The sequence below is a fragment of the Trichogramma pretiosum genome, unplaced genomic scaffold (genome assembly GCF_000599845.2).
Source record: "Trichogramma pretiosum strain Unisexual culture from Peru unplaced genomic scaffold, Tpre_2.0 scaffold25, whole genome shotgun sequence".
In the NCBI taxonomy this organism is placed as follows: domain Eukaryota; kingdom Metazoa; phylum Arthropoda; class Insecta; order Hymenoptera; family Trichogrammatidae; genus Trichogramma; species Trichogramma pretiosum.
This window is the reverse complement of record NW_019641621.1, coordinates 1,135,518-1,191,199: the sequence shown is the minus strand read 5'-3', so window position 1 is coordinate 1,191,199 and position 55,682 is coordinate 1,135,518. Positions and strand designations below refer to the sequence as shown.

General features: G+C 41.2%; 5 protein-coding genes across 7 annotated transcripts; 1 reads left to right on the top strand and 4 right to left on the bottom strand.

Moving 5' to 3' along the window:
- Positions 1-205: 205 nt before the first annotated feature.
- LOC111693644 (T-box transcription factor TBX10) lies at positions 206-6,105 on the bottom strand. The gene is made up of 3 exons (XM_023458884.1): positions 5,451-6,105; positions 3,525-4,150; positions 206-862 (listed from the first exon to the last, which is right to left on the bottom strand). Exons 1-3 carry the CDS (start codon positions 5,620-5,622, stop codon positions 206-208), a joined length of 1,455 nt encoding a protein of 484 aa, XP_023314652.1. The 5' UTR covers positions 5,623-6,105.
- A 6,015-nt stretch (positions 6,106-12,120) lies between these two features.
- On the bottom strand, positions 12,121-17,478 carry LOC106654221 (serine/threonine-protein phosphatase alpha-2 isoform). Its single transcript, XM_014373992.2, has 5 exons — positions 16,959-17,478; positions 14,791-14,922; positions 14,459-14,689; positions 14,032-14,360; positions 12,121-13,853 (listed from the first exon to the last, which is right to left on the bottom strand). The coding sequence occupies exons 1-5, from the start codon at positions 17,011-17,013 to the stop codon at positions 13,614-13,616; spliced, it is 987 nt and encodes a 328-aa protein (XP_014229478.1). The 5' UTR covers positions 17,014-17,478; the 3' UTR covers positions 12,121-13,613.
- Positions 17,479-19,543: 2,065 nt separating this feature from the next.
- On the top strand, positions 19,544-21,230 carry LOC106654106 (ran-specific GTPase-activating protein-like). The gene is made up of 4 exons (XM_014373813.2): positions 19,544-19,837; positions 20,079-20,233; positions 20,299-20,585; positions 20,666-21,230. Exons 1-4 carry the CDS (start codon positions 19,823-19,825, stop codon positions 20,863-20,865), a joined length of 657 nt encoding a protein of 218 aa, XP_014229299.1. The 5' UTR covers positions 19,544-19,822; the 3' UTR covers positions 20,866-21,230.
- LOC106654105 (endoplasmic reticulum resident protein 29) lies at positions 21,230-23,530 on the bottom strand. The gene is made up of 4 exons (XM_014373812.2): positions 23,396-23,530; positions 22,396-22,579; positions 21,922-22,320; positions 21,230-21,855 (listed from the first exon to the last, which is right to left on the bottom strand). Exons 2-4 carry the CDS (start codon positions 22,516-22,518, stop codon positions 21,619-21,621), a joined length of 759 nt encoding a protein of 252 aa, XP_014229298.1. The 5' UTR covers positions 22,519-22,579; positions 23,396-23,530; the 3' UTR covers positions 21,230-21,618.
- A 12,423-nt stretch (positions 23,531-35,953) lies between these two features.
- LOC106654099 (alpha-tocopherol transfer protein-like) lies at positions 35,954-55,369 on the bottom strand. Of its 3 annotated transcripts, none has more exons than XM_023458829.1 (5): positions 55,331-55,369; positions 38,674-39,095; positions 37,011-37,374; positions 36,808-36,913; positions 35,954-36,489 (listed from the first exon to the last, which is right to left on the bottom strand). In XM_023458829.1, exons 2-5 carry the CDS (start codon positions 38,943-38,945, stop codon positions 36,332-36,334), a joined length of 900 nt encoding a protein of 299 aa, XP_023314597.1. In that variant the 5' UTR covers positions 38,946-39,095; positions 55,331-55,369; the 3' UTR covers positions 35,954-36,331. The 3 variants fall into 3 exon arrangements, with proteins under 3 accessions (XP_023314597.1, XP_014229287.1, XP_014229289.1); XM_014373801.2 differs by lacking the exon at positions 55,331-55,369 and adding an exon at positions 46,497-46,976; XM_014373803.2 differs by lacking the exon at positions 55,331-55,369 and adding an exon at positions 46,762-46,976.
- Positions 55,370-55,682: the final 313 nt, after the last annotated feature.

Sequence of the window (55,682 nt, the reverse complement as noted above, 5' to 3'; positions counted from 1 at the left end):
CTTACAAACTATCGTAGTGTATACAATGACAAACGACTTATTTTATACTTATCTATATATAAATAGGATAAGGCACACAATCACACAACGATAAACTTCATATATTACGTAAAGAAAAACCCCCCCGAACTTGTCTTAATTTTAAATTATATACATCGATGGTCGATACGGCACCCGTGCGTAATGGAAAAGAAAAATACTGCTGCTATCGAGGGCCGTAGAGAGCCGCCGCCGTCGAGGGATGGTGATAGTGCGGCGGCCCCGTCGTCGTCGTCGTCGCCGTCACGCCGCTGCTGCCCTGCGGATGATGATGAAGATGATGATGATGATGGTGCACCGGCGGCGGATAGGCGGCCGCCACCCAAGCGGCAGCCGTGGCCGGGCTGCTGCTCGCGTAAAACTGATGATGCTCCTGAGCGGAGACGCTGGGCACGAGAGCCACTCCGTTGCTCGGATAGTTAGGTTGTTGTTGTTGTTGCTGCTGGTGTTGTTGCGTCGGACTGTGAGCCAAAGGTCGATGATGCTTGCTCGAAGAGGAGGAGGAGGACGGGGAGGACGAGCTGGAGCTCGAGCTCGGAGGGGACGAGGACGTCTGCACTTGAGCGATCTCGTTGCCAGCGCCACCGCCGTTGACGCAATCGTCGGGCTCGCAGTCGCGGAAGCCCTTGGCGAAGGGATTGCTGGCGATCTTGAGCTGGGTTATGCGGTGATTCTGGTAGGCGGTGACGGCCGTGAAGCGAGTCTCCGGGAAGCAGAAGGTCTTGAAGTTCTCGGTGCGCGGGTCGGGCAGCGAGCCCGGCGGCGACGGGGCCACCACCACGTGGCAGCGCGGCTGGTAGCGGTGCATCGAGTTCAGTATGATCTGCAACACACGCACAAGCATATTATATTTTTACGAGGCGTGTAGTAGAGAAAAAAAAAAATTCGACGCAGCATCGAGTCAGTGCCAAAACTACGTAAGAGAGAGAAATTGAGAGAGAGGAAATGTTTGGCGAATTTTACGATCGCGTTTACGTTTTATCTCGAAATTTAACGATCGGCATATCCTACTTGAATAAAAAAGAGGCAGCAGCACCTTGTCGACGAGCAGCAGCGTCGAGTGCGTGGGAGCTGCTACGTAGATGCGCGCTGCGCATCTGTCGCGGAGCTTAGAGAAAGAGAGGAAATTTATCGCGTCGAAGAGAGACGCAAAAGAGTTATGTATCGCTGACGAATTATATAGCTATACGAGAAAGATTGCGATTCACGAAATTTATATCTATATTTGTACGTTTGTTTGTTTCGAAGTAATCGATCGAAAATCGACCCACTGGTCCATATTATTTCTCGCGTACTTGAAACATTAACACCTTCTAATTAATGAAGGCTTTTCGTTCGAAATATACGCGCATACGGATACAATTAGACGAGTTTCCAACGAGATGTCGTATACTTTGCCGTCGTACACACAGTAGTATCGGGTTACGTCGGGACGCGTCTCGATGCATGATTTATTGCGGGCGCGTCGACTGTGTGTGCGTTGTTGCGGTAAACGCGCCGCGCACGAATCGCTGTAGGAGGTCGACGAGGACCCGCGCGGCATCAATTTGACAATCCCAACGAGATGCGGCTTTTTGAATGACTAATTGGCTCCGAAAACACACGGATAAATGTACGTAAGAATTTTCTCCTTGCCTTAAGCTTGTAAGGAGTGTCTATACGGCACGCGTCTAAACCCCCCTGTTTATATCTCGAGAGCAGGTCTTTACGATTTTTCTACTGGCCAAACAAAAAATTAGTATTTAAAAATCGAATCATTGTTACTCTTCCTATGCGAGTCGTTAAACTGCGTGCTTGTGTAGCCGCACTTACCGATGTGTTTTGTTTCTCTCTCTCTCTCTCTCTTGACTCGCGACTGGGAGTATAATTTTCGAAAAATCATAATTACTTTGGCAATTAGGGCCAGAGCGCTGTTATAACCAGAGCTCGATGGAAGCGCGTGTGGCCCTTGTCAAGCTGCGCGTCACATATCATATACGCGACGAGCCAAAAGAGATAGATGTCTCGCGCGCGATGTCAAATTCTGACGTACGCGATATTTTTCTCTCCACGCCCCCCGTTATTTTTTTTTCTTTTTCTTTCGATTTCGAGCGCATACGATACGCTTAGCGTCTCTATATGATACACATATCGTAAAGTGTCAATTATAAGCACCACGATGTAACCGAGAGCCCGAGAGTTTTAATTATGCGAGAGATGTGTGTTTTGAAAAAGCTCGAAAATCAAGTCCCGGCTAGAGAGACGCTTTTTGTTTTCTAAATATCTCGACACGGGCTGCTGCTGCCGCTACTCGACAAATTGGCTGTGATTTAAATGAAAAACAAAACAAAAAGAAACGACAAACTATACACACCCACTATCGGTAAGCGTCGATCGAAATCCTGCGTTGCACATGCACGCGAGCTCTCGCACAGGCAGCTTGCAGTTATACACACAAGCGCCTGTCGCGCAAAAATTAATTCGGATAAACATCTCGACGGTTTGTAGCGCTCGCCCGGCTCTCTTTTTTTTTCTCGGAAGATTCACGCCTGCTCCTATCTCGTACACGTCTCTTTCGTTGTAACGCGCGCGCGTCTTCGTCGTTCATCTTTCGGCCAAAAATTTACCGTACGCGAGCGACATTTTTGTCGGAACTCTGGAGCAAGAAAAAATGATCGATGCATCGCTGTGTGCTGCTATGCAGCGGTACAGTGCGAAGTATTTCGGAACGAAGAGGAAAAAAACAAGCGTAACGCAAAAATTTAAGGACGCACGATTCACTATACTTTTCCGGACGATTTCAACAAAATTTTATAAAATCATCCACTCGGGCGGTGACGGTATAGCGGGAGAAATTCTTGGCGGTTGCAATTAAAAATAATCCCTCCTCTAAAAGTAGGCGCCAGCGCGCGAGGCAATAACTTTATGCGACGATGCGAAGCTCGCCAAATGCAAAATGCAAAATATGTGTGAGCTGGGGTGGCCGTCGCGTAGCTGCGGATTTCTCACGCACGATTGAAATATAAATATATCGCGCGAGTTCCGCGCGGTTAATTTACTGCGTTTAATATATAAGTTTTATATTATGCACCAAAGCGCACACGTATATCCTCGCGATGCGACGCAAAAAAAAAAGAAAAAATTAAAATACACACGTTATTAAGTCACCGTCGTCGTCGTTAGTGACGATATAGTCAGATTCACGTAAACGACAAACACATGCTCTATATAACATGAGAAATAGTACTGTGCAAGGAAGGTAGGCGCGCACACGATCGAGGCCCGGCCGTCGGGGGGATCACGCGCGCATATGCAACTGTGGACCATGCGAAGCTACGAGCTGATAAATCTCCGCTGAGAGAGAGTTGAGGGAATTTCTTACGCTCATATACCAAAAAACGAAATAGGCGATACGAGAATTCGAGTAGCAGGGCGAGAAGAATTCCGTAGCAATCTCGAGTTCCAAGAAGCTGCCGCAAAAATATAATTACGAATTTCTAACTCACGTGGCCGTTATCGTCGAGCTGATTGTTGGTGAGCTTGAGCTTGTCGAAGGATATGGGCTGCTTCATCCAGTGGCTGCCCGTGGCGGGACTGTCCGGGTGGACGTGTATGCGCGGCGGCGAGACGGGATCGGCCCTACCCGCGACGACCCAGGCGCTGCTGTGGAAGGCGTAGCGGTAGCGCTTGTCGTCGCACGGCACGAAGTCCATCACGAGCAGGTACTCGGTGCTGGGCTCGAGGCCGTACAGCCGGCACTGGAACGTGGGGAACATCCGTCGGCCGGCCTTGGTCACGATCATCTCGGTGCCGAGCTGATGGAACTCCTCCCAGAGCGGCCGAGCCTCGAGGGCCGTGCCGGCCGTCGCCAGGGCCGGATGCAGCGGCCTCAGCTGCTTGGCGCTTGTTTCTCCGCCGTCCTGCGTAGCGGTTCCCGCGTTGTTGCTCGCGTGGCTACTGCTGCTATTGTTGTCGTTGCTGTTGTTGTTGCTGTCGTTGAGGCTGATTCTGCCCGTGGTCGATGGCGAACCGTCGCTCGTCGTCGGATTGTTGATTGGCGTCGGTGGCTTCTTGCAGCTCAAGCCGTTGTTGTTGTTATTGTTGTTGTTGTTACCTGCCGTTTGCAAACAAGCTGTAACAGCGGTACAATTATAGCCGAGGCGTACGATTTTTTCCCCCTTCTCGAGCTTTCGTTTATATACTCGTATGTTATTGTTTAGACTGGACAGCGCTTGAGCTTGCGGATCGACCGTGAAATCCGCGCTTTGTAAATGGACCGTAAAAATAATAATCAATTGGGATCGGCGAAATCGATCGACTTCCCGAAGTCTGTGTATCGGATATAACTAAATGCAACGCTATCGTTGGATTCCGCACTCGCGCGAACCCGAGCAAGACGCCGTTACCGCAGTCAAGAGGGAGCTTGCGGTATGCTCAAAAACAAAAGCAAAACAATTTGGAGAGGCCATTTATTTTCTCGTTTGCAACGTGATGTACTCTCGCGTGTACGACAATGCAATCGAATCAAAAAGTAGTTGCGCTCTAACTACGGCTTTTCGTTCTTTTGTCTCTCTCTCTCGATGAGACTATATTTACCCCGAGCGAAACGAGCGAGGAGGTGCCTCGATGACTATTTGCTCGACTCGCGATAATACTTAATTTGCCTTTTTTTGAACGAACATAACCGGTGGCAGTGGCGTGAATATAGGCTTCGTGTATCGGTTGCGAAGCTTGTATTACAATTTCGTCCCATCTTTCGTATCGTTTATCAAAAAAGTCTTTTTCCGTAAAAGAAGTGATCGATTCAAAATGAAAGCCAAAAAAAAGCCAACCAATCGAGCATCTCCGAGTTCTCGGGCGCATAAAGCTCGCGCGGCGATAAAACTCGGTCGTCTATAAAAGAATCGAAGCGAATAACAACGGTCGAGCGTGCGCAACTTTTCGAAAGCTCGAGTTAGCTACTTTTTTGGCAGCCGAAAGGATTCGAGGCCCAACGAGGTCGGGGTGAAGAAAAAAAACATCATCGCCGACTCCGCGTTAGTTATACTTTTTGCTCGCGGACTATCGTGTATACACGCCGGATCCCAAAGTGCGAAAATATTTATCCGAGCGCGTACGCGACATCCGATACAGCAGCAAAAGTCTATGCGCGAGCGAATTATTGCACCGGTCGATTTTTCAAGGTGTAACGTCGAACGTTTCTAAATGCAGATATGTAGAGGGGCATTGTGCAATTGTTACACGCACGTACGCATACGATAATGTAATCCGTTATGAGATTGAGCCACCGATCGTTTTTAGGCTTGCGATTGCTCAATTATAGCGTTGTGCCGTACCGAACGAGAACTGCACAATCGCGACAGGGTTATATCCACGCCAGATCGAAAGATGCGTCTCGCACTTTGATATTAGACAAAAAAAAAGACACGAACCTTCCATTTGTTGCATCGGCGAGGGTATGTGATGCTGCTGCAGTTGTTGTTGCTGCTGTTGCTGCTGCTGCTGAAGCTGCAAATGATGATGGACCTGAGCATGATGGCTGATCCACGGCTGCTGATAGCAGCAATCGCCCGAGGACTCGTGTCTCTGCTCGTGATGCTGCATCCTCGTGCGTCACTGCTTTACCGTCCAATTATATTTATGTACGCGGCACTTTTTTTGTTGTTGTTATCAAACTCACCCCCGAAAAACGAACGGATCGACGGTAGTAGTAACGACGAAAGCGTCGCGCGCACAAAGATAAATAAATAAATGGAAGAAACGATAGGTCGAGTCGGAGCCAGAGAGCCGGGTAAAAACGTCAACGACTCTGCTGCGATCCACGGAACAGCGTCATATCACACCCTCCTCGGGCTCGAAAGAATTTCGGCTAATCATCACGTGTGCGCAGTGGACCACGAGCTGCTACCGCTGTTGCTATGAATAAAAGTGCCAAGTTTATACTACGTGCGAATTTGCACGCTGCGACGCACGTCGTCGTCGTCGTCACAACAGGGTTGCGCGCTATCAACGTCACAGTGAGAGAGGCGAAAAGAAAGAATCGATCCTCGACTGCACACACACGACTGCGTGTTTGACGCGCGGAGAGAGAGAGTAGAAGCGCGACTAGATCACACGCAGCCCGAGGAGGAGTCGTTATCATCGCTCCGTCATTTCTTTCCCTTTTGGGTCGCGACTGCTGTGCCCCCCTTCCACCACCACCGCCACTACCAACTTTTTCGACGAGCGACAAGCCTTTCTCGAATGCGTAACGTGAACGGATGCACACCCGCGCACTATACACAACGATACAATATCTCTATACAGATACATCTCAAAAATTTGAGCGCGACGACGACGATTGCGTATACGGGGCTAGGAGGAGTCTGTCGGCACCACCCACGCAACTCGCAAATATACCTATATAGATATAGACGCGTATCTATCGCAGAGCTCGCGGCACATGCTCGCGCGTGAGCCTATGGTACTGTGATATTATACAAGTGGGGGAGCAGCAGCGACGGCGGCGGCATCGGCCTATTCTCGCGCGAGCTTTTCGACGCGTGCGTGGGCGGAGCTTTGGCTTATACGGCGCGAGCCGAGAGGCGCGATTGCCCGAATTTTCTGCGTATCTCGCCTGGCATTTCAAGAGCGACGAGAGAGAGAGAGAGAATTTTGCGACTTTTTGTACAATTGGATTTTTCGTCGCTTCGTTGTAACATCGTACCTTATTCTGTTTCGTCGTTAGTGCTACGAGCTTTTCATGACTTGACCTGCATTTTTTGAATTTCTTTTTAAATGATTAACCTTTTGTAAGGATTGTAAAAAAAGTTTCAATTGAAATTCAAAATATTTAAATACTGTAAAAATCGTAACAATTAAAATGAGTTGTTTACCGAGGTGTCAGTGACCCACATCAATTGGTGTAATGATTATCGAATTGAATCCATCCTCAAGTACAGAAAGACTCGAGATTGTAAACAGACCCTCGTAAAATCAGTCAAACCCAAACGATAATTTCATTGGAGTCGTTATAAAATGTATCACTTGAACATGTATCGCTCCAACAGTTCCCATATGCGTTCACCGATAAGATGAAAATAATTACAGTTACTCAACCGCTCGAAGATGTCGGGCAAGGAAATTTATGAAAAGCTCGAAAACAAAAGCACGGAGCAAGCAAGAAAACGACGCCTTTGAACTAGCATAAATAAATTATAATAATTTCTTTTTAAAAATTATCACTCGAAACCGTGTAAATCGTATTAGCGCGCACAAATATCCGACGACAGATAATTTAATTGTTGCATTAAAAAAAAAAAAAAAAAATGATTAAGCGCTGACGGTCGAAACGGTCTCGGAACACGAAATAAATCGTTCAGTGGCCAATGAAATGTAAATCGACGCTCTCTCGCGGGGGGTTGTAACGGGTGTGAACGAGATACTACACAAAAGGTGCAGCAGCAGCAGCACAAGGTGGGGCGTGAAAATGACGAGCTCGGTGCGAAAATCCGTCACACACACACGGACTAAATAGGTGGGGAGGAGAGAGAGAGATGATTATACATATCAGCGCTTGCAGAAAATGCTTGAGTGATTGGCTAATTCGCACGTTGTTGAGTAGATGCTTTAGCGATGCACGCAGCGCGGCTACATAGTGTGGCCCTCTCTCACACACACTCGCATGCACACGGGGGGGCATCGAACGACTCTATACTGCTTGGGTGAGAAACAGCGATCGGTCAGATTTTCACGCTTCGACTCTCAATCTTTCGCTCAGCTAGCGAATTAGTACATCGTCGTCGTCGTCGTCGCCGCGTTATAAGTGCGAATTGCAGCTTTTCTTCGCGCCACGCAGGCGAGCTTGCGCGCCCCGCACGCTGCTGTATCCGGATGTTTGCGATCGAGCTTTTTCGTATCGACGTTCGATATTCGCTGAATTTTTCGATGCGGGATTGGATTGATTTTAAAAATCTTCAATTTCTCAGTCAACGATTGATAATTTTTTTTTCCTCGAAATATTACAATCGTGCGGCATTCCGTATATATTTATACTGTTTGATTCTATAAATGTAAATTACGCATAAATTGCGCACACCGCGCGGTGCAGCTTTTTCTCGAAATTTATACATCACGTAAGCGCAGTCGCGCGTCCATGTATTTCAACGCCTTGAAAGTTTATTCCGTTGCTTTTTCGCGCACGATGCACCGGAGAGCTTTATGTATTATTTTCTCCGTTTGCCTTCCATATCGACGATACAGCTCTATACACGTTATATATATAAACGTGAGCGCGTGCGGCGATCTATTCAATTTGTTGGCCGGCGAGCCAAAAAGGCGGAGTTTCGATTCGTCGGACGCATGCGAGGCAGAGAGAGAGAGAGAAAGAGAGAGTAGCCACCCAACAAATTACCGAGTTCTCTCTGCGCCCGAGCCAGAATATGCACTTATGTAAAAGCTCTCGAGAGCCGCAGCAGCAGCAGCAGCAGCTATTCCCGACGACGTGTGACATTATAGGCGCATTGTTTTCCCTCTAGATAGCTTCTCTCCGTAGTCCGAGCTGCGATACAACCGCAGGAGTACATTTAGACCCGAGTGACTCTAATTTTTCGACTCTTTTTTATTTTATTCTCGTGTACTTCTTTACTTCCTCTCTGTATAGCGAGAACGCCGACAACGACTTACTTTTATTATATACGCGCGCATAGCGGCTCCGAACTGTTTACTGCTGTTCGAGTCGGAGCTCGTATAAACTATACCAGTCGTGCGGTGCGCGGAGCGTGTTGACCTTTTTTAAACGCCCAATAATGAGGTGCGAAGAAAATTCAACGGGGCCGTCTTGTTATATTTTTCGGAAACGCGGGTGCTTTTTCATTTTCGTTTCTCTTGAAAATTTCCTGCGCGTGTCGCTTTTGAGATTTAATCGCGCTTGCCTCGCCCTGTACGAGCACACATTTTTTAAATAAAAACTGATAAATAGCCTTTATAATAATTCTAGTAAATTATATCGGTGTCACTTTTCGGCTATAGGTAGACTAAATTTTCGCATCGTTTCAGGCTTGCAGACGGTTAATTAAGAATTGATTTTGCATCGATCTTTATGAGAATTTGAATCTTAATTAATCGTCATCCATACGATATTTTACTGTAACTATTGCAGTAAGATTATGTCTGTTTTATAATACAGAAATTGAATTAAAGTTATAATATGTAGAATAACTACTGTAATTAGGAGAATACTAATGAAATTGATGCAATTATAATTATTTGTTTCACTTGTTCGAGTTTATTACGCAACGGGGGTGGGAGGTTGTTAAGTTTGCAACCCAAGCGTAGCGAGCCGTGCGGGAAGAAGCACTTTCGACACACTGTGATAAAAATGTGCTTTTTCGGGTTGCAATACAAACTCTCAAGCGGGGAAAGTTTTATTCTTTCAAATGATCAACGAAAAACCAAGAAACAAGCGTAATTCCGAAAAATTATGAAAATCATCTCGCAATCGTCTTCCAACCCAAGTCTGCTGTTGGTGGAAAGATAATATTCTTAACTACGATTGATACCTATCTCATAATAGCACTCCGAATACCAGAAGTACCCTAATTCGAATTACATTTTTTTATTTCTTTCGTGCAGATGTATAAAGTAGGTGCACTGCACCTAGCCGACATGTCTTAGCTGAAAATAAGGCAAATTTTAACGTAATGAACTTGTTTTAATTAGATTTTTTTATAAAGATTATTTTATAAAATAAAGTTATAAACAATTTATTATTATAAATAATTTTTTTGAAAATTTTTTTACAATTTTTTTATACTTTGTCGGCTAGGTGCTTCTGCACACCTCTTGATTTGTCAAATATGAATGTCAATTTTACAAGTACTGCAATTTTAGTCTAAAATATTGGCAAGGAGCTTCTTCATAAATAAGTCTATTAATGAAAGGGTTTGGTTATTAAAAGGAAAATTCCTATACGACCATTTTCATTTTCGTATACGAAAGGGCAGAAAATTCGAGAGATCTCTAGAATTTCGTGCACAAGGCCGAGAAGGAAAACATACATACAGACATTTGTTGGTAATTCAATGTAGTTTCCAAATATGTAACCACAATTTTCCTACAACGTCTGGTTCCAAATCTCATTTTAAAGCTTATCACATAGCTGCCTCTATAAGAAAGCAAAAAATGAAAGGTAACGATTTGACCAGAGTCAAGGTAAAAATGAGAATTGTCAGAGATATTTTCAGAGACTTCTAATTCAAAGTTGTCTGGAGAATACCATAAGAAGTTGAAGGTGAAACGCAACTCTTTAAAAAAAATACTAAGCACCTAGTTTAATTTTTTAAATGAAAAATGTTTCAAAGGTCTCCCGTTTTAAATTATTCTCACTGATACAAACTTATTAAAACTCGAAAAAAGTTGTACACCTAAAAATCCACTGGTGAAAATCAAAATTTTAAAAAGACTCAACGTCTGCCATCTGTCGAAGATTCGATACACTTGAAAATGAGTCCTCACTGCAAGAAAGCTTTTTTATCGGCATGAATGTTTTTTTTTAATTTGTGCAAATGACTTATCGTTACGTTATTTCACACGAAAAAAAAATTTCATTTAGTTTTATTAAACACGCATTCCTTCATCAATGACGATAAAAAATATTAATCCATATTAATCGCAAAAACATTACTATTTCTACTTCAATTAAAATTTGCTCTCGTCGAGTGTAATTTTTTCTATTTTATGAGGAAGGATAAAGTAAAGACAAAATCATTACAAATGTCTGTCCTGGATTTTTTTTCAGTTTAATAGTGCCTTTAATTCTCGCTGCGCACACCACTTACATGCAGTCTCAAGTTTTCGCACGTTGACATAAATCATCCGCACACATTACGTCCTATTAGACTTCTGACAAAGTAATCGCCGCTTTTGTCTTTGTACGCTTCTCGTCTCCTCTGTGATTATATCATGTAATATACACACACGCACACATGTGAGTACAATCCATAATTCTTGCAACTGTACAGTTACGAGTCAAAATTATTTTTTACCATCTCGATTTTTATTAAATTATTTAAATGTGTGCACTTTGCGCTCCGGCACGCCACCTAATAACTAGTCGTAATTTTTACGAAGTATCATTGAAACTCTTTTGCAATTGTATTTTTCATATTTGAAAATTAAGTCGATACAATCAAAAGCTTATTTTAAAAAAACTTACTAGTATTATTACAAGATTACTTGGTGTACCAAGAGAAACTAAATTATTGTTGCTGTTTATCCCTATATATGTTCGTTTAGTTTCACTAAGGCGTAAAAAAGCTGAGAAAAAACATATTTGAAAAGAGAAAAGATCGGTAATACAAATGTTTTAAAGCTATCCTTAGAAGAATTATTTTTTGTACGATAAAATTTTTGTTTACATTCAAAATTTCATTACAACTATGTATATCATATGCTAAAAAAAAAATTACAAATAACTAAGTCGTCACATTAACAATATTTAAAAAAAAGATTAACGATGGAAAAGTAATAAATTATTTGTATAAATAAGTTCGACTTCTAAATGTTTGCCTTTTCACAATAATATTGTAATTTTTGTTAAAGATTCATATCAACGGTCGTATGATTTTATTGCTTGTAATATGAAAATTTGTTGTATAAGATTTCAAGTCTTTTCAATCAATCGCAAGTGAGCTTTTGTCATTTTAGTCGTTTTAACACTTGCTTTATGCAGAAATTGCTTTTTAGTGCGTTCCACGTGTAATTCTTAAATTGCGTTGTCAGCGATTTTTTTGATACCCATCTCCCGAGCATATGGTTTTTTTTTTCGTTAATTATATACTTGGTCATTTAGAGAAAATAGTAGCAAAATTTCGAATTTGTTAGCTTGACAGAGTGGCAACATTGATTGATTTCTTGCTTCAAATTTCATTAAACATGATTGGAAAGGCAGAATTCTGGAGAATTGTTGAACAGGATAAGAAGTCCGGAAGACTGAATGAACAAAAAAAAAACGAAAGATAAGTCTTGAAATCGACAATAGAAAGCTGAATCTGAAGTACTGTAATCGTTGAATTCGAGCCCGCTCGATTGTGATCAATGAGTGTGTAATGAATAAATGACAGATTATGTTTTGACATGAATTTTTATTTAGAAAAAAAATGTACAATGATCGGGAGCTAGAAAACGAAGTAGTTTGTGTTATTAATAATTGTTTTTTTCTTAAAAAGAAAAGAAATCTACAATTCGTCGCTGCTGATGGTCCACAATGATGTTTCGTTTGGTTTAACGCAACGACATGAGCAATGAACGAAACTACTTCTACAGTGCATAAAAAAACTCAATCATTAATGATTCCTATCATCATTTGAAAATCAGAAAATAGACTTAATTAATTAATCTACAAAAAAAATTTCGCTGACAATGAGAAGATAATGGACGCTGTCGCTTAAACATGGTCCATTCGCCACTAACTAAGTTTATTTTAATATGTATACAGTTATATATCGATAATAACCGAAAAAATTCCAACAGATGCAACTTATACTTCGCGAACACGCACTTATTGTTTCACTGCACGTTTTGGGATCATTCGCGCTATTCTTGTTAGTGAACGCATTATTATTTTACTCCACTGCAAGTGGATTTGTTTTTAGTTGGGCCTGAGCGTATTAAAATTTTGTGCGAGTGAAACAATAGGGCCTTGGCTGATGATACTTAAGAGATGTTATAGTGATACCCGCAACATTTTTACATTTTTTATGGTGACGAGCAAAAGAAGGTTTCGAGGAAAGAAGAAAAAATACCTTCCGATGTTTTCTCTTACAGCAAAAAAGAGAAGATTCGTCTTTCTGAGAAAATTCATACATTAGCTCGCAATTCGTTTGAATCTTCTCTTCCTTGCAAACGACATCGAAACCATGAGTGCCTTTAATCGTTTATATAAAGGGAACTACACTTCGAATACTCTTCTGTACAACTAGACAAAAATTGTTCATAATCATCTTTAGCGCTCTATAATTTGATCACTATTATTTTTATTCGGTCATCTAGAAAAGAATTATTTCTCTACCTTAGATTAGACAAAAACTATACAAAAGCCTATAGGCTTACCGAATTTCATCATCCTCGCGCTCGATATACACAAATTCTAATCGTCACGCGTACAACATATCTATGAGCTCTTTAGAGGCCGCATTTTCAAATACAAATTAAAACTAAAACAATTTTCATGATTGTAGTTCCGACTCTATCGTGCTTTTTTCGGCTTCCTCGTTCATGTAATAAAACTTCAAATCAACACTTAAAATATTTGTCAGTATTTCTTTTTCAAATACATATACAATGACGAAAATAGAGTTAAGTCATATTATTGTGTTCAGTATGGATGGCTTCGCGCACATAATTACCCGCATTTAACGAAATCATTTATTCATTTTTTTAAACTTATTTTATGAATGTACTCGTAGTGATAGTTCTTTAAATAACTCTTTCTTACAAGGACTCAAGAGTTTTTTTGCCGAGAGGTGGATGGTAGGATTTATTGGGACGGGAGCTGAAAGGAGAGAGATGCCTTAAGATCCTAAGCGTCGCGTTCGAGTGAATTTAAGACGACAGTTTCACTTCTTTTTGTTTTTATTGTTGGCACCACGTGGCGGCGTCACAGGTCTTCCAGCGTTTAGACCGCCGTACGTGAATTTCCTTTTGTCGGCGGGTTTCAGAATTTGGAAGCTGCACATCAATGTCTCATCAACAGACATCATGGCACCAGCATTGTCGAATTCACCGCAATAATTTGGCGCCGAGAATAACGTTACCAATTGCCTTTTGGCAAAGAATTCATAACCATCTTCTACGACCTGTTAATAATAATTTTTTATGTTTTAGAAGGGACATTTATATCCATAATCCACATTATTTTAATATCAATATTAAAATAATGATGTTGGTAAAAACTAATTATGAAGTTCAAAAATTGAAAAAAAAAAGTTTAAAGGAAGATTTTAATGACAATTTAAGCCTGAAGAATAGTTTTACCTGATGAGCACGACATATCAGATCAAAATCGTGTTTGTGAAGAAATTTGGCAACTACTTCGGCACCAAATGTGAATGAAACGCCACGGTCGTTCTCTCCCCATCCCATTGTGTCTTTATCAGGATCTGACCACAGCAAATCACACAAGAGTCCCTGATCAGGAACATCAGTAGGTCTCATGATACGTCTAATTTGTTCCATACTCTGAAGATCAGGACTAAGACCACCGTGACAACAGAAAATTTTCTCGTCAACAATTGCAGCTACGGGTAAACAGTTGAAGCAATCTGTGAATGTCTTCCACAGCTTAATGTTGTAACGACGTTTACCTGATATTAAGAAATAAAAAGTTGTCATAATTCAAAGTAAATTATTTGTTCTTGGTGTGTAAGATATTTAATAATGAAAAAATTGATAATATACTTACATTCATCATAAAAGCCATATATCCTATTAATAGATGCACATTCATGATTTCCTCTCAGTAGGAAGAAATTTTCAGGGTACTTGATTTTGTAAGCAAGAAGAAGACAAATGGTTTCAAGTGATTGCTTTCCTCTGTCAACATAATCACCTAGAAATAGGTAATTACTTTCTGGAGGGAATCCACCATACTCAAATAATCGGAGTAGGTCGTAATATTGTCCATGAATATCACCTAATGGAGGTAACATAAGAGGTTAATGGTTATGTTTAATGTATATTTTCAAACACAATACCAAAAATGCTTGAAAAAAACTCATATTGATAAAAACTTACCGCATATTTTCAGGGGTGCTTCAAGTTCCAAAAGAATTGGTTGTGATAGAAAAATTTCACGAGACTTAAGGCAAAGCCCCCTGATTTCTGCTTCTGTCAACTGTACATTTTTGCCTGGTCGTGCTCCTCGGACTGTGAACATAATAAAAATAATTAATGCGTTATATAAAATAAAAATATTGTAAATATTACTTGTTTGAGAAAGTTGCTGACAGTTGTGATGATAGTAGAAATAAAATCATTAAGTAAAAGAGCATTGTACACATTGATAACAAATCTTATCTCAGCAAAATAAAATTACTAGTTTAGTTTCCATGATGCTACAGAGACTGTTCTAATGTAATTTTATTTCAACAATTTCAATATTAAACTATGATAGAGCAGAATCATCATTGAAGTTGACTGCAGTAGCAAGATACAGGAAAATTGAATGAAAATAACAGATGGTTAAAATTATTACAGAAAGCAAACAGACGCTGAAAGCAAAGATAAACTGCTCTTTTTATTATGTTGCATTATTGAAGCAATCAAATGTTGAATAAATAATGAGCTGTTTTTCAATGTGGCTAATTAAGTAGTTACACAGGCATGAATTGGAAGCACAGAGTAATTGCTTGAAGGATAATATCGAGTTGAATGTTTCTTTGGAGGAGAGCTCGGTGGTCTGCAAACAAGCAAAGAATTGGACATAGTGCAAACCTCGAAACGAGGCGTTTGCAAGTATACTCGGTCAGAAGAATTATGTCTGCTTGCTGCACAAGCAGCAGCAGCAGCAGCGATGGCGAGCCGAGAAACGCATATGAAAATGTAGATCATCGAAATTATCTCTCTCTAGCAATAATACGCTCGATTGCCGTGTTGTGTGTAGGTGCGTGAGAATTGCGTAAGAAAATCATATCTGCAGAATGCAGTAGCAGCAGCAGCGAGTGTGTCTGGTTTCTCTCTCTCTCTCTCGAAAGGTAATGCCCTCGAGAAAGTGCCATATATAGGAATGCGAGGAGTTTGCGTGCCCGTGTGTGCTTCTGTGCGCGCGCGAGAGTATGCTGCTGTGGCGGCCCCCCCAAGGGCTTTTGGTGCCCTTGACTCGACGAAGCGCGTCGTCGTGTGCACACACCACCACATGCCATCGGTCAACGCTTTTTTGTCGCATTGTCATCATATCGGTTGATTTACAGCGCGCGCCCGAGGTATGCGACAGAGACGGACGGGCAGAGAGAGAGAGAGAGAGAGCGAGAAATTCGCGGGCACGAGGGGCGACCTGGCTCATAGCATAGCATACGATTTTGATCGAGGAAATATACGTGCAGAAATTGTTTCTCGCACTCTCGACCATTATATACGTGTCTCTCGGCTTGATTCTCTCGGAGAAACGCGCGAGAGAGACCGACGACGATAATAATTGAATTATCAATCTCTCTCGCCGAGCGTGTACGAATGCGCGCAGATATGGTTGATGATGTGAGAGAGAGAGAGAGACCAAAAAAGATGGAGCGCGTACAACAGAAAGCCAAGCTTTATACATTATAATACGCCGAGAGCGAGGCATACATAAGCCAGAAGCAAGAAACGGCCGAGCGCGTGTGCTGCTCCGTGCTCCGTGTTGTCTGGCAACATGGGTGCTGCTGCTGCTGCTGCGCGAGGTGTGGTTCTCTCTCTCTCTCTCTCTCTCTCTCTCTGTTTCGCGCGTGCAAAACGACGACGAACATCGCCAGAAAGAGAAACACGCACGCACGCACACGAGAGCTTATGCGCGAGGCGTCGTACATCAACGTCGAGAATGGCTATCGGGAAATTATACAGAGCCAGCCTTAATTATTGGTATACGCGATAGCCGTGTACGTGCCCGCGGTTAATTCGTTGTCGTCGTCGCCGTCGCAGGCGCAGAGATGCGGATACGTATACGCGATACTATATAGCTATATAGTATACGCACGCAAAGCCTCTCTACTACGAGCACAGCTCTCCGCGTCCGCGGGATGGTGGATGTGCTGCTTCGCGCGATCATAGCACGAGGAGGAAGAGAGAAGGAAGATGTAACGAAGCCAGTTATATGAAGCAGGCAGGCAACCTTTTTTTTTCGTTAAACCCACACAGGCACACACAAACACGGGGCGATGGTGGCAAAAAAAGAAAAATGTATAAAACGGAGCTGTTGTGCGATTACTCACCTTCCAAGAGCCGGGCGATGATATTATCGATGTTAAGTTTGTCGGGTTCAGACATCGGGCCGGTTTTGTTGGGCTATCTGCTGCGCTTGACGATGATGATTACGGTGTGTATCGACGTCGTCGACGAAAGTGTGTTCACACGTTGATGATGATGATGATTGGCGATGTCAAACGACGCGTTATCGAGTCGCGGTCGTCGTTCGGCTCGGCTCGGATCTCTCTCTCTCTCTCTTTCACTCTCCCTCACTTGCGCGTATGTATGTATATAGAGAGTTGATCTCTTTTACGTATCAACGCCGCCGTACACTCGTTTCTCTCTACTAAAACGCGATCGTCGCTCTATGCTAGTTTAGAGCGCGGGTATATCGCACTCTTCTCGCGCACACACGCACACTCAGAGACACAGGCACCGATCTGAGCAGAGAGCAACAGTAGCAGTAGCAGCAACAGCAGCAGCAGCAGCAACACAGCAACAGCACACACACGGCCTGTGCAGTAGCAGCAGCAGCAGCTTAGAAGCTTGAGGCTAGCAGTACCACAGGCCAGCAGCAGCACCACGACAGGCAGAGCCCCAACGGATGACGAACGAACGCGCGAGGAGAGCGACGCAGCAGCAGCAGTTTTACGAAACGAGCGAAACCTCGCTCCGTCTCTGTCTAGCTCTTGCCTCGATCGGTGTTTCCGTCCTTGTTCCAAGCACAGTCGCGAACTCGCGCGCACACACGGACACGCTCGCACTTGATACAAACACACAGACGGGCACTTGCGCGCTCTCTCGTCTATATATACTCGTATAATGACTGCACGATATTGTACGTTGCGCGTTGTTGTCGTAGTAGTGGTAGTAGTACTATGCTACTACTACGTTGACTACCTTGAGAGGGCCAAGTGGGATGACGTATTTCGTACTGTTGTTATGATTATTATGCTGCTGGTCTCGTGGACGACGACGACGACGACGCTCTGCGTGTTGTATTATTGGCGCTTTTGCGTGCTTCGTCGGGCCAGAGAGCGGACTGCAGCGTATATTATTATGTAGCTATGCGTGTTGTTAAAGAAGGTTCTATCGCGCGAGCGAGCCGTTACAAAAATGCACCCAATAAGACGCCGCCGCCGCCGCTCCCTCTACCGCATATACATACAAAATGCGCACCGATGTCTTTTCGCAAATGGCGAACCTCTTATATCTATATAGGTATTGAAGTGTGTATACGGTAGTGGGTACTCTCGGTGTTCGATTCTCCGATTATGACGAATACGCACTCACACAGAGGCGCATCATCGGTGTGTGCGAGTATCGTCACAGCAATTTAGCATTCAGAGCGACGTATACACATACGACAAACATATACACGTATACACCGCGACATATAGTAGTACCGTACTACAACACCGAGAGCGCACCTCTACACATGTCGTCATACAAGAGGAGGAAGTCGGAGCGCGCGCGCATATCAACGTCTCTCTCTCTCGCGCGAATCGCTGTGTGTGCCGCCAATACTTGTCTGTCTTTCCGCGTCTCTCCCGCCGTCCGTCCGTCTGTGCTGTGTAGTGGAGCTGTCGAGGAACGCAAGCGCGCCAACAACTTCTCTATTGAGTTACGACTCCGATCTATATAGATATATATGTAACTGTGTACCCTCTTCTTGCTCTTTTCAGCTCCCCCCGACGATTCGCGCAGTTTTAAATCGTCGCGTTTTAAGCTATATATACAACGCTTCGATATTTCGTGTAATGTATGCGCGCGACTTTTTGCTTAGCTGCAATTTGCTGCAGGCAGTCTGCTGCTGCTGCTGCTGATGTTGCCGCACTGCTGCTCGTTCTCTCCGTCGATACTTGTTTTTTTTCCATTTATTGCGGCGCGCGTATACATGGAGGGCGAAAATCTCCACATTTTCCCCATTTAGGTTATAAATTCGACGAGCGCGAGTAATTCGCGTTCCGCAGCTCTGTATATATTTGAAGAAAGGAATCCATCGGCGATTTGGCCGCGGCGCGAAGAAAATGATCTCGAGAACGTGCGTATATAGGTAATACACAATGAGCTCCGATTATTTACGTCGTGGCGGCCGTTGCGGTTTATTTGATCTCGCTCGGAGAGGCGCTGAAGATCAACAACACTTACGAATCGGAGACGCGAAAAAACCAATCGATGCGCTGATTCACGCTTTTATTATTGTGTACGCGTGGAGCCGAATTCTGTATAGCTAGTACTACTGGTCATCTCGTATTTATGCGTACGGTGACTGATCTATTTTTCAAAAGTTCATCGAGATCTAGAGACATTTCCAAGTTTGACGATATCTCAATAACGTTCGAATGACACAAGACGGTTCGCGTAATTTCAAATTTTTTCCCGTTTAGAACGTGTCTTTTGAAAATATACGATACGCAGACGAGTTGAAGCGTATCAAACTTCCATAAAAATGGCTTGGAAAAAAAATAAACCGTTAGATCATAACTAATCTTTTTACACTAGTTTGGACGTATCTCTGTACAAATTATGTAACACAACATCGATTAAAAAGCAATGATCAGATATATTTGATGCGAGTTGAACCAAGTATGAATTTTCCGGAGTTTTAAAGGGATCTGCTCCGAAATACTGCCCTTTAAATTTCGCGCTCGATTCTCGCAATTTTATCTACGCGAAGTTGTGCAATGTCGGAGAGTCGCGATTTAAATTCTTCCGTTGCTAACTTCAGTTCAGTTTTGTGTCGCTTTTACCGTTCACGACGCTTGTCTATTGTTGTATATTCCACTCAATTGTACAGGGAAAAAAACCGTTGGAAAGTTTATCTATCGAAGTTGTGTACATACATCACGGAGAAATTATTTTTTTTATTGACAAATAAACCATAAAGATGCCAGAGATCGAGGTGATTTACTTATCGATATAATTTTACATTTTCAAGTGCACGATTAATAATGATTATTTCGATAAAGCCGTTGTTGAAGTGCCATTGTTGTTTTCTTTTTCTTTTTTTGGTATTTAAATACATCAATGTTAGACAAAAATATTTAGACATTGCTTTGAATGGAAATGAAATAAACATGATACTAGTGAATTTTAAATTAAATGTGCAAGAAAATTAATTTAAAATTTCATCATATAATTAGGAAAAGGACCAAACAAACGAAAATGAAAATGGAAGTGGAGATGAGTCCACAGATCACATTGAATCACCACCCCAATCTCCAACTCCTATTGAACCTATAATTCCATTGCAAGAAGTATCCAACAATGAAGAAGAAGAAGAGGAGCTGATAAAATTGTAAGTAATGATTTGTTTTTAAAATTTTCACTTCATATTTAATGACCATTTATTTTTATTTAAAGGAGAGCAAAGTTGTACCGCTACGACACCTTTGATAATCCTGCTGAATGGAAAGAAAGAGGCACTGGTGAAGTTAAAATGCTTCAACATAAAACAAAAAATACTGTCAGAATTGTCATGCGTAGAGACAAAACACTCAAACTTTGTGCAAATCATTTTGTATGGCCTTGGATGGAATTAAATCCCAATTGTGGAAGTGATAGAGCATGGGTATGGAGTGCACTAGCAGATTTTGCTGATGACACTCCTAAGCCTCAATTACTTGCCATTCGATTTGCTACTACTGAGAGTAAGTTATAATTAACTTTTCATATAGCATTAACTTTTTTTGTTGCAATTAATGCAAATCAATTTATGCATTTAATTTAGATGCCAAATTGTGGAAAGAAATGTTTGAAACAGCAAAGAAAATTGTTGAAACCAAGTGTCAAGCTTATGTTGGAAGGTCTCACGAAGATGGTGAAGTTGAAAATGCTACAAACAAATCATTTGGTGATACTACATCAGACAGTTTACACGAAGATATAGAAAAACTGAAAGTTTCTGAAGAAGAAACAGCTGCTAAATAGTTAACATTTTTGAACCATTAATTTTAGTTTTTTGAAAAGATGTTTGTCTCATGTGTGGAATCAACATTCCTTTGATTTATTCTAACGAAACAGCATTAAAATTTTTACATGAAATATCAACATTGCAGTTGATTAATTTTAGAAAAAAGTTGTTAATACAGTTTTGAATCTACCATTTTGTGTGTCAATGTATGAGTGCTATTTATGCATGTATTGTAAATGGTATCTGTGATTTTTAAAACAAAATGTATGCAGCGTCATACAAAGAAAGTAAGATGTTCTCTGATCTGCAACAGACGAGTCACAAAACTTACAGCTATTTAATGTAAAAGTACATAATAATAAATAACAATGATACTTTTTAATTACGTATTTTAATACTGTCAATATTTCATTACATTACTGATAAAAAGTTTTTATCATTAAGAATACCAAAAATATATCACAAATTGATGTAGAAATTCGGTCGACAGTGCGATTTGCACATTTGAGCTTCTTTTTTTTTTGGTGTGACTTTTAATTCGAAAAATTCGTCACTCATTCTCACGAGTTCAACTATTTATCGGTGCGCGTCTCAGCCTATATATGGAATGTGGGAGCGGGGGAGCAAACGACAAACTTGCTTCAAAAAAGTCCCCGCTTTGGTTAAAAACTAACAACTACTTACAAAACGTTTAAAAATGCACTCGAATCGTATATCACACTGCGGAATAGCACGCGAACAACTATTGTATATAGGTTTTGCATATTCATTTATAATTCGTCTCTGTGCGTGAAAGACTGCAAAATGTTTCTCTTCTCCTCCATGGATCGTTTCTTGTCCTTGGACAGTTTGCCCTTGAGCAGGCCCTCGATCCTCGTTTGCTCCGTCTGGACGAAGACGTCGCCCCGCTCCAGGATTCTCTCCATCGTTTTGACGTAGACCTTGGCGGCGGCTCGGTAGTCCTCGGGCAGCGTCTCCTCGAAGACTTTGGCCTTGTTCAGAATTTCCTGCGCGATCGACAAGACGTTTCACCAAAAATATGATCACGATTCACGCTATATACAAGTGCATACCCGTCTCTCTTGCTCGCCACCGGCTCTGAACTCCTCGGCGAGTCGGTCGAGCTTCTCCACGCAGCCGGGCAGTCCGATGTACATGCCGGTCTTCTTGCGCACGAATCGCTTGATGTTGTCGGCTGTGAAGTCGGCGTCCTTGTCCGCGACGAAGCGCACCGGGTCGGCCTTGCCCTGGACGAACAGCAGCAACTGCGGATAGTCGTCCTTGCTGACCTTGTAGCGCTGGGCCAGCTCGGAGTTGTCCTTGTTGCCGAAGTCCTTGACGCCGACCTCGGCCACGAGCAGATCCAGCTGGTCCTTCATGGTGATGGCGACCTTGCTGAACTCCTCGTGCTTCTCGCCGTACGGGAAGGCCACGTCGAATTTCACCACGGCCGCTTTGAACTTGGGCACGACCTGCGCGGCAACAACGAAACGGGGATCGAATTCGTTGCAACGAATATTATATATAGAGTCGAGCTTGATTTTTACCTTGTCGAACGTGTACTGATTGAGCTGTACGCAAGCTCGGCAGTCGTCGGCCGCCGACAGTTCCATGTCGAAGCACAGGGCCACGAAGAACCACAGACTCGAGAGGAATAACTTTTTCATCATTTTGGCTGCTGGTAGATGCCCAATTTGTTTATAAAAATTACTGATTGCGCATGTAAAAGCTCTGAAAAGAAAAGTAACGCATTTTTCTTAATTCCTGAACGATTGTCTTTTTTCTCATACTAAATTTACCAATAGGAAATTAAATCGTCTTTAAATCTAAATCTTTCAGGCCGAGCTTTTTTACAAAATAGAAACATATGTTGTCGGAAACGCAATAAAGAACTCACAGTACAGTCACGCTGTACGATAAATAATGCATCGTCGTTGCGCGCCTCCGTGCAACGTGAAAAAATTGAAACAAATAAAAGTGTAAAAAAAAAAAAAGCTCGTGCAAGTCGATAAAAGCTCGTCGCGCGCTCGAAAGCATGGCATATTACGATGCACGAGCTTTGCGCGTCGTCGTCGTCCGATAAGAGCGTGTATGGCGAGCAATGGTTGTGTATTATTATGGATGGATATGTATACGGCAGCCGCGTAGCTAAGCTGCGAGTTAATATACATACATGCGATATTACATACTTCTGCACATGTGTAGTGCACGAGCTAACGACCGGTCTACTTTTTCTCGAGCCGATATATCATATGTATAATGCGAGAAAAAAACGTGAGCCTAATTATTGATAAGCTCGCGCGAAAAAGTCTAATTTTACCTGGTTTAATGGAAAAATTGCCATTCAAATGAGAATGCGGCTGAAAATCCGAGCAATATTTTTTAACAGAGGTTACTGCGAGTATTTAATGAATCTGTCGAAGTAGAACTTTTCTTTCAGCTGTAACCTACCCCTCGAGTTTTCGACTGATATACACGGCCACCGCCACGCGCCGGCAATCGATGCTCCCGAATTTTCCAAGCCAAAGCACGATAATCGCCACTCACCTGTATCGAATTTTAAGGACGATACCTGCTGCAAAAAATGACGCAACGCCAACACTGCTAATACGTGTGCACGACAATTCGCACCTGCAGCTTCGTGCCGGGCAACAAACTTTGCGTATTATACAAGCGTTGCAAATGACTGCACACGGTGCACAGCCGTCTGTCGTGGCGGCGGCGGCGGCGTACTTGGCAGCAGTGAGATTTGCGAATCACAGCCGTACACGCGAGAACACCCGCACGTTTGCGCGCGCATATTATCCTCTATGATAACACAGAGCTGTGCATTCGAGGCGGTGTTCGGAAAAGAAAAAGTCGCGTGAATATTTTGTTTCTAGTTGTTGTTATTGTTAGAGAGTATGTATGAACCAGTTAGCAAAACGACTGTCAAACTTAATAAAATGATATTTTTGAAAAAGTTTATGCGATGAAATTTATTAATTAAACATACTAAATGCATTTACAGCAATGCTGTTTTGAAACAAATAATTATTAATTTTTAACAACAATGAGAATCAGATTTTTTTATTTGTGATATATGTGGAGAAGAGATACACAGAGTATGATATTAGATTAAAATACCTTTGCCAAAAAATTATTTTCCAATTAAGCAATACTGTTTACATATAATAAGTATACACAGATTTTACTCCACACACATAAAGTTTAGTTTTTACAATACGATATGCGTTTTTTTTTTCATTCTCCCATCTTTTACCATATCATACTCATATGCGACTTAATTGTAAACCCTGTCCAAGTGCTATTAAAAGATATAGGTTTTCATGTGAATGTTTACATCGAAAAAGCTTGAAATACATGATACATTTATAAATTCTTACAGCTAATCTTTATTATGCGCCAAATAATTATGATTTACTTGTTATACGAATGCCCAAGATTACATGTCAGAATAGTTTGTGATATAATTCACCTTTGTAATGTATTAAATTTTCATATCAAACTAAGCTAAATTTGTAGTTAGAAGTCCTTTATTTTAATTTTTATTACTGAATCTTTTGCGACGTATGTCACGTTCATAAGTTTTTAGTTTTTTGTGCACCTGCTTAATATGCTTCTGGACTTGTTGTTTATATCCAAATTTGTTGTGACATATATTACATTCGTGAGTCTTCAAATTTTTATGAACGATATCAATATGTTTTTTTAGGTAATATCAGTTGAATGACTTATCACAAATATTACAATTGTAACGGTTACTTTGACTATGCATCGGTTTACTTGGGCGAATCTTCGCGGCTTCAGATTTCTTTATCATATCGACTTCTTTCACAATCTTTTGCTTGATTTCCTTATTTTGAAGATTAAAGTTTGTACAAATTTGACTCGCAACATTGTCGACAATTTTTTCGCCAACTGAGCCCGAAACATCATCGTAAATTATTATATCTTTAGTCTTATTATTTAAAAAACTATTTGGAGTCTTCAAGTCTAGTACTGCGCTATTCAAAAAATTTGAGTTTGGATTCTCTTTTTGGTTTTCAAATATGATTTGTATTTCCTCGTCAAATTCGTTTTCAATGGCACTCGAGACTTCCTTTCCAATTTTACCGTGAATTGTGATATCTTCAGACTTGTTATTTAAAAAATCATACGTCTCCAAGTCAAGAGTTGGAGTATTTAAAAAATTCAAGCTTGACTTCTCTTCTTGGCTTTCAAATTTGTTTTCCACTTTCTCAGTCGAGGATTCCCCTTTCATTGAAAACTCACCAAACCAATTAACCTGTAGAATATTAAAATGGATGTTAGTATTAAAAATCAAAGTCAATTATAAAGAGACACATAATCTTGATAACTCACGACACGATCGCATCTAATCACGTCATTTTGGAAGTTTATAGCATGATTGTATGAAGCCATGTCCTTTGGAACGAAATTATTTTCAACATCCGGTAATGTTTCTTCGGGCTCTTCTTTAATTCTAAAAAGTACGACACATTCAATAATTTATTTTTTATATGGAGATAATATAAAGTAGAATAATAGACTACAATTTTTTTGATGTAGTTGATCTTATGCATTTTACTTAAAAATAAATTTTTTTTATGTTTACACAATAAAAAGCGAGTTACGAACTAAAAGAAGATATAAAAAAATAGTAAAAAAATAAATAATAATATTTTCGAAAAATGAATTACTGGAGAGATTTTTAATTACCTTAGAGGAAAGTAAATCTCATTGGTCGATTCCATTGTTCACTATTGAATAAGCCACTTGATGCAGATTCGAATTATTGCTTGTTATACGAGGATTTCAGAATATCTTCGATGGATGTATGCTGATATGAATAAAACTCGCTATACAGATTGGCAGAAAACTTAGAAAATTATTGTATCGGCTATGCGAGAACGGCAATATTGAAATGTTTTTGTTAAAATTATGTTTATTTGAATCAATATATCGAGTCAGTTACTGTTGGATATAACGATAAAGAATTGCTTGCAATTGTTATACTCAAAGAAATAACAAGGAACTATGCATACTTCGTTTAATCAAAAGGAAACTTTCGAAAATCTATCGTATAAGTGTTTACTGCGTGAAGCGCACAATACGAATGATTCAAGCGGTGTCGCGCGAAGCTGTAACAGGCGAGATAAGGGTTTCTCCCTCTTACGTCTAGATAAAGGGTACATAGCGCCGATTCTGCCCACGGGTAAAAGACCTTCAAAGAATTAAAAATATATCGCCTTGTAGCTTCTTGAAAAATTAATTTATGCAATGAAGGGTTACTTCGAAGTTCAAAACGAACTGAAACAAAAAATCATATTTGTGCGATACAGCTAAATGAATTTTGCCGAATATAGCCGTGAGCTTTTTACCCTGACGTAATTAAGCTGTAAGCAACCTCAGATGTTGTTAGCGACTGACAGTTTCATGTCAAAAAAGATGGCCACAAAGAACCATCATCTCAAGAAAAATAATTCTCACATTATTTTTGCGTTGTTTGTTACTAATTTCACGTCTAGAAGCTAAAAAAATAATTAAAATCTGCGCTGATTTGAAAACGATATAATTTCCTTCGCATGATAATTTTACAAAAAGGCTGATTTAAACAACGTGAAAACAAGCGCTAGTTATTTGGCAAAGATTTTAGTGTCTAATAATGATGAGCGTACAAATCGTTTTTAATCAAGGGTCCATCCCATGTGCGAATATGCTAGCTCGAGTTGTACGCCCCAAAGACATTTCACGCCTCTTGCAGGAAAAGGCTCTCCAATGTGTCGCACACATTACATCATTTACACTACATAAGAGAGAGAGAGAGAGATAAGGAGAATCGGCCACCGCCGATGTTCGTGGTCAAGTTTCTCTATCTGTCTCGACAAGGATTTAATTATTGTGCCGGTATATAATTTAGGTACTGTCACGCTGGACGTAGATGTAAAATAAACATTTGGATACAACACGCGCACGCAGTTGATTAACACATACGAAATTGCTAGCTGCTAGCTGCAATGTGTTTATGAAATGGAAAAAAATGAAGAAATTAATTAGACTCCTGAACTCTTGTAAAAACTATATCGAACCTTGTAGTGAAAAAATAGTCTGTTTGGGCACTGGAGTTTTTCAACTCCTTAATTTTTGTTTTAATTTTTATCTGTAAGATTAGTTACTTAATTACATTTACAATAATCATCGGTACCGATCTTTTTTCTCTAGAGCCGTTATATAAGGAGAAAAATCTAGTGAGATGTTTATGAACAGCTAACAAACTTAATGCAGTGACGATAGAATTCACTTAGTTACTAGGTATTTCAGATTCGAATTCATGATAATAATTTCTCAATTAAAGTTTCTTTAAATTCAATTAAATTTAAAAAAATTATATTAAATTAAACTCAATAAAAATTTTTTAAACTATGATTTTTAAAGAATCATCAAATCTAGAATTTGAGCCCGGAATCTGAAAAGGCATTAAATTATCCATAAAGTTATGTACGCGCAAAGAATTTTCAAGATCCAAAACATGGAAAAAATCGCATTAATTGATCGCGTAAATAAATTTTTTTTAACAGATCATAACTCTTTGTAAAGGTTGACATTGTTACCGAAAAATGAAAAAAATCATAGAATGTTATGACCTCTTATAAAATTCCATAAGCTTCAATAAACTTTTATTATATTTTATTAGTCTTAAATCCGAATGTTTGTATTATTTAATCATAGTTTATGGAAGTTTATGAAATTTTATTAATTTTTCTAGAAGAAACAATTTTTGTTAAGGGTGAATTAATAAAATGATATTTTTAAAAAAGTAATTTTTTACGTGATTAAATTTATTAATTAAACGACCGCAAATAATTCATTTGACATATCATTAAACTAGACGAAATATTTTTCATTTCATAATTTTTATAGCAGTGTTGTTTTGAAAAAATTAATTATTAATTGGTACAACAATGAATATCAGATTTTTTTATTTGTGGTATATGTGGAGAAGAGATACACAGATTATTATATTAGATTAAAAGACCTTTACGAAGTTCTATTAAAAGATATATGTTTTCATATGAATGTTTACATCGATAAAGCTTGAAATACATAATACATTTATAAATTCATACAACTAATCTTTTTTATGCGCCAAATTAACATGGTTTGTTTGTTATACGAGTGCCCAAGATTATATGTCAGAATACTTTGTGATATAATTCATCTTTGCAATGTATTAACTTTTTATATCGAACTAAGTTAAATTTGTATTTGGTAGTCTTGCCAGTTCAGAATTCGTTCAGTAAGATACTACTTCGTCGGTACCTCGTTCGGGACGATGCTGCTCTGCTCCTTGGACTGGCATAGATAGATAGATAGATAGATAGATAGATAACTTTATTCGGCCTTAGGGAGACCCTGTCATTAATGTAGCAGTAATTTTGCAACAATATAACAATAGTTTAGCAGTATTATAGCAATAATATAGCAATAGTGTAGCATTAATATATCACTAATAAAAACACAGTCATTACTTCCAAGAAAGGTATAAGTGGCAAAAATTATTTTAGGCAGCAGTACTGCATAATATTCATACTTGATGAATATGAATGATTGGATGAAGCGAAGATGGTGCAAATGATTAGGTGTATATTAAGTATGTTCTCTCTGAGTATGATTAAAGAATAGGTATTATGTTATAGAAGGTAGATTCAACGAGGTAGATACCATTTCAAGGTCATTTTCTGAATGAATGGGAATGGGTGGGGAATTGGGTTGCTTGCGGATGAATACTGTGAGGTTACGAACAAATGGTTTGGGATAACTTAGTTCCCGAGACACTGAAAGTGCTTTGGTGTACAGCGAATGTACTGGCTTTGGCCAAAATGGCCGTAGATAGAGATCATTATCTTCTCCATCCGTATTGAAGAGCGATTGGGTTCGAATATTCGATAGCTTGTGAGAGCAAGAGATGATTGTATCGCGCACGAGCGGTGAGGAGCACTTAAATACCAGAGAACGAGTATACCTATTTGAATTTTTGCGTTGATTTTTTTGGATCCAGCTTCTTGTGCGCTTTATGAAGCGCGTATGCTATGGCAGTCCTATATTCGAGAGGGTTTTATCGAGGATGGCTTTGTCGGTGAGGGTCAACTCAAGAGGCAAGCCTGACAGTAGGACCTCACATTCGTCTGTAAGATGTTGAGGATGTTGAGGAACAGGAGAACAATCAGCCGTTTGGATGCTCTGATTTGTACTGCTTCTAGGAAGCATCGAACTGTCACATTTATAAGGTTTTAGTTTTTTGTGTACCTGATTAATATGCTTCTGTACTTGTCTTTTATATGCGAATTTTTCGTGACATATGGTACATTCATGAGTCTTCAAATTTTTATGTATGACATCAATATGTTGTTTTAGGTAATTTCGGTGGAATGACTTATCACAAAAATTACAACGTTTACTTTGATTATGCACCTTTTTACTTGGGCGAATCTTCGCGGCTTTAGATTTATGTATCACATCGACTTCTTTCATAATCTTTTGCTTGATTTCGTTAGGTTTAAGAGTAAAATTGGAGCCCCTTAGACTGACAACATTGTCGATAATTATTTTATCAATTGAGCCCAAAATATTATCATGAGCTGTGGTATCCTTAGTCTTATTACTCAAGAAACTTTTTTGAGTCTTCGAAAAATTTATGTTTGGCTTTTCGTCTTCGCATTCAAATACGATTTGTACTTCCTTATCGAATTCGTTTTCAATGCCACTCGAGACTTCCTTTTTAATTTCACCGTACCGATTAACCTTTAAAATATTAAAATGGATGTTAGCATTAAAAACCAAAGTCGGATATATTGGGGAATCGTAAGCGATATAGCCACCGCGAAATGCAAATATGGCGGACTTATCCCAGACGTTTACACGGGATGTATGGGAGCTGCGAAGTTAATTAATTTCCGGTCAAAATAATCTTCATTTAAATATGTTTATGTACAAAAATTTTCGTTAAAAAACGTCTATCCCTTCGCCTGTAATCATTTGATAAAGTTTGCTTAACCCAGTATCTGACGTTTATTTCGGCCGCAACAGCAAATGATTACAAGGGAAGGGATAGACGTTTTTTAACGAAAATTTTTGTACATAAACATATTTAAATGAAGATTATTTTGACCGGATCGAATACTCGTAAAAATACTTCATTCATTTACAAAAATTAATTAACTTTGCGGCTCCCATACATCCCGTGTTAACGTCTGGGGTAAGTCCGCCATCTTTGCATTTCGCGGTGGCTATATATGTCGCTTACGATTCCCCAATAGTGACACATAATCATGATAACTCACATGCGTCTTTTGCTCGTAAATAGCCACGAGCTTGTCCCACACTCGCTTGGATGTTTTACATCTATACAGGTTTTGCATCACTTGCGGTTCGATAGCTGATAAAAGGAGACATGTGGCCTTGGCGTCCTCCATGACCCACCTTCTGCCCATCTCACTGGAAAAGTCAACTGGCTTTGTCTCCGTACCGTCCACAAATTTTAAGAGATCATGGGCCTTTAAGGCAAATTTCATCATAAATTTCCACTGTTGAAAATTCTGTCCATCGAATTTGATGACGTTTTGCATGGAGAATTCAGCGGCCATCTTATTCTTATTTTTTTTTAATCGCTACACTTACAAATTCTTTCATTTTTTTCTCCTCTCCAACATATAACCCTGCTTTATTACTGCGCCGATTCCTGGGCCGATGATCTGATGAAGAATTGGTATCAATAAATAAAAAGAAAGTACTGTATAGGAGAAAGAGTAATATATTTGAATATAATAAGTCGCTTACATGATGAACCCAGCACGGCTTGATTAGAGAGTGAGGGATGTCGGGAAAATCGTACACAATGTTTAAAGAAGGTACCACTCTAGTCACGTTTTCGTAGTCACTCGTATGGTAAAAGTAACTAGAACGAACCTAACTAAAAAGTCCCTAGGTAGGCTCGTCTGCTCGTTGTTCGCAATTACATATAAGTTACATCTATAACAACTATTGTATAAGTCACTTTATTCAGATTCAAATTACAGCTTGTTTTAAGAAGATTTCAGAATATCTTCGATGTACGTATGCTGATATGAATCAAACTCACCACAAAGATTGTCACAGAACTTAGAAATTTATTGCACCACAGAACTTGTATTTATTGTATGCGAGTACGGCAATTTCGAAATGTTATTGTTAAAATTAAGTTTATTTGAATCAATATATCGAGTCAGTTACTGTTGGATATAACGATAAAGAATTGCTTGCAATTCTTATACTCAAAGAAATAACACGGAACTATGCATACTTCGTTTAATCAAAAAGAAAATTTCGAAAATCTATCGTTTAAGTGTTTACTGCGTGAAGTGCACAATACGAATGATTCAAGCGGTGCCGCGTGAGGCTGTAACAGGCGAAAAGGACTTCTCTCCCTTACGTCTAGATAAAGGGTAGAGCAAGGAGGTTGATGGAGCTCGCGCCGATTGCGCGCACGGGGGAAAAGGCCAGCTTCGAAGAATTAAAAATACACGACCTAGTAGCTTCTTGAAAAAACAATGAAGGGTTACTTCGAAATTCAAAACGACCTGCAAAAAATCATATTTTTTTTTTCTCTCTCTTATTTAGACACCTTCAACTTAAAAGGGCCTGCTTGGACCCGTGCGCAGAAAGAGATAACTACCCTCCCTCCCTACTGTCTCGCATTTGCCAGACCCGAAGACCTGTGGGGCAAGGGAAACCTGGGGGTATAGGTAGTGCATATGCACTACACCCTACTATTTGTACTTGCGATACAGCTGAATGAATTTTGCCGCATATAGCCGTGAGCCTTTTACACTGACCTAATTAAGCTGTAAGCAACCTCTGCTGTTGTCAGCGGCTGACAGTTTCATGTCAAAAAAGAAGGCCCCAAAGAACCATCAACTGAAAGAAATATAATTCTCACATCATTTTTGCGTTATATATTACTAATTTCGCATCTAGAAGCTGAAAAAATAATTAAAATCTTCGCTTATTTGTAAACGACTTGATTTTCTTCGCACAATCATTTTACAAATAGAAGGATTTAAACCAAGTGAAAACAAGTGAGTACATATGAATGGTTCACCAGTTATTTAGCAACGATTTTAATGTCCATTAATGATGAGCTTACAAATTGTTTTTAATCGAGTGTCAACCCCATACGCCAATTCGCGTTATAGCTCTGTTTTCGGTCGTTCGTTATACACCCCAAAGACATTTCACGCCTCTTACAGTAAAAGGCTATCCAAAGTGTCGCACACATTACATCATTTACACTACATAAGAGAGAGAGAGAGAGAGAAGGAGAATCGGTCGTCGCTGATGTTCGTGGTCAAGTTTCTCTATCTGTCTCTACAAGGATTTTTATTTCTACATTAATTAACCCATAGATTAGCTTTACTCTGCGCTCATAGGTGCACATCAGAATCTTGCGAATTTTTAGACTGATGGGCAGTAGGTAGGAAAACCATAGAATTTTGACTAATCAAAATAGCATTTAAAATGTCTATTTCGATCAACTGCCAATTAACCCCGTGTTTTTATATGTTTCGGAATTTTTGCAGATAATTGATCTTGATAACAACAACAGCAATAACAACAGAACAACAACAAAAGCGTCAATAGCCGTAAGAGGTGAGTTCTTGGATTTGTTTACTTTTTTACATTAATAACCCAGTAAATTAGGATTATTTTTCAGGCGCAGTCATTGACACGTCACGCTGTCCGGTCGAAGGCCACTGCCACGGCTGGTCAAAAGAGGAGGACAAGAACCTTGTCGATCGCCTGGAAAGATCGCACTCGCACATGCACGTCTTCTGGTCGCGTAGAGCTGAGCAAGGGCTGTTTGACGAGGGTAAGTCCTTGGACTCCTTGGCTCCACCGCAGGCAGGCGCTTTTAAGCCCGGCTCTCGCAAACAGGCTTCTCGCCGTGATGGCGTCAGTCAACGAGAGCCAGGTAGCCGCGGACGTAGACATTTTCCCCAAATATTTGAAATCTCGACGACGTTGGCGCCATCACTACGGCGACAAGCAGGAGACTTGGTGGCCTTCGGACCCGAACCCCGTCTACTTTGACCTGTTGGTAAGACAAACTTTGCCCTTATGATATAAGTTGATTGGCAATGATGCGTGCTAGCAATGATATGCTCTGATGCCTTGTAACGCGATATACTATTCCTTTCATTATTTTAATTTTTTCTTCTATCATTTCCGTCCGAGTACGTATTTGAGCAGCAAGCCTTGCGTTACTACAACAAACTGCCAGTGCCAACGCCAGGGCCACCAGAACTGACTCCACCACCACCTCCAAAGAGGCCTTGTCTTGATGAGCAAGCGCCACCCCAGCAGGAGGAGGAAGAGGTGGAGGAGGTAGAGGATGAGATGGACGAGAATCCCAACGGTACTGCTTAATATTTCCTATTGGTTGTCAAAGTTGACGACTACAATCACATAAATACTTTTTTCCGTTCGTTTCTATCATGGCTTTTTTAGATAAGTCAACGTCCCNCCCCCCCCCCCCCCCCCCTAGTGCTCATGGACACGGACGACGATGAATCGTCTGAAGAAGGTACTGGTCAATCGTTTTAACTTTTAACTGTTGTCTTTATTCATTGGTTTATACTATGGATTTTTTAGAACCCCAACCGGAAAACATCAACGATGATGTAGAAGGTACTGTTCAATATTTTCAGCTTTTATCTATTTTCATACGGTTTCTACAACGGCTTATCTATTCTTATAGATTATCCGGCCAATGCCATCCGGTATACGGCAAAATATTTCCGCCAACTCCTACAAACCAATTCGTTATCGAAATTCCGATGGGTACATGTGTCCAGCAGATTCAGAAGAAATTTTGCTAAAGTGAGTGAAGATGTTAGAGAAGCGTTACGGTCTAGTACCGCTTTTCAACTCCATGAGCGCTACGGTGTCGAGCTGAGTAACGCCTTTTTCATGAAGGACAGATGGTACACAGAGTAATAGATCGCGTCCCAAGTGAAAAAAAGAAAACAAACTGCTAAGAACAGTGAAGTGACTGAGTGATAGTGCCAGTGTTTAGTATCAAACGGAGGGGTTAATTTGACTGCATAAATGCAACGGAGGACCTCACGGGTGGGGACGTGGTGGGGCCTCTACCGATCATTTTTCAAAAAGAAAATTTTTTTTTTATAATTACGACAGATAAATAACCCAAGAGTAAATACTTTATATCCGAAATGAACGTATACTTTATTTCCAAAATAGCTCAAGGATTCGTCGCATTTTCCAAATAACCTAAGAGATTATACTTTATATCCAGAATAACCCATGAGTATATACTTAATCTCCGAATTAACCCAAGAGTTAAAATAATCCATAAGTTTTTTGTTTCATCCGAAATAACCCCAAAAATTATTGTTTTATCCAAAATAACCCAAGCATTTATTTTATTCAAGCGACGAACAGAGGTTTTGGTTACGAAAAAGTTGTCTGATTTTTTTTAAAATAGACGAACAAGATTCACACGACCTACTGAAACAATCAATTGCAGAAGTCATTGCGGAGGTACTGCTAATTTCTGGTATACCAGATGAATAGAAAAATATTTTTCTGAATTACTAGAAAATATGAAAACTACATTTCTGGATTACCGAAAATCGGAATATTCGCTTTTTTAAGTTTATGAAATGAAAAAAAAAGAAGAAATTACTTTAACTGCTGAACTCTTTTAAGATCTATATCGAATCTTGTAATGAAGAAATAGAATTTAGCTGTAAAATTAGTTACTTAATTACACTTACAATCAACGGTACCGATTTTTTTTCTTTAGAGTCGCTATATTAGGAGAAAAATCTAGGTAGATGTTTACAATCAGCCGACATGATCGAAATTTCGCATCTTTAAAATATGGTTCAAAAATGCTAAATCTTTATTTTTAATTTTACAAACTTAATGCAGTGACGATAAAGAACTCACTCTGTTATTAGGTATTTCAGATTCGAATTCATGATAATAATTTCTCAATCATAGTTTCTTTTCAAAAGATATTCGTAAAAAAATTGATTTTGATATTATTTGTGACAACCACTAACTGCAACTTTATACAATTAGAAGAAATGATGCCAATAGAATACGGTTTTCATAATGATAAAATTACTTGATAAAAGAATTGAAAAATATTCAATTGGTATGAGCGGGCTAAGAGAATCGGTAATGTAGGACCAGGTTTTCTTCTATACCTACCTGCATTATTTCTATCTTTGAAAGCTCAAAGAAATGGCTAGTTATAGGAAAAAAGATGTATGATTAGACACTTCAGTCAATTATATCATGCAACGTTGAGACACATCTTTTTTCATAAAAAACTCATTTTTTGATTATCAAATTGAAAGAATTTGATAATTTATCGATGAAAGCTCGAATGGCTTATATTTACATTTTTATTCGCAATTTATCAACAATCTTTAACAGTCTCCATATAAGATCACATGTTAAAATCAATCAATCAACAATTTTCAATTACCTGTATACTTGGGTGTTTTACACAGTTTTTAGTTTACTCGATAAAATTTTAGATTTTTCTACATTTTTATGCCTAAGTCGCTTATGTCACCGTAAATCTCAACTTACAATATTATCTTGAAACCGTATAGAGATATTATGTAAACAATGAATTATACAATAATTACGATCGTGTGTCTAGGATGTTCGTTTTTCTGTCCGCACAAAGTTTTTACCATTTTTAACGCTTCAAATCATTAACTATTGATCAGCTTTAATGGGATACCGTTAGAATGTCAGCGAAGAGCTTTTTGCTCAAAGAGCATAAAGTAGCCATTACTTCTGAATTTAGATAAGCTTCATTCAAATTTAGTTTTTGCAGCTTGCCATAAGATCTTTTCAATCAAAACTGAAAAAGTATAACATCATATCTGACACCACACTTGATCTCCAACATAACGCAAAAGCGTCACATATAAAAATTGGTACTAGGATGAAGATTATTAGTGTCAATGAAAATTATTATCGTTTTGTCAAGATGTAGGAGAGTAAAGTAACTTCAAACCGTTGTAATTCAAAAAATTATATTCTCTGTAACACTCGGTATAATAGATACTTGACTACATAAATTCGAAGTATAAAAACTTGACTTACAAAATAGAAAAATTGGCCTTATAAAGTCAGATAACGAAAGAAATTCCCCCACTACTACCGAATTTTAAATATCTATTTGCTCGATACAAATGGGTACGTCAAAATTCTCGTCTCATCGAATAACTCGCGAGACGAAAAAAAAACAGTGTCACAGACGAACAATCAATTTTTCCGTCGAACGCGAGAATCGCGTAACAGAAAGCACATGTTCTCTCGACGAGCCGTTTTTTTCTTCGAGCAAACGTGTGTGTGTGCATATAATATATGACGACGCGGCGCGTTCGTGGATGTAAATCAGCTGACGCGCTCGTCCGCCTCGCTCTTCCTCTCGGCGACGTCCTTGTCGGAACTGGACACTGGTAATTTTTTCGCGTTGTTTTGAAAGCATCGGAACAGGCGCTCCTCTTCTTGGAAGTAATCGCGCAGATCCGCCAACTTTCTGCAGTGCTGCTCTGCAAGTTATACAGAAAACGAAAAAGGCTTATTGGAAAATCGATTCGGGCGTAATGTTTCTCTCTCACTCTCTCTCTCTCTCTCTTCTATTCTAAAACATTACAATAGAATTTTTTTTTGAATTTTCGTGCACTACACGAAAAGGGAGGGAGGAAAATTTGACGTAAAATCGATGAGAACTTTGACAGAATGTAGTTAGAAAAAAAAAATTAATTGAAAAAAATCGATCGATGCGAGAGAGACGAATCTTTGATTTTTTTTCTCAAAGAAAGAGAGAGAGCATAGGTCGGAGCATTTTACACAAAAGCGTTACTCACGATGAAGAGTTTCAATGTCGTCGAGCTCGCCGCCGAAATCTTTTGGAAGACACTCGGGCGGAATGTAGCGATAAACCTCGGATACGGATCCCGTGTGCAAGTGCAACTGCAAAGGAAAAAGTGAAAAAGAAAAATCATCATCCCCGCTCCAACTCTTCCGAGAAAGAAAGCAAAGAGAAAAAAAACAATGGGTCGTGTCTCACGATATCCATGAGCTCCTTCTTCATGAAGGGCTTGACCAGGGCGAGCACTCGGTCGATGAACCAGACGCAGTTGAGCACGTGTATGGCCTTGAGCCGGACCGGCATCGCGTCCTGTATGTACTCGAAGAAGCGCTTGATGCCCACCAGGGAGAGCCTCGTCAGGTGGCTGATGCCCACGCCCCGCATGTCGAAGAGAAATATGTGTCCGGGCACGCAGCCCACCTCGTACAGGCTCGCGTCCATGCTCATGAGCAGCAGCTTGACCGAGTCGGCGAACTGGTAGCGGCTCGGCGCGCCATCCGCCAGCCCGTGGAAGATTATCCGATTGCCCTGCTTGTCCGGCTTTGGCAGAGCGGCAAAGTACCTGTGTTCAGTACGAGGGGGGATATATAACACGGGTCGTAAAATCAAAGTTACACGCGCTTCTGTACGTGTGTGTGTGTGTGTAAGTGTATAAGGGGTGAGTTTTTTTCTATACCCTTATATAATACGCTCGGGGCGAGAGCTGGTACAGCGTCGCAAGAGAGCAATCATTTTTCTTCCCTCGCGTATGAAAAAAAAAAAGAAAGAAAGAAAAAATCTTTGTGCGCGCTTCGAACTTTCCTTCCGGCTCTTTCTCTCTTATATACCGGGCGCCACCACCGCTGCCGCTCTCGAGACCCCCCGGCGGCGGCGGCACACACGTTTCCCAGCGGACGAGGTATTAAAAGTGTTATTGGCAGTTTTACAAATCGCGCGCGACGGACACGCGAGCGAGTCTCGGTATACTGCTCTTTTTTTTTCTTCACCGAAACGTTTTCTTCTCTCTCTCTCTCTCTCTCTCTCTCGCTCGGGTAAGACTTTTTTTCGTCTATATTCGTGAGCGCGTGTGCGGTAGAGATGTGCACTTGTACACCGCACGTATATTACGCCCGGACAAATGTCATTGCCGCTGCGCTCCCTTGTATATATGAGAAAATTGCGATTCCATTACGGTATATATATAAGCTACATTGCAGTGGGCTGTACGTTCGAGGCTCGATCGCGACGAATAGCCAAACGTTTCTCGAATGGACGTTACGGAGCTATATACACAGCGAGAGATTAAAAGGCGGAATTAAGGGCTTTCCGCAAATGATCGTGTGTAGCGCGTCTGTATAAGAGAAAAGACGTTGCCGATATATACCTATATGCTATATAGATATAGTGCCGAGGCGCAGTGGTGTGCACCGAGTGGAGAGCTGCACTGCTTATTTATCGCTTCGCCGAGTACACGCTCTGCCAAAAAAGTTCGATTGAAAATGTTCTGTATATAGGTATATAAATTTATAAGCGACGCAAGTATGGGCAATTAATTTGGAGGTTGAAAATATTTTGTCGCGTTCGTTCGCCTCTCGCGAATCAGCGATTACTTATTATGCACATAAACTCGAGTGCGCGAATCTGATCCGTTGGGGTGGTTGTGACGGCTTTCCCCCGCAATAACGCGCGTGTCGGCGCGCGCCTAAAAGCCATAAGCAATTTTAATAGAGGAGAATGTTTCGGCGGTTTTCGAACAATCGAATAACGAAAGCTGCACCAGGGCGACGACGAAATCAAAGCAATTTTACCCCGGAACGATCGATCGAAAATCGCACCGCTCTTTGACATTGGCGAAAAATGTTTCGTATCAATGTATACTTACACGACTTTGAGGGCGTTCAGGCTGGCCTGCGAGGTGGGGTCCCTCGCGGCGAAAAAGTCCGGCACCTGTGCGCGCAGCCTGTAATAGCAGTCCATGCAGGCGAGGGTCGCCTCTCGCTCGTAGTGGCAGCTGTGCGCGAAGATGGCCAGCTGCTCCGGCGGCACCTCGGGCAGGCCGTGGCCGCCGGCCCAGGACTGCAGCTCCGCGAGCAGGTCGTCCGTCAATCGGGGCCAGCGCGCGCGAGACTCGGCCAGCTCGTGGCCCAGCTTCATCCTGTCGTATACGGCGCTCTCGTACGGAAGAAATCGCGTTTTTTCGTTTACGCCGATTCGGTCAACGAGTAAAAGCACAGTTTTAACGTTGCTGTGTGCAGTTCGATTTATTTTTCGGTCGAGAGGTAAACTCGACGATCGATGATTCGCCTGTAAACATAAAATGATTGAGAATTAGAACTGCGAGTCCAAAGCCCAAAGAATTTTAAGAAACTCGTGTTTTTTTTAATTTTATTCTACACGTTGTTAGGCCAAACAATTGACGGTGTAACGTCGTGACGAGTAAAGGAAATATACCGAAGCTCGACGATGCGTGGCTCGTCTTTGTTTATTTTATTTATTTATGCGCAACTTTTTATGTACGTATACGAAGATGTATGTATTTATGAAACCGGTCATTTAACTTTTTTACTTGTAACACGGCAAAATTTCCGAGTTGCGAATAAGTTCCTAATGTTAGCTGTATGTATACAAACATCACGTTTGAGAGAGAAAATAATCGCACGAAAGTTATCAAAAAATTATTTGTTTCGACAATATTTCGCTTTGTAAGATACTTTACATAAATCTTAGTTTAGTTTTGAACTACACCATAAAAATACGACAGAGAATGTCGATTTAGAATCGATATAAAACACTCAGGCATTTATAACTCGATATGAAATTCTCAATGCAGAAAGTTCAAGGTGTGCTGCTAGCGTATGTGCTGTATTAGTCTGACGATTCATGAGACTACCGCTACGATCGCTAGCAGCGGCTAAATAGGCAATTCGTTGCTCACTTAACGCTACTCGTGTTTCTTATAGCTTCGCATATAGATATAGATAAATCACGGTGTATTCAGTACACGTTACGACGCCGCAACGTAAACAGCTAATTTATAGAAAGATCGAATTGACTGTATCTAGTGATTCTCGTAAGAAAAGTGAAAAATATCTCGAATCATGGCGTCCGGCGACGAATCCAACGAGAGTTACCATGGCGAAGGCAAAGAATGCCAGAATTATTCCGATTCTGAAAGTTCGAATCATCTTACGAAAGGCTCAAACTTGGAACAACTCAAGTCTTTACGAGAAAAGGTCAATTGGGAAAACCAAGAAGATAGATTAGAATTTCTTCGGAAACTTAGTCCCTTGATACTCGATTGGCAGGGTCAACTTCCAAATCTTCGAGACATTTTTCGACGCGAAGAAATTGATTTGCTCATTGATGATTACGTAACAAGCGAAGGCTCGATAAGTGATTCATTCGTCAACTTTGTGCTCGCGACCGGCTACAAGGACGAGCCTGATGTTGATGAAAACGGCAAGCCATTGCTGCTTCGTACGACTGCAGTTCATCGTGCATTTACACACAGATGTATCAACGGGTTTGATTGGCTATTCCAAATATACAATAGGTTCGACGTGAATTACACCGGCGAAGATGGATTGACGCATTTCCACGTGGCCTGCTTCTTTAGTTATGACAACATCGTCAAGAATTTCCTAGAACTCGGCCAGGATCCCAATATCCTCGTGCCAGAAACAGGTAATTCGCCACTACACTTTGCTCTGAAGTCCGGTGTGACCGAATTGTTGCTGAGATACGGTGCCGATCCGAACTGGGCCAACAAGAAAGGAACGACTCCCCTTCACCGCTATTGCGATGATCTCACTGCAGAAGTGTTCTTCAGGATTAACGATGAAAGATGTCAGGTATTGCAGATCGACGCCCGGGACGAGGATGGCAACACACCATTGCACTTGGCTTTACGACGCTCCAACATAAGGACGGCCGAGTTGTTGCTGAAAAGAGGCGCCGATCCCAATTTGGCCAACGAGAAGGGAGCAACTCCTCTGCACGTTTTAAGCGTGAATGATAACTTCTTAATGAAGATCACGTTATTCTTCAAGATCAACGACGAACTAAATCAGTTTGTAAAGATCGATGCAAAGGACAAGTTGGGTCGGACACCTCTCCAATGGGCCGTCGCGAGTCTCTCGCCGGACGTGATCGATGTACACTTGGATCGTGGCGCTGATCTGTCTAGCTTCGTTTTCCCTTCTGTGAGTGACTTCGATGGGTTCTTTAAAAAAAAATGGGACGACGGAGAGAGAGCTTATGAGACGTTAGCTGCTCTATTTGCCATCGAACGTCTGGAGGATAGAGGATACGAGCTGAAACGAAGCGACGCCCTCACATTAATGACATTTCTGGTTAAACGCGAAGCGTTCAAAAAGTCGGCTCATGTTCAAGAATTTAAGTACGAGGACGAGACGTTACTGATTGTACGATGTGATGATGATAATGATGATGAGAAAAATGAGGAGGTGAGGGCGAAGGATTTCACGGCAGAAACAAAACAGATAATGGTCTATCCAAATCTGTCGCTCTACGACCTAATTCGATTACGACCCAAAGAAGCGGCGAAACAACTCACATATGAGGATTGTTACGACTTGGCGAATGACACAATATGGCTAGAACTCCCTGAAAGGTATTATCAGGCTTGTATTATGTACCTCTGCGAAACGATGTCGAGAAAATTTTTCCGGCGATGGGCACTGTATCTTTTCTGGGAGCTGATACGATATCGGCTGCCGATTCTCTGCTGTGAAATGATCGTCGAGAAGCTGATGAGTCAAGATTTATGTAATATTTGCTTGGCGGCTGCGAGCCCAAGCTCGTAATTGTGATAAATTAATTTTAGTTTTTTTTTAATGTATGATGCCATTAAATGTTGCAGATTAAAATAAATAAATTGAAAATATATGAGGTTCATTACTTTTCTTGTTTTAATTTTATTTTAATTTTATTACCCAACCTATTCACGGTGTAAGGTAACAACAAATAGCGAGAAAATATACTGAAGCTCGACAATGCGTAGTTTGCGCCTGTTTTGTTATTTTATGTATCACTTATTAATGACCATTATAATTTTTATTCTTGTAATGGACGTTTGGTAGGGAAGCGAGCTCGATAACTGTTATAGGATATCATGATACAATACTGCTCGGACACAGTCTTTCGCGCGCTGTGATGTGATTGGCCGGCTCGGGTCAGTGCGGAGAGTTGCTAGTTGCAACGGTCAACGTCTATTCGAATAGTCTCGTCTCTCGTGTATTTTATCTTTGTCTCGTTCGCGCCTACTCGTACTATAAATGCCGGTTCGTGCGGGTTGATCGGTCGAAAGGCTGAAACAAATGCAGAATCGCGCTATACTCGTGGATTTTTGCTTCGAGCCGTAAATCGGGTGTATTTAGGGGGCTCTACACATTATACAAAATATCATCCAACATGATAAAACTTATATCAATCGATTTGTTAGATCTTCAAAATGAGATTCAAAAAAAAAAAAAATGTGGTTAACGATCAAACTTTCGAGATGAACAAGTTTGAAAATCGCGATTTTAACACGGGCTCTTATGGGATGCGGTCTTTTATTGTTCATAACTAATTAAAAAGATCAACCAACTTAATAAAAAATATATTTTCTGAAAGAGAACGTTCCTAACGAACTAACTAATGAGTAATTAAACAAAATCATTGATTTCGAATAGTGCGAGCGGTTGTCTGCCAAATGCGAGAAAGAGACAGACAGATGCCTCGGTGTACTATTGTTATGATTGGTGTAGAGCCTCCTTAATGTGTGTTAATTAATCAGTAAACTTTACCACGCTGCAGCGTGAACAAGATCGCATTAACTGTGGCAAATGATTCTAGTGAAAAAAGTAAAAAGTACACCACCGATTTGTAAGTGATTGTGTTTGTGATAGTGGTCAAAACAATGACCCGAAAAAATCAAAAACGTTCGAAGAAACTGAAGAAGATACATAAAAAGGTTTAATCGGAGGTCAAAGTAGAGCGTCATAATTCTCTGCGTAAACTCAGTCCCTTGATCACAAATTGGAACGGCCAACTTCTTAACTTCCGAGATATATTTCGGCGCAAAGAAATGGATTGCATAAGCCAGCAGTGAGTTGATTAACTTTCAGAAAAACTTCAGTTCTTAATACGGAGTTTTCAAACTTGACAAATTTTTAAAAACTTTCTTAAATTTTATTCTACACACTGTCAAGACCAAACAATTGACAGTGTAAGGTCATAACAAAGTAAAAGAAATATACTGAAGCTCGACAATACATGGCTTGTCTTTGCTTATTTTTTAAAATAATGTAAGAGATTCATTAGTTCATGAGACTACCGCTAAGATTGCTTGCGGCGCCTTGAGCTACATAGCAATTCGATGCTCATCGTATTTTTCGCGCGCATTTTTATTGCACCTAGGATATAGACTGCACTCGGCAGTCGGCAGTGCCATCAGTATAGGTTACGACGCGACCGGCGACGGCGCAACGAAAACAGATCAACGTAAAGATCTCTTCGACTGCGTGCAAGCGATTCTCGCGAAAAAAAGTGAAAAATATCTTGTATCCTAAGCTTCTGTGTGTTGTGCGTGAGTGCACAGAACAATAGTCATGGCGTCCGGCGACGAATCCAATGTGAGTTACTATGGCGAAGGCAAAGTCGAAGATTCTGAAAGTGCGAATAATCTTACGAAAGACTCAAACTTGGAACAACTCAAGAGCTTACGAGAAAATGTCAATTGGGAAATCAAAGAGGATAGATTAGAATTTCTTCGGAAACTTAATCCCTTCATACTCGATTGGCAGGGTCAACTTCCAAATCTTCGAGACATTTTTCGACGCGAAGAAATTGATTTGCTCATTATTGATTACGTAACAAGCGATGGCTCGATAAGTGATTCATTCGTCAACTTTGTGTTCGCGACCGGCTACAAGGACGAGCCCGACCTAGGCGAAGACGGCAAGCCATTGCTACTTCGTACCACAGCAGTGCATCATGGGTATAGACTAGATGTCAACGAAATTGATTATCTATTTGAAATATACAACAGATTCGACGTGAATTACACCGACGAAGATGGATTGACGCATTTCCACGTGGCCTGCTTCTTTGGCTATGACGACGTCGTCAAGAATTTCCTAGAACTCGGCCAGAATCCCAATATCCTCCTGCCAGAAACAGGTAATTCGCCACTGCACTTGACCCAGTGGTATGGTTTCGACCATGTGACCGAATTGTTGCTGAGGTACGGCGCCGATCCGAACTGTGCCAACAAGAAAGGAAGGACTCCCCTTCACCTCATAAACGAGTGTGCCGTTACAGAAGTGTTCTTCAGGATTAACGATGAAAGATGTCAGGTATTGCAGATCGACGCCCGGGATAAGGATGGCAACACACCATTGCACTTTGCTGTGTCTCGCGGCGACGGGGAGTTGGCCACTATGTTGCTGAAAAAGGGCGCCGATCCGAATTCGGTCAATGCGAAGGGATTTACTCCTCTGCACTTGATTTGCCAGAGAATCTGGTCCGATGGCATGATGGAGCTATTCTTTAAAATGAACGACAAACTAAATCAGCTTGTAAAGATCGATGCAAAGGACAAGTTGGGTCGGACACCCATTCAATGGGCTGTGGCGAATTTTAGTCCGTCTTGTATTGATGTGCTCTTGGATCATGGCGCTGATCTGTCTAGCTTCGTTTTCCCTTCTGCGAGTGACTTCGATGGGTTCTGTAAAAAAAAATGGGACGACGGAGAGCGTGAGTTATATGTTTTTGAGACGTCAGCTGCTCTATTTGTCGTCGAACGTTTGGAGAAGAGAGGATACGAGCTGAAACGAAGCGACGCCCTCACATTCATGACATTTCTGGTTAAACACGGAGCGTTCAAAAAGTCGTCGAATGTTCAAGAATTTAAATACAAGGACGAGACGTTACTGATTGTACGATGTGATGATGATAATGATGATGAGAAAAATGAGGAGGTGAGGGCGAAGGAGTTCACGGCACGAACAAAAAAGATAATGGTCTATCCAAAACTATCGCTCTACGACCTAATTCGATTACGACCCAAAGAAGCGGCGAAACAACTCACGTATAAGGACTTTTACGAGTTGGCGGACTCACAAAAATGGCACAAGTTCCTTAAAAGGGATAGTGAGGCTTGTGTTGCACATCTGTGTGAAAAACTATCGAGAGGATTTTTTCGACGCTGGGCACTATATCCTTTCTGGGAGCTGATACGATATCGGCTGCCGATTCTCTGCTGTGAAATGATCGTCGAGAAGCTGACGAGTCAAGATTTATGTAATATTTGCTTGGCGGCTGCAGGACAAGGCAAGTGCAATGAAGTCGATGAAAATATTTCCAGTTTTTAATGTTTCAAATTTTCCATATTATTCAGATAAATTAATTTATAATAAAAATTGAATTAATTAATTTGCTAGTGTTTCAATTTGTTGCGTTTTAATTTTATTTCAACTTCATTCATGTCACCAGTTTCACATCTTCTCTTTCGCTATTCTCTTTTCGAAAAACTCAGACACACGCTTTAAAAGCTTTTGTACGCGCGGCCGTGACTCGAACGTTTGTTCGGCTGCACCGATTCCTGTGAAAAATCATACGACTATGGCATACACACGAAACACCTCTAATTGTAGCTATTACGTCAACAAATTGTCTACGCGCACACTCGGGCATACGCGGTCATATATATATACATACAATTTTCCGTCGCGTATATCCTCCGTGACTGCGCGAGTTTTATGTGTATTATACGCGACGTGTACACCAATACACAAGCTCGTACTCTCTCTCTCTATGCTTCTCAATGAATATATAAAGATTTACCGTATAGATGTCACAACAATGACGCGCTTCGTTTGTGCCCTCGCGCGCAGCAGCAACGATTTTGCGTATAATATGTGTCGCGCGCGGGCTCAATTTTCGGCTTCGTGAATTTATGGAAATTTGCCTCTTTCTCTTCTCCGTACAAAAGCAATTGTATGTAGAGAAAAAGCGACGGTTCATAACGGAAAAAAACGTACATCTATGCTCGCTGCTGCGATACACGACGACGACAACGACGAACGGAAAATTGTTATTCAAAGGCTTTACTTCAATTTGATACCCTTTTTATTCGATCACGTTTTATTTATGTTTTAAAAGCTTTATGCAAATTCCGAATCGAATGTTTAATACAGTTTAACGGCAATTATAGTCGAGGGGGGATGTACGACAACGAACACGCGTAGTTCTTTTCTTTTCGCGGGTAAACGCGCGAAAAACACACACACCCGTGCAATTGCGAAATTGAATAAGCGATCGCAGCTCGAAACAAAAATAAACAAAGATACACGAATTCCGTGCGTTATCGGTCTCTCCGCTGTCACGAGTAATATAACGTCGAGGTATGAACATTTCTCGCTGGAAACAAAGAGAAAAACTTATGACGCGCGGAACGTGCTTCTTTTTTATCTTTATATTTCCATGCACATGGACTGCTACAAGTTTTGCTCGCGTTTGCGATGTGTATATATAGTATACAACGAAAGCGAGCAGCCGGTTCTCTCTGATTTCAAAATTATCATCACACACACACAGACACACCGTAGCCCTATGTGGCATGCAACTTCAGACTGCAGCGAGTCTCCGACTTGGCTATCTTCTATCTATTATAATTACTCGCTGAGACGTTTTACTCACCCCCTTGGGCGACGAAAGCGCAGAGTATTTGTTCGGCGCTGCGTCTGTATATATATATAGTTCGTCGAGAAAAGAGCGTACACACACCGTCGAGGCACGCGCGCATAGACACACTGTGAAACGCGCAAGTTCAAATGCATATAAATAGCGATATAAAAAGGAAGAGATTTACACCCAAAAAAAAACAAAACTGCCTGCGATGCGCAACGAGAACGAACAAAAAAAAAATAACTATAAAAAAGAAACAACTAAACTCGACGATGACCTCTCAGAGACTCGCTTCTTCTTCTTCTTCTTCTTTATTTTTTTTTCTATGTTGTACGTATGGCTGCTGCTGCTGCTGTAGCACGACGAGCGTAAGTAAAGCGTAGAGTATCACAGGTATGAGACTGCTACACAGTAGCACGTGTCTGACAAAGAAAAAACAACAACAACAACAACAACGGTAGCAGCAGCAGCACGAGTCGTCGTCCGTATAGCGCGTCGGTAGAGCGACTGGCAGCGTGTACCGTACAGCGTATAACGTACAAGGAGGCCCGCCGAGCTGTGCTCCGACTCGTGCCCCGAAAGTGCAACTCTCTTGACGCGTGCTGTGTGTGCTGCTGCAATCCAACGACGTTTTTTTTCTCTCTTTACTGTGTTTTTTTTTCGCCGTCGACTTCTTTTGCGACACACGCAGAACCGACTGTATACGCGAGACTTTGGTATGCTTATATGTACTACTGCACAAGTATAAGTGTAAGTTACGAAATAGCGTCGCGCGAGCTAGTTAGCGCGAGAGCAGCTGCTAGGACTAATATAGGCAAGTAAAGAGTAAGAGAGACGAGTTTGGCAAGGTCGACTGCCGATTTTTCGCGCTTCCAACTTATTCGCCTTGTACATATCATAACTTCTAACTAATTTTCTTCTCCCTCTTCTCTCGAGTAAGTACGAGTAGTATACATACTCTCGGTAGCATATATATATAGCGCCGCACGTGGAGAGATTATATATTTGCGCCTGTAAGGATCTCGCGCGATACGGTGTGTCGGCGGCGGCGGCATGCAGACTGCTGCTGCTGCGCTGCGGATAGTAGTGCCATGCGCGCGGGTCATTGCATTTGAAATGCAAAGCGCTGCCGCTGCCGCTGCTCGCCGAGAGAGCGGGCAATTAGAGTCTCGCTGTGCATATTATGCATGCGCAATTTTTTTTCGCCTTTTTTTTTTACTGATTTACTGCCACCGCAATAATACTGTGTACTTGCTGCACACGCGTACACTCGCGGGTTTTCTCTCTCTCTCTTGCGCTCGCGTTGCCCTGACAAATGGCTTATTTGGTGCGAACCGCTTCGCAGCTGCAGCTAGAAGAAGAAGAAAAAAAAACAGTAGAGAGATGCATTATTTTTCTTTTCCAACGCGCGTTCGGACTCGTGTGCGAGTGTGTGTGTGTGTGTGTGTACTGCAGCGCGCGCGAGGCGACCTTCGCGCTAGCGTCGCTGTATAATGAGATCGTTGCCGCGCGCCGAGTTGATCCGAAACACTACGCGCCTTGGTTAAATGAATATACCTGCGAATGTGGTATTTATTATAATGTACTCTCCGAGTGCGTCCGAGTATGGCTTGATGAATTTTTTTCACACCCGTTTCTTTCTCTTTTATTCCTTTTTTTTTTGTCGAGCCATTGTATACATCATCGTGGACGCACGCCCGGTGACATTCGTTGTCGTTGTTCGTCGAGAACAAAAAAAAACGAGCTGCCTGCTCTCATTGGCGAAGAAGAGCCGCGTAACGAAAAAATAAAACAACCTTTCCGATCCGCCGAATTTCCTCGTTTCGACAGTGAAAAGCTTTTGTTTCGCCTTGCCATAAAGATACACCTGTACGTGTGTACGTGTATTTAGACGTGTTTTAACGTTTTCGCAGGCACACAATACGTATGTGTGTGTGTGTGTGTGTGTGTGTGTGTGTGTGTGTGTGTGCACTGGACAAACCGACGCCCGAGAGGATACTCGTACGTTAAATATTTACTCAAAGTATTCATTAAGTAAGAAAAAAAAAAAGGAAAAAACCCACCTTTGTGAAATGAAAAGGAAAAAGATGTACATAATTAACGAAAATACACGCACGCACACACGTACAAAAAACTATTTCAGCGACAATATTAAACAACACAATGAGGTGATTACTATTGAAAAAAAAAAACAAAACGAGTAAAATATGGTGTGACTCACTGATACGAGTCCGAAAGTGTTTGGTATGCGGCTCGGTACACAGTGCGCGTGTACCTATGTAGCAAAATTTCTCGCATAAATTCAGAAATTTCCGATGACACGTTTCACGGAGAGTGCAGAATTGGCGGTATACTCGGGGCTTTTATGATTAAATCGTGGTTTTTCCTACGATCGTTCGGTCCAAAATTTATTCGAAAAGCTTCGTTAACTAACAAGATAGTTGCGCGAGCGTTCAATTTTTTTTTTCCGCAGTAACTCGACGATTACTTTCAAAATATCAAAGTTTGCATCGACATATTGCTGCGGATCTACATATTACAAACTTGAAAAAATAATTGAACATGTAATTCGTTGAAAAATCGATCGTCGTGCTTATTGAAAAGCTGCTCTCTGTCGCTCCCTCTCTCTCTCTCTTCCATTATGTACGAAAAAAAAAAGAAGTATATAAGCTTCAAAGTTATTGCCGCGCGCGTGTGTGGCCTCATAACGGGATAATATACACAAGGTTTTGTTTAATCGGCGTAAGCACTTTACGTATCGATTTGGAAATATCGGAGCGTGAAAATTGTGCTTAGAGAAACACAAGTTGGCGGTGAAAATTTTTTTGCCTCGAACTCGTGTCGATGTATATGCGCGCGCCTAGTTTCCTTACGCACAGCCGCCAATCAATTACCAAACTTTATGTTAATTTTGCGGCGATGCATTTAGAATTATCAGGCGTAAACGAACTCTGATGTCATTTGTGAAACTTGTACGTCGATGGCTTGTATCGAATCAAATTTCGAATTCAGGATTTTCCAACAGAGTGGATTTTTAAATTGAAAATTTTTTTGGACCCCGTATACGGTCAAGTAATAAAACCATACGATTGCCGAAAAACCAAAATAGTACAAAATATCCGGTTAAAGTATAGATGTACGAGCATTCAAAGCCGATCGAACTGGATATAATCGATGTGGTTTTCGGGCAGAGTATAAATTTAGTACGAACATTTCTGCACAGGCACTATATTTTTGGGGGAAGGGGCTATACTGGCTAGCTCTATCAATGGGCGCGAGCACGGACTGGACCGCGCAAGGAGCAGCGCAATTGATCAAATTTTTCCGTTCGATTCACGAGATTTTTTTTTTTTTGGCACGAGTTACAACGCTATAATAACGCTCGGAATAAGTTTTTAAACGCGCTCCATACATATAAATCGTTTATTAAATTCGCTTGTCCGTATAAACAAATGCATCTAGCCGTGTGATTTTTCGCATCGTACGAAATCGTCGTTGTTTTATTCGTTTTACATTTGATGCAGAAAGAAAAAAAAACGTAGAGTTTCGTCGATTGCCGCAGAGGCATTTGTGTGTCGTGTAGCGCGCGTTTGTTTACACACGCACGACTCGCTCTCTCTCTCTCTCTCGTCGACGCGTCACGACTCTACGAGAATAATCAATCGATCGCGAAAAGAAGCAAAAAAAAAGGGGGAAGAAATGTGCGGGGGGATCGATTCGACGCTGGGCGAAGAAAAAAAGAGATCCACGGCGCAGATATATAGCTCGTCCGTCGTTAGTAGCCACCCACATACACACACAAATGACCGAATCTAAACGCATATGCACGTATAGGTACGTATGATAGATCGATGTGTGTCGCCCACCCGCTCGTTCGAGTAAATACGATATCGTGCACGCGTATATATAGCTGCCACACTGGTGGTATAAAGTGCATATACAGCGAGGTGCGTTTCGTATAAAAATGTCTCTCTCTCTCTCTCTCCGCCTGCGGTTGAATTATCAGTTATGAGTGCACGCGCACCTTGGGATCGGATGGGTGGGGGGTTCCCCGAGAAAACCTATGCGTATACATATAAGCGAGCTGCTGCCCCGAGAGTAAGTTACGCGAGTTTTACTCCTATGTGTGTACGTTATGTGGAACTATCAAGCTGCGACGCGAGAGCGACGTGTACGTATAAGACGCGATATCCCCCACTCGCGCGCACTCCGCACACAGGTATCGTATATCAGGTGCTGTGTGTACGCTATATATATTCCCCGCAGTCTCTATATTTTCCGGGTGTTGGACGACTATACACACTGTGTGTGTGTGTACTTGCGGTGGTGCTGGTATATAGTATCGGTGGCGGCCGCCGCCGCTAGTCGACTCGTCGCTCGACGTAGGCGTCGAGAGTGTACTTTCATTGATGAAGCTCGAGTGTAGCAGAGAGAGAGAGAGAGCTTTTTGTGTGACGTCAGCTATATATAGATTTCTCTCTCTCTCTCTCTCTTCTGCACTTCTCGATACACATGCACACAGACAGCTATAGAGGCAGCTGCGTGCAATGAATGCGACGTCGTCGTGTGTAATGCACATATAGACTATATATATACGTGTGCAAGCCACATAAGTGATGATCGCGATCGCGCGACGGCTACAAAACTTTCTGTACGTGTGTCTCTCTCTGTGTGTACACACATTCAGTAGATCGAGTATATTGCTATACGTGTGTATTATAAAATGCAGCGGGCGTAATACGACTCGCAACTGTTTATCGGCGTTATATATAGACCGTTTATTGTCTCCCGCGCGCGCGGGCGATCGCGCGAAAGAGAGAAAGAGACCGTACGATATGATGTATAAACAATGCCAAAGCTCGATGCGTCTTATTATTCGAATCGGCGTGGAACGAACGAAATTTCGCTCAATTTTCACCCATGGACGATTGAAAGAAAAGAACGAGGATAAAAATGAAAACGAGCCGCCGCGTATACAAGGCGGTAAACACGTAGAAACGTATATAATCTTATCTCGGCGAGGAATCGCGTGAAAATTTTAAAATAACCATTTAACCGCTCGTTAAGTTGTCGGATAAAAAATTTATTATTAATGTAGGCTGCGAGCTCTGCGCCACCGTGTGCATATAGTTTCGAGCTTTTTGCGCCAGAGTACAGAGAGAGAGAGAGAGAGCGAAAGCGATACAGAGACTACTACGTACGTATACGCGTACTACGTTCGCATTACATGCATATGTATCACGTCGACGAATCTTCCTCGTTACAGAGAGAGCGAGCTCCGTGCGGCAAGTCCATGGCTCTCTCTCTCTCTCTCGTACGAGATACGTATCGGACACTCAGGCGGGGGTGAGGCGGCAAAACTGGGCATCTCTCCCCTGTCGTGCTACATATATATACTAGGAGAGGTGTGGGAAATAAGCGCAGCGACTCGTCAAGGCACACACACACACACGTGATGTGTACAGAGAAAAGCAGAGCTATATATCGTATCTCTCGAACGAATCGCAAACATATTAGCGCGCGGACTCCCTTATAGATATATAACGTAGCTTTTATTTAGCGTATAGAGCGGGCCGACCCGCTGTCCTTATTACGCTATCCCAGCTTTCTCTCTCTCTCCCTTTCTCGAGAATTGTGTCAAAGTTGAATGCGTATAGCATCGCGTACTACATATAGAGCACGTCACAGTTGGGCGAAAAATCGGAGCTTTATAACATCGTCCGTTTCGATCGAAGAAAAAAATGATCGTGCGCGTGCTGCTGCTGCTGCTGCACGATATTTATTTCGAGTGACAGGTCGCACACACAGCAGCAGCTATTATACTCGATATAATGTAGGTATTTTTCGTTATATTATATACATGAGTAATCCGATATAATATTTCTCGATGAGTAATTCGCAGCGGCGTATACGAGAGGCACACAAGGAGCGACGAGAAACAAAAGCTGCCGCTAGCTCGCGCTGGGAGAGGATTAAAGTCCATCGGGCTTATGCAATATAAGTACAATATGCGCTAGCTCGCGAAAGTATAATCGCGTACACGTATACGCATATCGTTAGTCCCGCTCTTCGTCGAAAGATCGGATGGAAATAAAAGCTAGCCCTTTGCTGTGCTTCCTTAACTGACTGACTGGACTTTGGCACGTGCGACACGTTCTATTACGGATTTCGTTACATATCTCGCACCTATAAAGTACAAAGGTAGATCTCTGCGTTCATCGATCCACTATTAATACTCGTCTATCTCGTGCTCGTCATCTCTATATACGTGTATCGATGTCTAGCTGTCCACGTTGCGTACGCCACGGATCTACATTACGCGTAACGTGCATCATGGATAGAGGGACACGCGTGCCCGTACACGTGTGTGTGCGTGTGCTTGCGCCGAAGGACGAGCGATTCGCAACGCCCGTATACCGCCACACGGTCTTTCGCCTGTACGTCTATATGTGCTTGCAAGCGCATTATATTATACGCCAAAGCAGCCTACGTATAAAATATATACGTACAAAAGTATATAGCGCAGGAGAGAGCGAGAGCGGCGGTGGCGATGGACTCGCGCGCGCGCAAGCTCGCAAGCTCCCGCAAAGCTAAAACTACTATATGAGCTACGAGCGCGAGCGGCCGAAATTCCCTGTGTAGCTCTCTCTCTCTCGTATGCAGTGGTATAGTAAGTAGACGAGTGCACGCGACAGCGGCCTACCAGCGGTACCCAGGTGAAAAATATGACAAAAGATCTTAAATAAGTTCCTATACGAGATCACACATATGATCGTACACAAGATCTTGTGCAAGATCTGGCCTACGATAATCGACACAAGATCTTATATAAGTTCTTGTGTCAGATCGTATGTTAGAACTTATATGCTTTGATATTTCAGAATCCTAATGATTTTCATACCTGACGGAGGAGGTGTACCAAGAATTACTTTAAGATGGTTCATTAAGTAATAAAGTATGGAAATGTATATTAAATAATAACAAATTATCAGATTTTTAATCGAGGAATTATTTTATTTTCAAGTTTCAAAAATGATTACATTTTTAAGTGCGACCTAACATAGATAGGTTTATTATTAAACATTTTCTACATCTAATTGACCAAGAAAACTCTAGGTTTTTTACGAATCAACTTACAGCTGGTTTTCACAAAATACACTTAAAAAACATATTTGATCTGATGATAGTCGAAGATGAAAAATAACCTAAGAACGGGTGTAGCACCTGAAACATGAATTTTATGAAAAATTACCACTTTCTTGGTGAATTCATGTATGTGTATTTATGCATGTATTATATTAGTATTAGAATAATAAGGTTATTTTGTTTATTAACTACATTACAAATCACTTATCTTATAAAGATGCTACAATCCGGCTCTGCTGCGACACTGCTTCTGTTGCAACTGCTTCTGCTGTTTCTTCAATTTTTTCACGAAAATCACTTGCTACGGTCGACGCCACGCAGATTAGCGTGCGCCGTACGCAGCAGCGCTCTGTCTCTCGTTTGTAACCGACAATTACCAAATTATTCACGCCAATAACAGCATAACAGCGATCTTAAAAGTGTTTCCAAATATAAATAATATATTTCACATCAATTTTTAACTGGTTTAGAATATATATTCTAGTGTGAATAGTTTGGTAGTTATCGGTCACTGACCAGAGATAGAACGCTGTCATCTGCGTGGCGTCGACCGTAGCAAGTGATTTTCGTGAAAAAATTGAAGAAACAGCAGAAGCAGTTGCAACAGAAGCAGTGTCGCAGCAGAGCCGGATTGTAGCATCTTTATAAGATAAGTGATTTGTAATGTAGTTAATAAACAAAATAACCTTATTATTCTAATACTAATATAATACATGCATAAATACACATACATGAATTCACCAAGAAAGTGGTAATTTTTCATAAAATTCATGTTTCAGGTGCTACACCCGTTCTTAGGTTATTTTTCATCTTCGACTATCATCAGATCAAATATGTTTTTTAAGTGTATTTTGTGAAAACCAGCTGTAAGTTGATTCGTAAAAAACCTAGAGTTTTCTTGGTCAATTAGATGTAGAAAATGTTTAATAATAAACCTATCTATGTTAGGTTGCACTTAAAAATGTAATCATTTTTGAAACTTGAAAATAAAATAATTCCTCGATTAAAAATCTGATAATTTGTTATTATTTAATATACATTTCCATACTTTATTACTTAATGAACCATCTTAAAGTAATTCTTGGTACACCTCCTCCGTCAGGTATGAAAATCATTAGGATTCTGAAATATCAAAGCATATAAGTTCTAACATACGATCTGACACAAGAACTTATATAAGATCTTGTGTCGATTATCGTAGGCCAGATCTTGCACAAGATCTTGTGTACGATCATATGTGTGATCTTGTATAGGAACTTATTTAAGATCTTTTGTCATATTCTTCACCTGGGTAGTAGCGCGGAGTGAGTTTGCCAAAAACTACACGCGAGCTACTATACTTACACGTTATAGGTAGGGTGTATAATATATACGTATAGGGGGATCGGCTGAGATTCAACCGCGCGCGCCTTATTGATTGGTCTACTGCGCTCGCTCTCTCGCGCGCTGCATATAAGTGCACGGCTATGCTATATATACGTATGTAACACACCTGCATATCGTACTACGTGTGCACATAGCACACGTCTATGCTACGCTCGCTATGTGTACGTACGTAGCAGCCGCAGCAGCTATTACTACGGCTACGACTACTAATACTACTACTATTACTTTTCTACTACTACGAAAGCTACTACTACTACTACTACTACTACTACGAGCGACGAGGGGGTTGGTAGTAGCAGTAGCAGCGTACATACACGTATATATAGGCGCTGCTGCTGCTGCTGCTGCTTCTGGCACTGCCACCACCGCTGCGTGTGGACTGTAAGAGGAGGAGGAGGTAGAGGAGGCGTGTGCAGCAAGAATACGCGAGAGTCGAGTCGAGAGGAGGGTGCGCTGCTACATATACATATATACTCGCTCGTGCACACACACACACACACACATGCGGCGCGGGGAGGGTCGAGGGGCGCCGAAAGAGCTACTGGCGACTATCCGGGGCTGGCATCACGGGGGCTCTCTGTGTGTACTACGAATCCAGCGTAGAAGGGGTCCACCCCGTCTACGAAGCGAGCGCCGATAACGATAACGACGTAGGTAGGAGGCCCC

Excerpts from the sequence above, each read along its gene's own strand:
- LOC111693644 (XM_023458884.1), bottom strand. The coding sequence starts at position 5,622 with ATGCAGCATCACGAGCAGAGACACGAGTCCTCGGGCGATTGCTGCTAT. Across the intron at positions 4,151-5,450 it reads GCCGATGCAACAAATGGAAG|CTTGTTTGCAAACGGCAGGT; the intron begins GTTCGTGTCTTT and ends CCGCTGTTACAG. Across the intron at positions 863-3,524 it reads AGCTCGACGATAACGGCCAC|ATCATACTGAACTCGATGCA; the intron begins GTGAGTTAGAAA and ends CGTGTGTTGCAG.
- LOC106654221 (XM_014373992.2), bottom strand. The coding sequence starts at position 17,013 with ATGTCTGAACCCGACAAACTTAACATCGATAATATCATCGCCCGGCTC. Across the intron at positions 14,923-16,958 it reads CATCGCCCGGCTCTTGGAAG|TCCGAGGAGCACGACCAGGC; the intron begins GTGAGTAATCGC and ends TTATGTTCACAG. Across the intron at positions 14,690-14,790 it reads AGCACCCCTGAAAATATGCG|GTGATATTCATGGACAATAT; the intron begins GTAAGTTTTTAT and ends TACCTCCATTAG.
- LOC106654099 (XM_023458829.1), bottom strand. The coding sequence starts at position 38,945 with ATGAAGCTGGGCCACGAGCTGGCCGAGTCTCGCGCGCGCTGGCCCCGA. Across the intron at positions 37,375-38,673 it reads CTGAACGCCCTCAAAGTCGT|GTACTTTGCCGCTCTGCCAA; the intron begins GTAAGTATACAT and ends TACTGAACACAG. Across the intron at positions 36,490-36,807 it reads CGACATTGAAACTCTTCATC|AGCAGCACTGCAGAAAGTTG; the intron begins GTGAGTAACGCT and ends TATAACTTGCAG.
- LOC106654106 (XM_014373813.2), top strand. Across the intron at positions 20,234-20,298 it reads GAAGAGGAGCTGATAAAATT|GAGAGCAAAGTTGTACCGCT; the intron begins GTAAGTAATGAT and ends TTTTATTTAAAG. Across the intron at positions 20,586-20,665 it reads TCGATTTGCTACTACTGAGA|ATGCCAAATTGTGGAAAGAA; the intron begins GTAAGTTATAAT and ends CATTTAATTTAG.
- LOC106654105 (XM_014373812.2), bottom strand. The coding sequence starts at position 22,518 with ATGATGAAAAAGTTATTCCTCTCGAGTCTGTGGTTCTTCGTGGCCCTG. Across the intron at positions 22,321-22,395 it reads ATCAGTACACGTTCGACAAG|GTCGTGCCCAAGTTCAAAGC; the intron begins GTAAAAATCAAG and ends GTTGCCGCGCAG. Across the intron at positions 21,856-21,921 it reads GTGGCGAGCAAGAGAGACGG|GAAATTCTGAACAAGGCCAA; the intron begins GTATGCACTTGT and ends TCGATCGCGCAG.